Here is a 72,089-nt window from a genome sequence, read left to right as displayed (position 1 = left end):
GAACCACATAACTAGATGATGTTCAGTTTTCTATTAGAACCACAGAACTAGAGACTGTCCATTCTTCTTTTAGAAACACAGAACTAGAGACTGTTCAGTCTTCTGTTAGAACCACAGAACTAGAGACTGTCCAGTCTTCTGTTAGAACCACAGAACTAGAGACAGTCCAGTCTTCTGTTAGAACCACAGAACTAGAGACCTTCCAGTCTTCTGTTAGAACCATAGAACTAGAGACTGTCCAGTCTTCTATTAGAACCACATAACTAGATGATGTTCAGTCTTCTATTAGAACCACAGAACTAGAGACTGTCCAGTCTTCTATTAGAACCACAGAACTAGAGACTGTCCAGTCTTCTGTTAGAACCACATAACTAGAGACCGTCCAGTCTTCAGTTAGAACCACAGAACTAGAGACCATCCAGTCTTCTGTTAGAACCACATAACTAGAGACTATCCAGTCATCTATTAGAACCACAGAACTAGAGACTGTCTAGTCTTCTATTAGAACCACATTACTAGATGATGTTCAGTCTTCTATTAGAACCACAGAACTAGAGACTGTCCAGTCTTCTATTAGAACCACAGAACTAGAGACTGTCCAGTCTTCTGTTAGAACCACATTACTAGAGACCTTCCAGTCTTCAGTTAGAACCATAGAACTAGAGACTGTTCAGTCTTCTGTTAGAACCACAGAACTAGAGACTGTCCAGTCTTCTATTAGAACCACATAACTAGAGGCTGTACAGGCAACAGTTAGAACTATAGAACTAGAGACTTTTCAGACTTCTGTTAGAACCACAGAACTAGAGACAGTCCAGTCTTCTATTAGAACCACAGAACTAGAGACCTTCCAGTCTTCAGTTAGAACCACAGAACTAGAGACTGTTCAGACTTCTATTAGAACCACAGAACTAGAGACTGTTCAGTCTTCTGTTAGAACCACAGTACTAGAGACTGTCCGGTCTTCTATTAGAACCACATAACTAGAGACCTTCCAGTCTTCTGTTAGAACCACAGAACTAGAGACTGTCCAGTCTTCTATTAGAACCACAGAACTAGAGATTGTCCAGTCTTCTGTTAGAACCACAAAACTAGAGACCTTCCAGTCTTCAGTTAGAACCACAGAACTAGAGAATGTTCAGTCTTCTGTTAGAACCACAGAACTAGAGACTGTCCAGTCTTCTATTAGAACCACATAACTAGATGATGTTCAGTCAACAGTTAGAACCATAAAACTAGAGACTGTTAAGACTTCTATTAGAACCACAGTACTAGAGACAGTTCAGTCTTCTTTAGAATCACATAACTAGAGACTGTCCAATCTTCTGTTAGAACCACAGAACTAGAGGCTGTCCAATATTCTGTTAGAACCACAGAACTAGAGACTGTTCAATCTTCTATTAGAACCACAGAACTAGAGACTGTTCATTCTTCTATTAGAACCACAGAACTAGAGACCTTCCAGTCTTAAGTTAGAACCACAGAACTAGAGACTGTCCATTCTTCTATTAGAACCACAGAACTAGAGACTGTTCAGTCTTCTGTTAGAACCACAGAACTAGAGACTGTCCGGTCTTCTATTAGAACCACAGAGCTAGAGACCTTCCAGTCTTCTGTTAGAACCACAGAACTAGAGACTGTCCAGTCTTCTATTAGAACCACAGAACTAGAGATTGTCCAGTCTTCGTTAGAACCACAAAACTAGAGACCTTCCAGTCTTCAGTTAGAACCACAGAACTAGAGACTGTTCAGTCTTCTGTTAGAACCACAGAACTAGAGACTGTCCAGTCTTCTATTAGAACCACATAACTAGATGATGTTCAGTTTTCTATTAGAACCACAGAACTAGAGACTGTCCCGTCTTCAGTTAGAACCACAGAACTAGAGACTGTCCATTCTTCTTTTAGAAACACAGAACTAGAGACTGTTCAGTCTTCTGTTAGAACCACAGAACTAGAGACTGTCCGGTCTTCTATTAGAACCACAGAACTAGAGACCTTCCAGTCTTCTGTTAGAACCATAGAACTAGAGACTGTCCAGTCTTCTATTAGAACCACATAACTAGATGATGTTCAGTCTTCTATTAGAACCACAGAACTAGAGACTGTCCAGTCTTCTATTAGAATCACAGAACTAGAGACTGTCCAGTCTTCTGTTAGAACCACATAACTAGAGACCGTCCAGTCTTCAGTTAGAACCACAGAACTAGAGACCATCCAGTCTTCTGTTAGAACCACATAACTAGAGACTATCCAGTCATCTATTAGAACCACAGAACTAGAGACTGTCTAGTCTTCTATTAGAACCACATTACTAGATGATGTTCAGTCTTCTATTAGAACCACAGAACTAGAGACTGTCCAGTCTTCTATTAGAACCACAGAACTAGAGACTGTCCAGTCTTCTGTTAGAACCACATTACTAGAGACCTTCCAGTCTTCAGTTAGAACCACAGAACTAGAGACTGTTTCAGTCTTCTGTTAGAACCACAGAACTAGAGACTGTCCAGTCTTCTATTAGAACCACATAACTAGAGGCTGTACAGGCAACAGTTAGAACTATAGAACTAGAGACTTTTCAGACTTCTGTTAGAACCACAGAACTAGACACAGTCCAGTCTTCTATTAGAACCACAGAACTAGAGACCTTCCAGTCTTCAGTTAGAACCACAGAACTAGAGACTGTTCAGACTTCTATTAGAACCACAGAACTAGAGACTGTTCAGTCTTCTGTTAGAACCACAGTACTAGAGACTGTCCGGTCTTCTATTAGAACCACATAACTAGAGACCTTCCAGTCTTCTGTTAGAACCACAGAACTAGAGACTGTCCAGTCTTCTATTAGAACCACAGAACTAGAGACTGTCCAGTCTTCTGTTAGAACCACAGAACTAGAGACCTTCCAGTCTTCAGTTAGAACCACAGAACTAGAGAATGTTCAGTCTTCTGTTAGAACCACAGAACTAGAGACTGTCCAGTCTTCTATTAGAACCACATAACTAGATGATGTTCAGTCAACAGTTAGAACCATAAAACTAGAGACTGTTAAGACTTCTATTAGAACCATAGAACTAGAGACAGTTCAGTCTTCTTTAGAACCACATAACTAGAGACTGTCCAATCTTCTGTTAGAACCACAGAACTAGAGGCTGTCCAATATTCTGTTAGAACCACAGAACTAGAGACTGTTCAATCTTCTATTAGAACCACAGAACTAGAGACTGTTCATTCTTCTATTAGAACCACAGAACTAGAGACCTTCCAGTCTTAAGTTAGAACCACAGAACTAGAGACTGTCCATTCTTCTATTAGAACCACAGAACTAGAGACTGTCCAGTCTTCTGTTAGAACCACAGAACTAGAGACTGTCCGGTCTTCTATTAGAACCACAGAACTAGAGACCTTCCAGTCTTCTGTTAGAACCACAGAACTAGAGACTGTCCAGTCTTCTATTAGAACCACAGAACTAGAGATTGTCCAGTCTTCTGTTAGAACCACAAAACTAGAGACCTTCCAGTCTTCAGTTAGAACCACAGAACTAGAGACTGTTCAGTCTTCTGTTAGAACCACAGAACTAGAGACTGTCCAGTCTTCTATTAGAACCACATAACTAGATGATGTTCAGTTTTCTATTAGAACCACAGAACTAGAGACTGTCCCGTCTTCAGTTAGAACCACAGAACTAGAGACTGTCCATTCTTCTTTTAGAAACACAGAACTAGAGACTGTTCAGTCTTCTGTTAGAACCACAGAACTAGAGACTGTCCGGTCTTCTATTAGAACCACAGAACTAGAGACCTTCCAGTCTTCTGTTAGAACCACAGAACTAGAGACTGTCCAGTCTTCTATTAGAACCACATAACTAGATGATGTTCAGTCTTCTATTAGAACCACAGAACTAGAGACTGTCCAGTCTTCTATTAGAACCACAGAACTAGAGACTGTCCAGTCTTCTGTTAGAACCACATAACTAGAGACCGTCCAGTCTTCAGTTAGAACCACAGAACTAGAGACCATCCAGTCTTCTGTTAGAACCACATAACTAGAGACTATCCAGTCATCTATTAGAACCACAGAACTAGAGACTGTCCAGTCTTCTATTAGAACCACATTACTAGATGATGTTCAGTCTTCTATTAGAACCACAGAACTAGAGACTGTCCAGTCTTCTATTAGAACCACAAAACTAGAGACTGTCCAGTCTTCTGTTAGAACCACATAACTAGAGACCTTCCAGTCTTCAGTTAGAACCACAGAACTAGAGACTGTTCAGTCTTCTGTTAGAACCACAGAACTAGAGACTGTCCAGTCTTCTATTAGAACCACATAACTAGAGGCTGTACAGGCAACAGTTAGAACTATAGAACTAGAGACTTTTCAGACTTCTGTTAGAACCACAGAACTAGAGACAGTCCAGTCTTCTATTAGAACCACAGAACTAGAGACCTTCCAGTCTTCAGTTAGAACCACAGAACTAGAGACTGTTCAGACTTCTATTAGAACCACAGAACTAGAGACTGTTCAGTCTTCTGTTAGAACCACAGTACTAGAGACTGTCCGGTCTTCTATTAGAACCACATAACTAGAGACCTTCCAGTCTTCTGTTAGAACCACAGAACTAGAGACTGTCCAGTCTTCTATTAGAACCACAGAACTAGAGACTGTCCAGTCTTCTGTTAGAACCACAAAACTAGAGACCTTCCAGTCTTCAGTTAGAACCACAGAACTAGAGAATGTTCAGTCTTCTGTTAGAACCACAGAACTAGAGACTGTCCAGTCTTCTATTAGAACCACATAACTAGATGATGTTCAGTCAACAGTTAGAACCATAAAACTAGAGACTGTTCAGACTTCTATTAGAACCACAGAACTAGAGACAGTCCAGTCTTCTTTAGAACCACATAACTAGAGACCGTCCAGTCTTCTGTTAGAACCACAGAACTAGAGGCTGTCCAATATTCTGTTAGAACCACAGAACTAGAGACTGTTCAATCTTCTATTAGAACCACATAACTAGAGACTGTCCATTCTTCTATTAGAACCACAGAACTAGAGACCTTCCAGTCTTAAGTTAGAACCACAGAACTAGAGACTGTCCATTCTTCTATTAGAACCACAGAACTAGAGACTGTCCAGTCTTCTGTTAGAACCACAGAACTAGAGACTGTCCGGTCTTCTATTAGAACCACAGAACTAGAGACCTTCCAGTCTTCTGTTAGAACCACAGAACTAGAGACTGTCCAGTCTTCTATTAGAACCACAGAACTAGAGATTGTCCAGTCTTCTTTTAGAACCACAAAACTAGAGACCTTCCAGTCTTCAGTTAGAACCACAGAACTAGAGACTGTCCAGTCTTCTGTTAGAACCACAGAACTAGAGACTGTCCAGTCTTCTATTAGAACCACATAACTAGATGATGTTCAGTTTTCTGTTAGAACCACAGAACTAGAGACTGTCCCGTCTTCAGTTAGAACCACAGAACTAGAGACTGTCCATTCTTCTTTTAGAACCACAGAACTAGAGACTGTCCAGTCTTCTGTTAGAACCACAGAACTAGAGACTGTCCGGTCTTCTATTAGAACCACAGAACTAGAGACCTTCCAGTCTTCTGTTAGAACCACAGAACTAGAGACTGTCCAGTCTTCTATTAGAACCACATAACTAGATGATGTTCAGTCTTCTATTAGAACCACAGAACTAGAGACTGTCCAGTCTTCTATTAGAACCACAGAACTAGAGACTGTCCAGTCTTCTGTTAGAACCACAGAACTAGAGACCGTCCAGTCTTCAGTTAGAACCACAGAACTAGAGACCGTCCAGTCTTCTGTTAGAACCACATAACTAGAGACTATCCAGTCATCTATTAGAACCACAGAACTAGAGACTGTCCAGTCTTCTATTAGAACCACATAACTAGATGATGTTCAGTCTTCTATTAGAACCACAGAACTAGAGACTGTCCAGTCTTCTATTAGAACCACAAAACTAGAGACTGTCCAGTCTTCTGTTAGAACCACATTACTAGAGACCTTCCAGTCTTCAGTTAGAACCACAGAACTAGAGACTGTTCAGTCTTCTGTTAGAACCACAGAACTAGAGACTGTCCAGTCTTCTATTAGAACCACATAACTAGAGGCTGTACAGGCTACAGTTAGAACTATAGAACTAGAGACTTTCCAGACTTCTGTTAGAACCACAGAACTAGAGACAGTCCAGTCTTCTATTAGAACCACAGAACTAGAGACCTTCCAGTCTTCTATTAGAACCACAGAACTAGAGACTGTCCAGACTTCTATTAGAACCACAGAACTAGAGACTGTTCAGTCTTCTGTTAGAACCACAGAACTAGAGACTGTCCGGTCTTCTATTAGAACCACAGAACTAGAGACCTTCCAGTCTTCTGTTAGAACCACAGAACTAGAGACTGTCCAGTCTTCTATTAGAACCACAGAACTAGAGATTGTCCAGTCTTCTGTTAGAACCACAGAACTAGAGACCTTCCAGTCTTCAGTTAGAACCACAGAACTAGAGACTGTTCAGTCTTCTGTTAGAACCACAGAACTAGAGACTGTCCAGTCTTCTATTAGAACCACATAACTAGATGATGTTCAGTCTACTGTTAGAACCATAAAACTAGAGACTGTTCAGACTTCTATTAGAACCACAGAACTAGAGACAGTTCAGTCTTCTTTAGAACCACATAACTAGAGACTGTCCAATCTTCTGTTAGAACCACAGAACTAGAGGCTGTCCAATATTCTGTTAGAACCACAGAACTAGAGACTGTTCAATCTTCTATTAGAACCACAGAACTAGAGACTGTTCATTCTTCTATTAGAACCACATAACTAGAGACCTTCCAGTCTTCAGTTAGAACCACAGAACTAGAGACTGTCCAGTCTTCTATTAGAACCACAGAACTAGAGACTGTTCAGTCTTCTATTAGAACCACAGAACTAGAGACTGTCCAGTCTTCTATTAGAACCACAGAACTAGAGACCTTCCAGTCTTCTGTTAGAACCACAGAACTAGAGACTGTCCAGTCTTCTGTTAGAACCACAGAACTAGAGACTGTCCAGTCTTCGTTAGAACCACAAAACTAGAGACCTTCCAGTCTTCTGTTAGAACCACAGAACTAGAGACTGTCCAGTCTTCTGTTAGAACCACAGAACTAGAGACTGTCCAGTCTTCTATTAGAACCACATAACTAGATGATGTTCAGTCTTCTATTAGAACCACAGAACTAGAGACTGTCCCGTCTTCTGTTAGAACCACAGAACTAGAGACTGTCCATTCTTCTTTTAGAAACACAGAACTAGAGACTGTTCAGTCTTCTGTTAGAACCACAGAACTAGAGACTGTCCGGTCTTCTATTAGAACCACAGAACAAGAGACCTTCCAGTCTTCTGTTAGAACCACAGAACTAGAGACTGTCCAGTCTTCTATTAGAACCACATAACTAGAGATGTTCAGTTTTCTATTAGAACCACAGAACTAGAGACTGTCCCGTCTTCAGTTAGAACCACAGAACTAGAGACTGTCCAGTCTTCTTTTAGAACCACAGAACTAGAGACTGTTCAGTCTTCTGTTAGAACCACAGAACTAGAGACTGTCCGGTCTTCTATTAGAACCACAGACCTAGAGATTGTCCAGTCTTCTGTTAGAACCACAAAACTAGAGACCTTCCATTCTTCAGTTAGAATCACAGAACTAGAGACTGTTCAGTCTTCTGTTAGAACCACAGAACTAGAGACTTTCCAGTCTTCTATTAGAACCACATAACTAGAGACCGTCCAGTCTTCAGTTAGAACCACATAACTAGAGACCATCCAGTCTTCTGATAGAACCACAGAACTAGAGACTATCCAGTCATCTATTAGAACCACAGAACTAGAGACTGTCCAGTCTTCTATTAGAATCACATTACTAGATGATGTTCAGTCTTCTATTAGAACCACAGAACTAGAGACAGTCAAGTCTTCTATTAGAACCACAGAACTAGAGACTGTCCAGTCTTCTGTTAGAACCACATAACTAGAGACCTTCCAGTCTTCTATTAGAACCACAGAACTAGAGACTGTCCAGTCTTCTATTAGAACCACATAACTAGAGGCTGTCCAGTCAACAGTTAGAACCACAGAACTAGAGACTGTTCAGACTTCTGTTAGAACCACAGAAATAGAGACTGTCCAGTCTTCTATTAGAACCACATAACTAGATGATGTTCAGTCTTCTATTAGAACCACAGAACTAGAGACTGTCCAGTCTTCTGTTAGAACCACATAACTAGAGGCTGTCCAGTCTTCTATTAGAACCACATAACTAGAGACTTTCCAGACTTCTATTAGAACCACAGAACTAGAGACTGTTCAGTCTTCTTTAGAACCACAGAACTAGAGACTGTCCAATTTTCTGTTAGAACCACAGAACTAGAGGCTGTCCAATATTCTGTTAGAACCACAGAACTAGAGACTGTTCAGTCTTCTATTAGAACCACAGAACTAGAGACCTTCCAGTCTTCAGTTAGACCAACAGAACTAGAGACTGTCCAGTCTTCTATTAGAACCACAGAACTAGAGACTGTTTTCTATTAGAACCACAGAACTAGAGGCTGTCCAGTCTTCTATTAGAACCACAGAACTAGATGTGGTCCAGTCTTTTATTAGAAATACAGAACAAGAGACTGTCCAGTATTCTGATAGAACCACATACCTAGAGACTGTCCAGTCTTCTATTAGAACCACAGAACTAGAGACTGTCCAGTCTTCTATTAGAACCATAGAACTAGAGACCTTCCAGTCTTCAGTTAGAACCACATATCTAGAAACTGTTCAGTCTTCTGTTAGAACCACTGAAGTAGACACTGTCCTGTCTTCTATTAGAACCACATAACTAGATGATTTTCAGTCTTCTATTAGAACCACATAACTAGAGACTATTCAGTCTTCTGTTAGAGCCACAGAACTAGAGACCTTCAAGTCTTCTATTAGAACCACAGAACTAAAGACTGTCCAGTCTTTTATTAGAACCACAGAACTAGAGACTGTCCAGTCTTCTGTTAGAACCACAGAACTAGAGACCTTCCAGTCTTCAGTTAGAACCACAGAACTAGAGACTGTCCAGTCTTCTGTTAGAACCAAAGAAATAGAGACTGTCCAGTCTTCTGTTAGAACCACAGAACTAGAGACTGTCCAGTCTTCTATTAGAACCACAGATCTAGAGGCTGTCCAGTCTTCTGTTAGAACCACAGAACTAGAGACCTTCCAGTCTTCAGTTAGACCCACAGAACTAGAGACTCTCCAGTCTTCTGTTAGAACCACAGAACGAAAGACTGTTCATTCTATTAGAACCACAGAACTAGAGGCTGTCCAGTCTTCTATTAGAACCACATAACTAGTGACTGTCCAGTCTTCTGTTAGAACCACAGAACTAGAGACTGTCCAGTCTTCTGTTAGAACCACAGAACTAGAGACTGTCCAGTCTTCTGTTAGAACCACATAACTAGTGACCGTCCAGTCTTCTGTTAGAACCACAGAACTAGAGACTGTTCAGTCTTCTGTTAGAACCACAGAACTAGAGACTGTCCAGTCTTCTATTAGAACCACATAACTAGATGATGTTCAGTCTTCTATTAGAACCACATAACTAGAGACTATTCAGTCTTCTGTTAGAACCACAGAACTAGAGACCTTCAAGTCTTCATTTAGAACCACAGAACTAAAGACGCAGTCTTCTGTTAGAACCACAGAACTAGAGACTATCCAGTCTTCTGTTAGAACCACAGAACTAGAGACTATCCAGTCATCTATAGAACCACAGAACTAGAGACTGTCCAGTCTTCTATTAGAACCACATAACTAGTGACTGTCCAGTCTTCTGTTAGAACCACAGAACTAGAGACCGTCCAGTCTTCTGTTAGAACCACAGAACTAGAGACTTTACAGTCTTCTGTTAGAACCACAGAACTAGAGACTGTCCATTCTTCTATTAGAACCACAGAACTAGAGACTGTCCAGTCTTCTGTTAGAACCACAGAACTAGAGACCTTCCAGTCTTCAGTTAGAACCACAGAACTAGAGACTGTCTTGTCTTCTATTAGAAAAACAGAACTAGAGACTGTCCAGTCTTCTATTAGAACCACAGAACTAGAGGCTGTCCAGTCTTCTATTAGAACCACATAACAAGATGCTGTCCAGTCTTCTATTAGAACCACATAGCTAGAGACTGTCCAGTCTTCTGTTAGAACCACAGAACTAGAGACTGTCCAGTCTTCTATTAGAACCACAGAACTAGAGACTGTCCATTCTTCTATTAGAACCACAGAACTAGAGACTGTCCAGTCTTCTATTAGAACCACAGAACTAGAGACTTTCCAGTCTTCTATTAGAACCACAGAACTAGAGACTGTCCAGTCTTCTGTTAGACAACATAGAACTAGAGACTGTCCAGTCTTCTATTAGAACCACATAACTAGAGACTGTTCATTCTTCTATTAGAACCACAGAACTAGAGACCTTCCAGTCTTCAGTTAGAACCACAGAACTAGATGCTGTCCAGTCATCTATTAGAACCACAGAACTAGAGACTGTACAGTCTTCTGTTAGAACCACATAACTAGATGCTGTCCAGTCATCTATTAGAACTTCAGAACTAGAGACTGTCCAGTCTTCTGTTAGAGCCACATAACTAGATGCTGTCCAGACTTCTGTTAGAACCACAGAACTAGATGTTGTTCAGTCTTCAGTTAGAACCACAGAACTAGAGACTGTCCAGTCTTCTGTTAGAACCACAGAACTAGAGACAGTCCAGTCTTCATTTAGAACCACAGAACTAAAGACTGTCCAGTCTTCTATTAGAACCACAGAACTAGAGACTGTCCAGTCTTCTGTTAGAACCACAGAACTAGAGACGTTCCAGTCTTCAGTTAGAACCACAGAACTAGAGACTGTCCAGTCTTCTGTTAGAACCAAAGAACTAGAGACTGTTCAGTCTTCTGTTAGAACCACAGAACTAGAGACTGTCCAGTCTTCTATTAGAACCACAGAACTAGAGGTTGTCCAGTCTTCTGTTAGAACCACAGAACTAGATACCTTCCAGTCTTCAGTTAGAACCACAGAACTAGAGACTGTTCAGTCTTCTGTTAGAACCACAGAACTAGAGACTGTCCAGTCTTCTATTTGAACCACATAACTAGATGATGTTCAGTCTTCTATTAGAACCACAGAACTAGAGACTGTCCAGTCTTCTATTAGAATCACAGAACTAGAGACAGTCCAGTCTTCTGTTAGAACCACATAACTAGAGACCTTCCAGTCTTCAGTTAGAACCACAGAACTAGAGACTATCTAGTGTTCTGTTAGAACCACAGAACTAGAGATTATCCAGTCATCTATTTGAACCGCAGAACTAGAGACTGTCCAGTCTTCTATTAGAACCACAGAACTAGTGACTGTCCATTCTTCTGTTAAAACCACAGAACTAGAGACCTTCCAGTCTTCAGTTTGAACCACAGAACTAGACACTGTTCAGTCTTCTGTTAGAACCACAGAACTAAAGACTGTCCAGTCTTCTATTAGAACCACATAACTAAATGATGTTCAGTCTTCTATTAGAACCACAGAACTAGAGACTGTCCAGTCTTCTATTAGAATCACAGAACTAGAGACTGTCCAGTCTTCTGTTAGAACCACATAACTAGAGACCGTCCAGTCTTCAGTTAGAACCACAGAACTAGAGACCATCCAGTCTTCTGTTAGAACCACATAACTAGAGACTATCCAGTCATCTATTAGAACCACAGAACTAGAGACTGTCTAGTCTTCTATTAGAACCACATTACTAGATGATGTTCAGTCTTCTATTAGAACCACAGAACTAGAGACTGTCCAGTCTTCTATTAGAACCACAAAACTAGAGACTGTCCAGTCTTCTGTTAGAACCACATTACTAGAGACCTTCCAGTCTTCAGTTAGAACCACAGAACTAGAGACTGTTCAGTCTTCTGTTAGAACCACAGAACTAGAGACTGTCCAGTCTTCTATTAGAACCACATAACTAGAGGCTGTACAGGCAACAGTTAGAACTATAGAACTAGAGACTTTTCAGACTTCTGTTAGAACCACAGAACTAGAGACAGTCCAGTCTTCTATTAGAACCACAGAACTAGAGACCTTCCAGTCTTCAGTTAGAACCACAGAACTAAGACTGTTCAGACTTCTATTAGAACCACAGAACTAGAGACTGTTCAGTCTTCTGTTAGAACCACAGTACTAGAGACTGTCCGGTCTTCTATTAGAACCACATAACTAGAGACCTTCCAGTCTTCTGTTAGAACCACAGAACTAGAGACTGTCCAGTCTTCTATTAGAACCACAGAACTAGAGATTGTCCAGTCTTCTGTTAGAACCACAAAACTAGAGACCTTCCAGTCTTCAGTTAGAACCACAGAACTAGAGAATGTTCAGTCTTCTGTTAGAACCACAGAACTAGAGACTGTCCAGTCTTCTATTAGAACCACATAACTAGATGATGTTCAGTCAACAGTTAGAACCATAAAACTAGAGACTGTTAAGACTTCTATTAGAACCACAGAACTAGAGACAGTTCAGTCTTCTTTAGAATCACATAACTAGAGACTGTCCAATCTTCTGTTAGAACCACAGAACTAGAGGCTGTCCAATATTCTGTTAGAACCACAGAACTAGAGACTGTTCAATCTTCTATTAGAACCACAGAACTAGAGACTGTTCATTCTTCTATTAGAACCACAGAACTAGAGACCTTCCAGTCTTAAGTTAGAACCACAGAACTAGAGACTGTCCATTCTTCTATTAGAACCACAGAACTAGAGACTGTTCAGTCTTCTGTTAGAACCACAGAACTAGAGACTGTCCGGTCTTCTATTAGAACCACAGAACTAGAGACCTTCCAGTCTTCTGTTAGAACCACAGAACTAGAGACTGTCCAGTCTTCTATTAGAACCACAGAACTAGAGACTGTCCAGTCTTCTGTTAGAACCACAAAACTAGAGACCTTCCAGTCTTCAGTTAGAACCACAGAACTAGAGACTGTTCAGTCTTCTGTTAGAACCACAGAACTAGAGACTGTCCAGTCTTCTATTAGAACCACATAACTAGATGATGTTCAGTTTTCTATTAGAACCACAGAACTAGAGACTGTCCCGTCTTCAGTTAGAACCACAGAACTAGAGACTGTCCATTCTTCTTTTAGAACCACAGAACTAGAGACTGTTCAGTCTTCTGTTAGAACCACAGAACTAGAGACTGTCCGGTCTTCTATTAGAACCACAGAACTAGAGACCTTCCAGTCTTCTGTTAGAACCATAGAACTAGAGATTGTCCAGTCTTCTATTAGAACCACATAACTAGATGATGTTCAGTCTTCTATTAGAACCACAGAACTAGAGACTGTCCAGTCTTCTATTAGAATCACAGAACTAGAGACTGTCCAGTCTTCTGTTAGAACCACATAACTAGAGACCGTCCAGTCTTCAGTTAGAACCACAAAACTAGAGACCTTCCAGTCTTCAGTTAGAACCACAAAACTAGAGACCTTCCAGTCTTCAGTTAGAACCACAGAACTAGAGACTGTTCAGTCTTCTGTTAGAACCACAGAACTAGAGACTGTCCAGTCTTCTATTAGAACCACATAACTAGATGATGTTCAGTTTTCTATTAGAACCACAGAACTAGAGACTGTCCCGTCTTCAGTTAGAACCACAGAACTAGAGACTGTCCATTCTTCTTTTAGAACCACAGAGCTAGAGACTGTCCAGTCTTCTGTTAGAACCACAGAACTAGAGACTGTCCGGTCTTCTATTAGAACCACAGAACTAGAGACCTTCCAGTCTTCTGTTAGAACCATAGAACTAGAGACTGTCCAGTCTTCTATTAGAACCACATAACTAGATGATGTTCAGTCTTCTATTAGAACCACAGAACTAGAGACTGTCCAGTCTTCTATTAGAATCACAGAACTAGAGACTGTCCAGTCTTCTGTTAGAACCACATAACTAGAGACCGTCCAGTCTTCAGTTAGAACCACAGAACTAGAGACCATCCAGTCTTCTGTTAGAACCACATAACTAGAGACTATCCAGTCTTCTATTAGAATCACAGAACTAGAGACTGTCCAGTCTTCTGTTAGAACCACATTACTAGAGACCTTCCAGTCTTCAGTTAGAACCACAGAACTAGAGACTGTTCAGTCTTCTGTTAGAACCACAGAACTAGAGACTGTCCAGTCTTCTATTAGAACCACATAACTAGAGGCTGTACAGGCAACAGTTAGAACTATAGAACTAGAGACTTTTCAGACTTCTGTTAGAACCACAGAACTAGAGACAGTCCAGTCTTCTATTAGAACCACAGAACTAGAGACCTTCCAGTCTTCAGTTAGAACCACAGAACTAGAGACTGTTCAGTCTTCTATTAGAACCACAGAACTAGAGACTGTTCAGTCTTCTGTTAGAACCACAGTACTAGAGACTGTCCGGTCTTCTATTAGAACCACATAACTAGAGACCTTCCAGTCTTCTGTTAGAACCACAGAACTAGAGACTGTCCAGTCTTCTATTAGAACCACAGAACTAGAGATTGTCCAGTCTTCTGTTAGAACCACAAAACTAGAGACCTTCCAGTCTTCAGTTAGAACCACAGAACTAGAGAATGTTCAGTCTTCTGTTAGAACCACAGAACTAGAGACTGTCCAGTCTTCTATTAGAACCACATAACTAGATGATGTTCAGTCAACAGTTAGAACCATAAAACTAGAGACTGTTCAGACTTCTATTAGAACCACAGAACTAGAGACAGTCCAGTCTTCTTTAGAATCACATAACTAGAGACTGTCCAATCTTCTGTTAGAACCACAGAACTAGAGGCTGTCCAATATTCTGTTAGAACCACAGAACTAGAGACTGTTCAATCTTCTATTAGAACCACAGAACTAGAGACAACACAAACTAGAGACTGTTCATTCTTCTATTAGAACCACAGAACTAGAGACCGTTCAGTCTTCTGTTAGAACCACAGAACTAGAGACTGTCCACTTCTATTAGAACCACAGAACTAGAGACCTTCCAGTCTTCTGTTAGAACCACAGAACTAGAGACTGTCCGGTCTTCTATTAGAACCACAGAACTAGAGATTGTCCAGTCTCACTAAGACCTTCCAGTCTTCAGTTAGAACCACAGAACTAGAGACTGTTCAGTCTTCTGTTAGAACCACAGAACTAGAGACTGTCCAGTCTTCTATTAGAACCACAGAACTAGAGATTGTCCAGTCTTCGTTAGAACCACAAAACTAGAGACCTTCCAGTCTTCAGTTAGAACCACAGAACTAGAGACTGTTCAGTCTTCTTTTAGAACCACAGAACTAGAGACTGTCCAGTCTTCTATTAGAACCACATAACTAGATGATGTTCAGTTTTCTATTAGAACCACAGAACTAGAGACTGTCCCGTCTTCAGTTAGAACCACAGAACTAGAGACTGTCCATTCTTCTTTTAGAAACACAGAACTAGAGACTGTTCAGTCTTCTGTTAGAACCACAGAACTAGAGACTGTCCGGTCTTCTATTAGAACCACAGAACTAGAGACCTTCCAGTCTTCTGTTAGAACCATAGAACTAGAGACTGTCCAGTCTTCTATTAGAACCACATAACTAGATGATGTTCAGTCTTCTATTAGAACCACAGAACTAGAGACTGTCCAGTCTTCTATTAGAACCACAGAACTAGAGACTGTCCAGTCTTCTGTTAGAACCACATAACTAGAGACCGTCCAGTCTTCAGTTAGAACCACAAAACTAGAGACCTTCCAGTCTTCAGTTAGAACCACAGAACTAGAGACTGTTCAGTCTTCTGTTAGAACCACAGAACTAGAGACTGTCCAGTCTTCTATTAGAACCACATAACTAGATGATGTCCAGTCTTCTATTAGAACCACAGAACTAGAGACTGTCCCGTCTTCAGTTAGAACCACAGAACTAGAGACTGTCCATTCTTCTTTTAGAAACACAGAGCTAGAGACTGTCCAGTCTTCTGTTAGAACCACAGAACTAGAGACTGTCCGGTCTTCTATTAGAACCACAGAACTAGAGACCTTCCAGTCTTCTGTTAGAACCATAGAACTAGAGACTGTCCAGTCTTCTATTAGAACCACATAACTAGATGATGTTCAGTCTTCTATTAGAACCACAGAACTAGAGACTGTCCAGTCTTCTATTAGAACCACAGAACTAGAGACTGTCCAGTCTTCTGTTAGAACCACATAACTAGAGACCGTCCAGTCTTCAGTTAGAACCACAGAACTAGAGACCATCCAGTCTTCTGTTAGAACCACAGAACTAGAGACTGTCCAGTCTTCTATTAGAACCACAAAACTAGAGACTGTCCAGTCTTCTGTTAGAACCACATTACTAGAGACCTTCCAGTCTTCAGTTAGAACCACAGAACTAGAGACTGTTCAGTCTTCTGTTAGAACCACAGAACTAGAGACTGTCCAGTCTTCTATTAGAACCACATAACTAGAGGCTGTACAGGCAACAGTTAGAACTATAGAACTAGAGACTTTTCAGACTTCTGTTAGAACCACAGAACTAGAGACAGTCCAGTCTTCTATTAGAACCACAGAACTAGAGACGTTCCAGTCTTCAGTTAGAACCACAGAACTAGAGACTGTTCAGACTTCTATTAGAACCACAGAACTAGAGACTGTTCAGTCTTCTGTTAGAACCACAGTACTAGAGACTGTCCGGTCTTCTATTAGAACCACATAACTAGAGACCTTCCAGTCTTCTGTTAGAACCACAGAACTAGAGACTGTCCAGTCTTCTATTAGAACCACAGAACTAGAGATTGTCCAGTCTTCTGTTAGAACCACAAAACTAGAGACCTTCCAGTCTTCAGTTAGAACCACAGAACTAGAGAATGTTCAGTCTTCTGTTAGAACCACAGAACTAGAGACTGTCCAGTCTTCTATTAGAACCACATAACTAGATGATGTTCAGTCAACAGTTAGAACCATAAAACTAGAGACTGTTAAGACTTCTATTAGAACCACAGAACTAGAGACAGTTCAGTCTTCTTTAGAATCACATAACTAGAGACTGTCCAATCTTCTGTTAGAACCACAGAACTAGAGGCTGTCCAATATTCTGTTAGAACCACAGAACTAGAGACTGTTCAATCTTCTATTAGAACCACAGAACTAGAGACCTTCCAGTCTTAAGTTAGAACCACAGAACTAGAGACTGTCCATTCTTCTATTAGAACCACAGAACTAGAGACTGTTCAGTCTTCTGTTAGAACCACAGAACTAGAGACTGTCCGGACTTCTATTAGAACCACAGAACTAGAGACCTTCCAGTCTTCTGTTAGAACCAAAGAACTAGAGACTGTCCAGTCTTCTATTAGAACCACAGAACTAGAGATTGTCCAGTCTTCGTTAGAACCACAAAACTAGAGACCTTCCAGTCTTCAGTTAGAACCACAGAACTAGAGACTGTTCAGTCTTCTGTTAGAACCACAGAACTAGAGACTGTCCAGTCTTCTATTAGAACCACATAACTAGATGATGTTCAGTTTTCTATTAGAACCACAGAACTAGAGACTGTCCCGTCTTCAGTTAGAACCACAGAACTAGAGACTGTCCATTCTTCTTTTAGAAACACAGAACTAGAGACTGTTCAGTCTTCTGTTAGAACCACAGACCTAGAGACTGTCCGGTCTTCTATTAGAACCACAGAACTAGAGACCTTCCAGTCTTCTGTTAGAACCATAGAACTAGAGACTGTCCAGTCTTCTATTAGAACCACATAACTAGATGATGTTCAGTCTTCTGTTAGAACCACATAACTAGAGACCGTCCAGTCTTCAGTTAGAACCACAGAACTAGAGACCATCCAGTCTTCTGTTAGAACCACATAACTAGAGACCGTCCAGTCTTCAGTTAGAACCACAGAACTAGAGACCATCCAGTCTTCTGTTAGAACCACATAACTAGAGACTATCCAGTCATCTATTAGAACCACAGAACTAGAGACTGTCTAGTCTTCTATTAGAACCACATTACTAGATGATGTTCAGTCTTCTATTAGAACCACAAAACTAGAGACTGTCCAGTCTTCTGTTAGAACCACATTACTAGAGACCTTCCAGTCTTCAGTTAGAACCACAGAACTAGAGACTGTTCAGTCTTCTGTTAGAACCACAGAACTAGAGACTGTCCAGTCTTCTATTAGAACCACATAACTAGAGGCTGTACAGGCAACAGTTAGAACTATAGAACTAGAGACTTTTCAGACTTCTGTTAGAACCACAGAACTAGAGACAGTCCAGTCTTCTATTAGAACCACAGAACTAGAGACCTTCCAGTCTTCAGTTAGAACCACAGAACTAGAGACTGTTCAGACTTCTATTAGAACCACAGAACTAGAGACTGTTCAGTCTTCTGTTAGAACCACAGTACTAGAGACTGTCCGGTCTTCTATTAGAACCACATAACTAGAGACCTTCCAGTCTTCTGTTAGAACCACAGAACTAGAGACTGTCCAGTCTTCTATTAGAACCACAGAACTAGAGATTGTCCAGTCTTCTGTTAGAACCACAAAACTAGAGACCTTCCAGTCTTCAGTTAGAACCACAGAACTAGAGAATGTTCAGTCTTCTGTTAGAACCACAGAACTAGAGACTGTCCAGTCTTCTATTAGAACCACATAACTAGATGATGTTCAGTCAACAGTTAGAACCATAAAACTAGAGACTGTTAAGACTTCTATTAGAACCACAGAACTAGAGACAGTTCAGTCTTCTTTAGAATCACATAACTAGAGACTGTCCAATCTTCTGTTAGAACCACAGAACTAGAGGCTGTCCAATATTCTGTTAGAACCACAGAACTAGAGACTGTTCAATCTTCTATTAGAACCATAGAACTAGAGACTGTTCATTCTTCTATTAGAACCACATAACTAGAGACCTTCCAGTCTTAAGTTAGAACCACAGAACTAGAGACTGTCCATTCTTCTATTAGAACCACAGAACTAGAGACTGTTCAGTCTTCTGTTAGAACCACAGAACTAGAGACTGTCCGGTCTTCTATTAGAACCACAGAACTAGAGACCTTCCAGTCTTCTGTTAGAACCACAGAACTAGAGACTGTCCAGTCTTCTATTAGAACCACAGAACTAGAGATTGTCCAGTCTTCGTTAGAACCACAAAACTAGAGACCTTCCAGTCTTCAGTTAGAACCACAGAACTAGAGACTGTTCAGTCTTCTGTTAGAACCACAGAACTAGAGACTGTCCAGTCTTCTTTTAGAACCACATAACTAGATGATGTTCAGTTTTCTATTAGAACCACAGAACTAGAGACTGTCCCGTCTTCAGTTAGAACCACAGAACTAGAGACTGTCCATTCTTCTTTTAGAAACACAGAACTAGAGACTGTTCAGTCTTCTGTTAGAGCCACAGAACTAGAGACTGTCCGGTCTTCTATTAGAACCACAGAACTAGAGACCTTCCAGTCTTCTGTTAGAACCATAGAACTAGAGACTGTCCAGTCTTCTATTAGAACCACATAACTAGATGATGTTCAGTTTTCTATTAGAACCACAGAACTAGAGACTGTCCCGTCTTCAGTTAGAACCACAGAACTAGAGACTGTCCATTCTTCTTTTAGAACCACAGAACTAGAGACTGTTCAGTCTTCTGTTAGAACCACAGAACTAGAGACTGTCCGGTCTTCTATTAGAACCACAGACCTAGAGATTGTCCAGTCTTCTGTTAGAACCACAAAACTAGAGACCTTCCATTCTTCAGTTAGAACCACAGAACTAGAGACTGTTCAGTCTTCTGTTAGAACCACAGAACTAGAGACTGTCCAGTCTTCTATTAGAACCACATAACTAGATGATGTTCAGTCTTCTATTAGAACCACAGAACTAGAGACTGTCCCGTCTTCTATTAAAATCACAGAACTAGAAACTGTCCAGTCTTCTGTTAGAACCACATAACTAGAGACCGTCCAGTCTTCCGTTAGAACCACATAACTAGAGACCATCCAGTCTTCTGATAGAACCACAGAACTAGAGACTATCCAGTCATCTATTAGAACCACAGAACTAGAGACTGTCCAGTCTTCTATTAGAATCACATTACTAGATGATGTTCAGTCTTCTATTAGAACCACAGAACTAGAGACAGTCAAGTCTTCTATTAGAACCACAGAACTAGAGACTGTCCTGTCTTCTGTTAGAACCACATAACTAGAGACCTTCCAGTCTTCTATTAGAACCACAGAACTAGAGACTGTCCAGTCTTCTATTAGAACCATATAACTAGAGGCTGTCCAGTCAACAGTTAGAACCACAGAACTAGAGACTGTTCAGACTTCTGTTAGAACCACAGAAATAGAGACTCTCCAGTCTTCTATTAGAACCACATAACTAGATGATGTTCAGTCTTCTATTAGAACCACAGAACTAGCGACTGTCCAGTCTTCTATTAGAACCACATAACTAGAGGCTGTCCAATCTTCTATTAGAACCATATAACTAGAGACTTTTCAGACTTCTATTATAACCACAGAACTAGAGACTGTTCAGTCTTCTTTAGAACCACAGAACTAGAGACTGTCCAATTTTCTGTTAGAACCACAGAACTAGAGGCTGTCCAATATTCTGTTAGAACCACAGAACTAGAGACTGTTCAGTCTTCTATTAGAACCACAGAACTAGAGACTGTTCAGTCTTCTATTAGAACCACAGAACTAGAGACCTTCCAGTCTTCAGTTAGACCAACAGAACTAGAGACTGTCCAGTCTTCTATTAGAACCACAGAACTAGAGACTGTTTTCTATTAGAACCACAGAACTAGAGGCTGTCCAGTCTTCTATTAGAACCACAGAACTAGATGTGGTCCAGTCTTTTATTAGAAATACAGAACAAGAGACTGTCCAGTATTCTGATAGAACCACATACCTAGAGACTGTCCAGTCTTCTATTAGAACCACAGAACTAGAGACTGTCCAGTCTTCTATTAGAACCATAGAACTAGAGACCTTCCAGTCTTCAGTTAGAACCACATATCTAGAAACTGTTCAGTCTTCTGTTAGAACCACTGAAGTAGACACTGTCCTGTCTTCTATTAGAACCACATAACTAGATGATGTTCAGTCTTCTATTAGAACCACATAACTAGAGACTATTCAGTCTTCTGTTAGAGCCACAGAACTAGAGACCTTCAAGTCTTCATTTAGAACCACAGAACTAAAGACTGTCCATTCTTTTATTAGAACCACAGAACTATAGACTGTCCAGTCTTCTGTTAGAACCACAGAACTAGAGACCTTTCAGTCTTCAGTTAGAACCACAGATCTAGAGACTGTCCAGTCTTCTGTTAGAACCAAAGAAATAGAGACTGTTCAGTCTTCTGTTAGAACCACAGAACTAGAGACTGTCCAGTCTTCTATTAGAACCACAGATCTAGAGGCTGTCCAGTCTTCTGTTAGAACCACGGAACTAGAGACCTTCCAGTCTTCAGTTAGACCCACAGAACTAGAGACTGTCCAGTCTTCTATTAGAACCACAGAACGAAAGACTGTTTTCTATTAGAACCACAGAACTAGAGGCTGTCCAGTCTTCTATTAGAACCACATAACTAGTGACTGTCCAGTCTTCTGTTAGAACCACAGAACTAGAGACTGTTCAGTCTTCTGTTAGAACCACAGAACTAGAGACTGTCTAGTCTTCTATTAAAACCACATAACTAGTGACTGTCCAGTCTTCTGTTAGAACCACAGAACTAGAGACTGTTCAGTCTTCTGTTAGAACCACAGAACTAGAGACTGTCCAGTCTTCTATTAGAACCACATAACTAGATGATGTTCAGTCTTCTATTAGAACCACATAACTAGAGACTATTCAGTCTTCTGTTAGAACCACAGAACTAGAGACCTTCAAGTCTTCATTTAGAACCACAGAACTAAAGACAGTCTTCTGTTAGAACCACATAACTAGAGACTATCCAGTCTTCTGTTAGAACCACAGAACTAGAGACTATCCAGTCATCTATAGAACCACAGAACTAGAGACTGTCCAGTCTTCTATTAGAACCACATAACTAGTGACTGTCCAGTCTTCTGTTAGAACCACAGAACTAGAGACTGTCCAGTCTTCTATTAGAACCACAGAACTAGAGACTTTACAGTCTTCTGTTAGAACCACAGAACTAGAGACTGTCCATTCTTCTATTAGAACCACAGAACTAGAGACTGTCCAGTCTTCTGTTAGAACCACATAACTAGAGACCTTCCAGTCTTCAGTTAGAACCACAGAACTAGAGACTGTCTTGTCTTCTATTAGAAAAACAGAACTAGAGACTGTCCAGTCTTCTATTAGAACCACAGAACTAGAGGCTGTCCAGTCTTCTATTAGAACCACATAACAAGATGCTGTCCAGTCTTCTATTAGAACCACATAGCTAGAGACTGTCCAGTATTATGTTAGAACCACAGAACTAGAGACTGTCCAGTCTTCTATAAGAACCACAGACCTAGAGACTGTCCATTCTTCTATTAGAACCACAGAACTAGAGACTGTCCAGTCTTCTATTAGAACCACAGAACTAGAGACTTTCCAGTCTTCTATTAGAACCACAGAACTAGAGACTGTCCAGTATTCTGTTAGACAAATAGAACTAGAGACTGTCCAGTCTTCTATTAGAACCACATAACTGGAGACTGTTCATTCTTTTATTAGAACCACAGAACTAGAGACCTTCCAGTCTTCAGTTAGAACCACAGAACTAGATGCTGTCCAGTCATCTATTAGAACCACAGAACTAGAGACTGTACAGTCTTCTGTTAGAACCACATAACTAGATGCTGTCCAGTCATCTATTAGAACTTCAGAACTAGAGACTGTCCAGTCTTCTGTTAGAGCCACATAACTAGATGCTGTCCAGACTTCTGTTAGAACCACAGAACTAGATGTTGTTCAGTCTTCAGTTAGAACCACAGAACTAGAGACTGTCCAGTCTTCTGTTAGAACCACAGAACTAGAGACTGTCCAGTCTTCTGTTAGAACCACATAACTAGATGCTATCCAGTCTTCAATTAGAGCCCCAGAACTAGATTCTGTCCAGTCTTCTATTAGAACCACAGAACTAGATGTTTTTCAGTCTTCAGTTAGAACCACAGAACTAGAGACTGTTCAGTCTTCTGTTAGAACCACATAACTAGATGATGTTCAGTTTTCTATTAGAACCACAGAACTAGAGACTGTCCCGTCTTCAGTTAGAACCACAGAACTAGAGACTGTCCATTCTTCTTTTAGAACCACAGAACTAGAGACTGTTCAGTCTTCTGTTAGAACCACAGAACTAGAGACTGTCCGGTCTCTATTAGAACCACAGAACTAGAGACCTTCCAGTCTTCTGTTAGAACCATAGAACTAGAGACTGTCCAGTCTTCTATTAGAACCACAGAACTAGAGATTGTCCAGTCTTCTGTTAGAACCACAGAACTAGAGACTGTTCAGTCTTCTGTTAGAACCACAGAACTAGAGACTGTCCAGTCTTCTAGTAGAACCACATAACTAGATGATGTTCAGTCTTCTATTAGAACCACAGAACTAGAGACTGTCCCGTCTTCTATTAGAATCACAGAACTAGAGACTGTCCAGTCTTCTGTTAGAACCACATAACTAGAGACCGTCCAGTCTTCAGTTAGAACCACATAACTAGAGACCATCCAGTCTTCTGATAGAACCACAGAACTAGAGACTATCCAGTCATCTATTAGAACCACAGAACTAGAGACTGTCCAGTCTTCTATTAGAACCACATTACTAGAGAATTTTCAGTCTTCTTTAGAACCAAAGAACTAGAGAATGTCCAATCTTCTGTTAGAACCACAGAACTAGAGACTGTCCAGTCTTCTGTTAGAACCACATAACTAGAGACCTTCCAGTCTTCTATTAGAACCACAGAACTAGAGACTGTCCAGTCTTCTATTAGAACCATATAACTAGAGGCTGTCCAGTCAACAGTTAGAACCACAGAACTAGAGACTGTTCAGACTTCTGTTAGAACCACAGAAATAGAGACTGTCCAGTCTTCTATTAGAACCACATAACTAGATGATGTTCAGTCTTCTATTAGAACCACATAACTAGCGACTGTCCAGTCTTCTATTAGAACCACATAACTAGAGGCTGTCCAATCTTCTATTAGAACCATATAACTAGAGACTGTCCAGACTTCTATTAGAACCACAGAACTAGAGACTGTTCAGTCTTCTTTAGAACCACAGAACTAGAGACTGTCCAATCTTCTGTTAGAACCACAGAACTAGAGGCTGTCCAATATTCTGTTAGAACCACAGACCTAGAGACTGTTCAGTCTTCTATTAGAACCACAGAACTAGAGACTGTTCAGTCTTCTATTAGAACCACAGAACTAGAGACCTTCCAGTCTTCAGTTAGACCAACAGAACTAGAGACTGTCCAGTCTTCTATTAGAACCACAGAACTAGAGACTGTTTTCTATTAGAACCACAGAACTAGAGGCTGTCCAGTCTTCTATTAGAACCACAGAACTAGATGTGGTCCAGTCTTTTATTAGAAATACAGAACAAGAGACTGTCCAGTATTCTGATAGAACCACATACCTAGAGACTGTCCATTCTTCTATTAGAACCACAGAACTAGAGACTGTCCAGTCTTCTATTAGAACCATAGAACTAGAGACCTTCCAGTCTTCAGTTAGAACCACATATCTAGAAACGGTTCAGTCTTCTGTTAGAACCACTGAAGTAGACACTGTCCTGTCTTCTATTAGAACCACATAACTAGATGATGTTCAGTCTTCTATTAGAACCACATAACTAGAGACTGTCCAGTCTTCTGTTAGAGCCACAGAACTAGAGACCTTCCAGTCTTCTTTTAGAACCACAGAACTAAAGACTTTCCAGTCTTTTATTAGAACCACAGAACTAGAGACTGTCCAGTCTTCTGTTAGAACCACAGAACTAGAGACCTTCCAGTCTTCAGTCAGAACCACAGAACTAGAGACTGTCCAGTCTTCTGTTAGAACCAAAGAACTAGAGACTGTTCAGTCTTCTGTTAGAACCACAGAACTAGAGACTGTCCAGTCTTCTATTAGAACCACAGAACTAGAGGCTGTCCAGTCTTCTGTTAGAACCACAGAACCAGAGACCTTCCAGTCTTCAGTTAGACCCACAGAACTAGAGATTGTCCAGTCTTCTATTAGAACCACAGAACTAGAGACTGTTTTCTATTAGAACCACAGAACTAGAGGCTGTCCAGTCTTCTATTAGAACCACAGAACTAGAGACTGTCCAGTCTTCTGTTAGAACCACAGAACTAGAGAATGTTCAGTCTTCTGTTAGAACCACAGAACTAGAGACTGTCCAGTCTTCTATTAGAACCACATAACTAGAGACTGTCCAGTCTTCTGTTAGAACCACAGAACTAGAGACTGTCCAGTCTTCTGTTAGAACCACAGAACTAGAGACTGTCCAGTCTTCTATTAGAACCACATAACTAGATGATGTTCAGTCTTCTATTAGAACCACATAACTAGAGACTATTCAGTCTTCTGTTAGAACCACAGAACTAGAGACCTTCAAGTCTTCATTTAGAACCACAGAACTAGAGACTGTCCAGTCTTCTATTAGAACCACAGAACTAGAGACTGTTCAGTCTTCTTTAGAACCACAGAACTAGAGACTGTCCAATCTTCTGTTAGAACCACAGAACTAGAGGCTGTCCAATATTCTGTTAGAACCACAGAACTAGAGACTGTTCAGTCTTCTATTAGAACCACAGAACTAGAGACCTTTCAGTCTTCTATTAGAACCACAGAACTAGAGACCTTCCAGTCTTCAGTTAGACCAACAGAACTAGAGACTGTCCAGTCTTCTATTAGAACCACAGAACTAGAGACTGTCCAGTCTTCTATTAGAACCATAGAACTAGAGACCTTCCAGTCTTCAGTTAGAACCACATATCTAGAAACTGTTCAGTCTTCTGTTAGAACCACTGAAGTAGACACTGTCCTGTCTTCTATTAGAACCACATAACTAGATGATGTTCAGTCTTCTATTAGAACCACATAACTAGAGACTATTCAGTCTTCTGTTAGAGCCACAGAACTAGAGACCTTCAAGTCTTCATTTAGAACCACAGAACTAAAGACTGTCCAGTCTTCTATTAGAACCACAGAACTAGAGACTGTCCAGTCTTCTGTTAGAACCACAGAACTAGAGACCTTCCAGTCTTCAGTTAGAACCACAGAACTAGAGACTGTCCAGTCTTCTGTTAGAACCAAAGAAATAGAGACTGTTCAGTCTTCTGTTAGAACCACAGAACTAGAGACTGTCCAGTCTTCTATTAGAACCACAGATCTAGAGGCTGTCCAGTCTTCTGTTAGAACCACGGAACTAGAGACCTTCCAGTCTTCAGTTAGACCCACAGAACTAGAGACTGTCCAGTCTTCTATTAGAACCACAGAACTAGAGACTGTTTTCTATTAGAACCACAGAACTAGAGGCTGTCCAGTCTTCTATTAGAACCACATAACTAGTGACTGTCCAGTCTTCTGTTAGAACCACATAACTAGAGACTGTTCAGTCTTCTGTAAGAACCACAGAACTAGAGACTGTCCAGTCTTCTATTAGAACCACATAACTAGAGACTTTCCAGTCTTCTGTTAGAACCACAGAACTAGAGACTGTTCAGTCTTCTGTTAGAACCACAGAACTAGAGACTGTCCAGTCTTCTATTAGAACCACATAACTAGATGATGTTCAGTCTTCTATTAGAACCACATAACTAGAGACTATTCAGTCTTCTGTTAGAACCACAGAGCTAGAGACCTTCAAGTCTTCATTTAGAACCACAGAACTAAAGACAGTCTTCTGTTAGAACCACATAACTAGAGACTATCCAGTCTTCTGTTAGAACCACAGAACTAGAGACTATCCAGTCATCTATAGAACCACAGAACTAGAGACTGTCCAGTCTTCTATTAGAACCACAGAACTAGAGACTGTTCAGTCTTCTGTTAGAACCACAGAACTAGAGACTGTCCAGTCTTCTATTAGAACCACAGAACTAGAGACTTTACAGTCTTCTGTTAGAACCACAGAACTAGAGACTGTCCATTTTTCTATTAGAACCACAGAACTAGAGACTGTCCAGTCTTCTGTTAGAACCACATAACTAGAGACCTTCCAGTCTTCAGTTAGAACCACAGAACTAGAGACTGTCTTGTCTTCTATTAGAACCACAGAACTAGAGACTGTCCAGTCTTCTATTAGAACCACAGAACTAGAGACTGTCCAGTCTTCTATTAGAACCACATAACAAGATGCTGTCCAGTCTTCTATTAGAACCACATAGCTAGAGACTGTCCAGTATTCTGTTAGAACCACAGAACTAGAGACTGTCCAGTCTTCTATTAGAACCACAGACCTAGAGACTGTCCATTCTTCTATTAGAACCACAGAACTAGAGACTGTCCAGTCTTCTATTAGAACCACAGAACTAGAGACTTTCCAGTCTTCTGTTAGAACCACAGAACTAGAGACTGTCCAGTCTTCTGTTAGACAACCACAGAACTAGAGACTGTCCAGTCTTCTATTAGAACCACATAACTGGAGACTGTTCATTCTTTTATTAGAACCACAGAACTAGAGACCTTCCAGTCTTCAGTTAGAACCACATAACAAGATGCTGTCCAGTCATCTATTAGAACCACAGAACTAGAGACTGTACAGTCTTCTGTTAGAACCACAGAACTAGATGCTGTCCAGTCATCTATTAGAACTTCAGAACTAGAGACTGTCCAGTCTTCTGTTAGAGCCACATAACTAGATGCTGTCCAGACTTCTGTTAGAACCACAGAACTAGATGTTGTTCAGTCTTCAGTTAGAACCACAGAACTAGAGACTGTCCAGTCTTCTGTTAGAACCACAGAACTAGAGACTGTCCAGTCTTCTGTTAGAACCACAGAACTAGATGCTATCCAGTCTTCTATTAGAGCCCCAGAACTAGATTCTGTCCAGTCTTCTATTAGAACCACAGAACTAGATGTTTTTCAGTCTTCAGTTAGAACCACAGAACTAGAGACTGTCCAGTCTTCTGTTAGAACCACAGAGCTAGAGACCTTCAAGTATTCAGTTAGAACCACAGAACTAGAGACTGTTCAGTCTTCTGTTAGAAACACAGAACTAGAGACTGTCCAGTCTTCTATTAGATCCACATAACTACATGATGTCCAGTCTTCTATTAGAACCACAGAACTAGAGACTGTCCAGTCTTCTATTAGAACCACAGAACTAGAGACTTTCCAGTCTTCTATTAGAACCACAGAACTAGAGACTTTCCAGTCTTCTGTTAGAACCACATAACTAGAGACTGTCCAGTCTTCTGTTAGAACCACAGAACTAGAGACTATCCAGTCATCTATAGAACCACAGAACTAGAGACTGTCCAGTCTTCTATTAGAACCACATAACTAGTGACTGTCCAGTCTTCTGTTAGAACCACAGAACTAGAGACTGTCCAGTCTTCTATTAGAACCACAGAACTAGAGACTGTACAGTCTTCTGTTAGAACAACAGAACTAGAGACTGTCCAGTCTTCTATTAGAACCACAGAACTAGAGACTGTCCAGTCTTCTGTTAGAACCACAGAACTAGAGACCTTCCAGTCTTCAGTTAGAACCACAGAACTAGAGACTGTCTTGTCTTCTATTAGAAAAACAGAACTAGAGACTATCCAGTCTTCTATTAGAACCACAGAACTAGAGACTGTCTTGTCTTCTATTAGAAAAACAGAACTAGAGACTGTCCAGTCTTCTATTAGAACCACAGAACTAGAGACTATCCAGTCATCTATTAGAACCACAGAACTAGAGACTGTCCAGTCTTCTATTAGAATCACATTACTAGATGATGTTCAGTCTTCTATTAGAACCACAGAACTAGAGACAGTCAAGTCTTCTATTAGAACCACAGAACTAGAGACTGTCCAGTCTTCTGTTAGAACCACATAACTAGAGACCTTCCAGTCTTCTATTAGAACCACAGAACTAGAGACTGTCCAGTCTTCTATTAGAACCATATAACTAGAGGCTGTCCAGTCAACAGTTAGAACCACAGAACTAGAGACTGTTCAGTCTTCTGTTAGAACCACAGAACTAGAGACTCTCCAGTCTTCTATTAGAACCACATAACTAGATGATGTTCAGTCTTCTATTAGAACCACAGAACTAGCGACTGTCCAGTCTTCTATTAGAACCACATAACTAGAGGCTGTCCAATCTTCTATTAGAACCACATAACTAGAGACTTTTCAGACTTCTATTATAACCACAGAACTAGAGACTCTTCATTCTTCTTTAGAACCACAGAACTAGAGACTGTCCAATTTTCTGTTAGAACCACAGAACTAGAGGCTGTCCAATATTCTGTTAGAACCACAGAACTAGAGACTGTTCAGTCTTCTATTAGAACCACAGAACTAGAGACTGTTCAGTCTTCTATTAGAACCACAGAACTAGAGACCTTCCAGTCTTCAGTTAGACCAACAGAACTAGAGACTGTCCAGTCTTCTATTAGAACCACAGAACTAGAGACTGTTTTCTATTAGAACCACAGAACTAGAGGCTGTCCAGTCTTCTATTAGAACCACAGAACTAGATGTGGTCCAGTCTTTTATTAGAAATACAGAACAAGAGACTGTCCAGTATTCTGATAGAACCACATACCTAGAGACTGTCCAGTCTTCTATTAGAACCACAGAACTAGAGACTGTCCAGTCTTCTATTAGAACCATAGAACTAGAGACCTTCCAGTCTTCAGTTAGAACCACATATCTAGAAACTGTTCAGTCTTCTGTTAGAACCACTGAAGTAGACACTGTCCTGTCTTCTATTAGAACCACATTACTAGATGATGTTCAGTCTTCTATTAAAACCACAGAACTAGAGACTGTTCAGTCTTCTGTTAAAACCACAGAGCTAGCGACTGTCCAGTCTTCTATTAGAACCACATAACTAGATGATGTTCAGTCTTCTATTAGAACCACATAACTAGAGACTATTCAGTCTTCTGTTAGAACCACATAACTAGAGACTATCCAGTCTTCTGTTAGAACCACAGAACTAGAGACTATCCAGTCATCTATAGAACCACAGAACTAGAGACTGTCCAGTCTTCTATTAGAACCACAGAACTAGAGACCTTCCAGTCTTCAGTTAGAACCACAGAACTAGAGACTGTCTTGTCTTCTATTAGAAAAACAGAACTAGAGACTGTCCAGTCTTCTATTAGAACCACAGAACTAGAGGCTGTCCAGTCTTCTTTAGAACCACATAACTAGAGACTGTCCAGTATTATGTTAGAACCACAGAACTAGAGACTGTCCAGTCTTCTATAAGAACCACAGACCTAGAGACTGTCCATTCTTCTATTAGAACCACAGAACTAGAGACTGTCCAGTCTTCTATTAGAACCACATTACTAGAGACTTTCCAGTCTTCTATTAGAACCACAGAACTAGAGACTGTCCAGTATTCTGTTAGACCCATAGAACTAGAGACTGTCCAGTCTTCTATTAGAACCACATAACTGGAGACTGTCCATTCTTTTATTAGAACCACAGAACTAGAGACCTTCCAGTCTTCAGTTAGAACCACAGAACTAGATGCTGTCCAGTCATCTATTAGAACTTCAGAACTAGAGACTGTCCAGTCTTCTGTTAGAACCACATAACTAGATGCTGTCCAGACTTCTGTTAAAACCACAGAACTAGATGATGTTCAGTCTTCAGTTAGAACCACAGAACTAGAGACTGTCCAGTCTTCTGTTAGAACCACAGAACTAGAGACTGTCCAGTCTTCTGTTAGAACCACAGAACTAGATGCTATCCAGTCTTCTATTAGATCCCCAGAACTAGATTCTGTCCAGTCTTCTATTAGAACCACAGAACTAGATGTTTTTCAGTCTTCAGTTAGAACCACAGAACTGGAGACTGTCCAGTCTTTTGTTAGAACCACAGAACTAGAGACTGTCCAGTCTTCTATTAGAACCACAGAACTAGAGACTGTCCAGTCTTCTATTAGAACCACAGAACTAGAGACTGTCCCGTCTTCTATTAGAACCACAGAACTAGAGACTGTCCAGTCTTCTATTAGAACCACAGAACTAGAGACTGTTCAGTCAATGTAGAACAGGTAACAAGGGACAGAGAACTACCACACAACAAACCACTTTAGGAAGAGGAGGAGGATGCAGAGGAGGAGGAAATGAGGAGGAGGAGGAGGAGGAGGAGGAGGAGCAGGAGAGAGAGAGAGAGAGAGAGAGAGAGAGAGAGAGAGAGAGAGAGAGAGAGAGAGAGAGAGAGAGAGAGAGAGAGAGAGAGAGACAGAGACAGAGAGAGAGAGAGAGAGAGAGACAGAGACAGAGAGAGAGAGAGAGAGAGAGAGAGAGAGAGAGAGAGAGATGATGGGAGGAGTGAGAGTAATAATAATAAAAAGAGTGGTGTGTAAGTATTGAAGGAGGAAGAGGGGGGTGGTTTAACCGGTGCATAACGAGGGGGGTGGGGGTTTACGTGTGTGTGTGTGTGTGTGTGTGTGTGTGTGTGTGTGTGTGTGTGTGTGTTTCTGTGTGTGTGTCAGTATCACTGCTCATGTCATTGGTCCGTAGTTGAATCAGGAGCAGCACCGTTCATCACTGAACTGAGGAGGCCTCTCTCTCTGTTCCTCTCTCCCTCGCTCCTTATCTCCGTATCTCGCTTCCTCAGATCTCTCTCCTTCTCCGAAGCATCAGAAGCCTACCGGTTCCAACCACAGGTGAGAGCTTTTCCTCTCTCAATAGCAGCTTGACATTATGGACTTTACTTTAATCTATTTCCCCTGTAACATTATGGACTTTAATCTATTTCCCCTGTAACATTATGTACTTGAATCTATTTACCCTGTAACATTATGAACTTTAATCTATTTCCCCTGTAATATTATGGACTTTAATCTATTTCCCCTGTAACATTATGAACTTTAATCTATTTCGCCTGTAACATTATGTACTTGAATCTATTTACCCTGTAACATTATGAACTTTAATCTATTTCCCCTGTAATATTATGGACTTTAATCTATTTACCCTGTAACATTATGGACTTGAATCTATTTACCCTGTAATATTATGGACTTTAATCTATTTCCCCTGTAACATTATGAACTTTAATCTATTTCCCCTGTAACATTATGGACTTTAATCTATTTACCCTGTAATATTATGGACTTTAATCTATTTCCCCTGTAATATTATGGACTTTAATCTATTTCCCCTGTAATATTATGGACTTTAATCTATTTACCCTGTAATATTATGGACTTTAATCTATTTACCCTGTAATATTATGGACTTTAATCTATTTCCCCTGTAACATTATGAACTTTAATCTATTTACCCTGTAACATTATTCTTCAGTTAATGTTTTTTTCTCTTTTGGACTTGTAGTTGTTGCTTTCTTTGAGATTTAACCAGAATCAGCTTCAGCTATAACATCATTACATCATAATATCATAATATCGTTGACACTGATTTATAAATGGACATGATTAAACAGCTGTACGTTATGTAGACATTAAAATCATTTAAAAGCTGTATTTTATCTGCTAGTTTTCTGCCACCTGTTGGACTGTCTGTGTCTTCTGTGTCAGTCCAGTATGTCCATGGTCTGGTTTAGACAGCATGATGGTTGTCTACAGTGAGTTCATGAGATCAAGGTCTGTGTGTGCGTGTGTGTGTGCGTGTGTGTGTGTGTGTGTGTGTGTGTATGTGTGTGTGTGTGTGTGTGTGTGTGTGTGTGTGTGTGTGTGTGTGTGTGTGTGTGTGTCTGTGTCTGTGTCTGTGTGTCTGTGTGTGTGTCTGTGTGGATGTCTGTCTCTTTGTGTGTGTGTGTGTGTGTGTGTGTGTGTGTGTGTGTGTGTGTGTGTGTGTGTGTGTGTGTGTGTGTGTGTGTGTGTGTGTGTGTGTGTGTGTGTGTGTGTGTGTGTGTGTGTGTGTGTGTGTGTCTGTGTGTCTGTGTGTCTGTGTGTGTGTGTGTGTGTGTGTGTATGAGAACTGTACAGGACATCTGATGAAATGACCCTTTCCTATAGGGGGATATACAGCAGTGGATAGATCCAGGGCAGCTCTACGGGGCGGCAGGTAGCTTAGTGGTTAAGAGCGTTGTGCCAGTAACCAAAAGGTTGCTGGTTCTAATCCCCGAGCCGATAGGTGAAAAATCTGTCGATGTGCCCTTGAGCAAGGCACTTAACCCTAATTGCTCCTGTAAGTCGCTCTGGATAAGAGCGTCTGCTAAATGTACTGTGGGTGTATGGACATAGATCATGTTATGTTGAACCACTGAACTTAAAGCAGCTGTCTAGAACCCCACAGCCCCACTCTAGAACCCCACAGCCCCACTCTAGAACCCCACAGCCCCACTCTAGAACCCCACAGCCTCACTCTAGAACCCCACAGCCCCACTCTAGAACCCCACAGCCCCACTCTAGAACCCCACAGCCCCACTCTAGAACCCCACAGCCCCACTCTAGAACCCCACAGCCTCACTCTAGAACCCCACAGCCCCACTCTAGAACCCCACAGCCTCACTCTAGAACCCCACAGCCCCACTCTAGAACCCCACAGCCCCACAGAGAATATAACTCACATCCTGTTCAACTACAGTCCTGCTTTCTTTAATGATCTTCTCTTATGAAGGATTTAAACTACACAGGGAGAGAGAGAGAGAGGGCTGGAGGGACCAGAGGAGAACGATGGACAGGGAGAGAGGGAGGGGTGGAGGGACCAGAGGACAGGTGAAAGATAGAGAGAGAGAGAGGGCTGGAGGGACCAGAGGACAGGTGAAAGGGAGAGAGAGAGAGAGGGCTGGAGGGACCAGAGGACAGGTGAAAGGGAGAGAGAGAGAGAGGGCTGGAGGGACCAGAGGACAAGTTCTTCAAAGACAGAAATTTGAAGAAGCAAAACTATTATTTTATTTTAGGAGAGACATTGTTTTCTTTGTCACTGTTGTGTATTTCTAAAAAGTGTTTGGAATCAGCTGTTTGGAAGTAGTTCAGTCGATTTATGGTTGTGAATGTGGTCAGTTCATTCATTAAGGGCTCTATTCAATACTCATCTCATAAGTTCAGCTTTAGCGAGTGAAATGTAAAGGCAATGTTTCTGCTTTAGCGGAGACTGTATACACGATAAACGCTGCATATGTCGTATTATTACATAAAATGTATATTATGGAATCTGTAATGCTTCAGCGTTGAAGATTAAATAGAGCCCTAAATCTGCATAAATGTAATCGGTCTCCACAATGACAGTCATCTATCTACAGTGTTAATATGGTACTGGAACTGACCCTGTATATAGTCACCTTACCCCTATACATATCTACCTCCATCTCTCCAGTATCCCTGTCCCCTTACCCCTATACATATCTACCTCCATCACTCCAGTATCCCTGCACATTGTTAATATGGTACAGGAACTGACCCTGTATATAGTCACCTTACCCCTATACATATCTACCTCCATCACTCCAGTATCCCTGGACATTGTTAATATGGTATTGGAACTGACCCTGTATATAGTCACCTGACCCCTATACATATCTACCTCCATCACTCCAGTATCCCTGCACATTGTTAATATGGTACAGGAACTGACCCTGTATATAGTATGTTACTTACTTATTGTGTTCTTCATATTTCTTCTTATTTCTCATGTTTTTTTTTATTCTAATATTATAAACATTAATATGTGACATTAAAAACTTGAATCTTGATGTGCCGTGTAGAGAACCCTCAATCTACACTAGAAAGGGTTAAACATTTCTGAAACCATGTCATAATAGAGATGTTGTATATCTGCTGTATCAGAGCAACATAGAACAGGATATGACAGAGCACTTTCAGCAGCCAGAAGTGTGCTCTGTAGTTGTGACAACTCACATGGAAGCATTTACTGTCAAAAGAAATAAGCAGAAATGGCTCCCCATGCCAATATTTCCATTAGCCTTAACCCTGCGTGGCAAAAGTCAAATGTCAAACCCTTAACATCCAGCTGAGACAACCCAGCAGTGTGGTGAGAACATTGTGGGGACATCACAAAATATATGTTCCCAAAAGACAAAAAACTGTCCAGTTGCGCAGATTATTCTACAATGTTTCTTGTAGCCCTTTCCTGCAGTCAAATTACCAAATCACCCTCTAGTGGCTTCATGGGTGGAATGTTATTAATATTTTTCATAATTTCATAATTAATAAACATATTTCTTTATTTTTACGCCGAAAATCAGGTGTTTCTATGTCAAACGGTTTTGTTATATATCAATCTTCTGTGATGTATATAAAGTGTAATATTGGGATGCAAACTCAAAATTGAATACATTTCAACTCTATATCTGACATGGTACATGGTGTGAGGTGGATACTTTTGTTTCAAAGTAGATTTGTTTAAGACCACCAAGAAACACTCTGTGTGACCCTGATTTAGCCCACTGCAGTAAAAGGTTAAGGTGCAAAAAACATTTACCTGATGTTACAAGAACGTTCCTAGAACACATTTAGTATGTTCTTTAATAAAGGTTCCCAGAATGTTTCTTTAGGTTGTGGGAACATTGTGGGGATATGACAATAAAACACTAAAACTGTCCAGTTGTGCTGACGTTCAGATAGATAATGTTTGTATCAGGGTGCACAAAACATTTATTTGATATTTGCAAGAATATTGACAGGACTTCCTTTCTGAGTTCTTTAAAGGTTCCCAGAACATTTAATTAGGTTGAGGGAACAGTGTGGGTACATTACCAGAGATAGGTTCCCAAAACACTAAATATACTCAGTTGTGATGACATTCATACAATCATTAAGTTAGGTTGCCAGGACATTCCCTTAATATTGTAAGAATGTTGACAGAAGTTCTTCAAAGGTTCCCAGAACATTTAGTTAAGTTATGGGAGTTTTCTGGGATATTGCAATAATATTATTGTGATATTCACATACTGTAGGTTCCACAGAACATTCCAAAAATGTGGCACAATGTTCCACACTTTCCAAATAAGTCTGTTTTTATGACATTCATGGCATATTTGTTTTAGATTTAACTTAATATTCCATTGATGTTCATGTAATAAATAGTAATAAGGTGGGTTAAGTCTTAATTCACATATGTATTATACATTCGTTTTTTTGCATATCCTACTCCCCCTGAGAGTGGGGTCGCTACCAGGGATATGCCATTATTGACAGCAACCCTGGAGCAATTAGGGTTAAGTGCCTTGCTCAAGGGCACATTGACAGATTTTTCACCTTGTAGGCACAGGGATTCAAACCAGCTACCTTTTGGTTACTTGCCCAACACTCTTAACCGCTGGGCTACCTTGCCACCCAACAATATATATCGTATATTGTCTTGGAGGTCCTCCAAACTTTTCAAGAACATTAAAAAAATGTTATATTTAAGTTTGACCTAATATTACCCCAACGTTCTGAAGTGCAGCTCCTTAAAGCAGATTGGAGTACATCCACTTTATGATACTCTCCCGATTTAATGTCAATTCACATTTGAAGGTGATATAGAGACACACGGCATTTGAATTTTATTCATAGGACATTTGAACCACATAGACACAACTATATTATTTACACTTCATATGTTGACAATCTGTACACGTGGGGTTTGAACCTGCAACGTTTGGTTCCCAAGCCAGGCCTTTTATCCTCTGCACCACATGTGTTTTAGGTCATTATTTTTTTTTAGAATATAGCACATGGCAGTTTGGTCAATCAGGAATTCCATGCTTTCCTTTTTAGCCTTCTTCCACATAGCTAACCCATGTCAAACATGGTTAAAGAATATGTGAGCTTGATCTGCAATCACATCAAGTAGCTCAAATGAATACAAACTATGTGCATTTTCATTTTCATTTTCATTTGTTTTAATGATACTGATAAATTAATTCCTGGATCAGAGAAGCTGTCAGTCTCGTCACGTTCATATGCATGTCACGGTGGCGATCGCAACAAAAAACGTCAAGGTGTTGCACAGGGCAGATAGGCACACAGTGAGGCTTATATTAACCCCCGCTGTACCAAACCAAAATGCTAGGCTAGTAGCATGGGGAAATATTGTCTAGATGCTTTCTTCCAGGGGAGATTAAGTTTATAAATTGACTGGCTGGGCTGTGGGACACGGGATGCGCATTGATACATCTAATGGAACTGTTAACAGGAATTAACTGTGGAATGTGGGGATTGTGATGCTATAACTCCCTGCTATCAACCAATCAGCATCCAGGATCCAAACAAACCGTTTTATAATGAGAATTCTGACAGAACTTGTTGGAATATTACCAAAGATAGATGATAAGTTGATGATGTGAGTGATTCAACATTTAGGAGAGGATGAATAATCATGTCCCATTTCCCTGGCATGCATCATTCGGGTCATTAAACTTGCTATAGTTAATGTGCAGTGCTCCTATTCTGGTGGGTGGGTGGGTGGTGTATCTTCATGCCCCTAGTAGCTGTCAAGTGGTTATTTTCCTTCCTGTCTGTTTCCCAGGTTTTATTACCCTTGTCCTATCATCCAGGTTTTCCCTCCCTCCCTCCCTCCCTCCCTCCTCCTCCCTCCCTCCCTCCCTCCCTCCCTCCCTCCCTCCCTCCCTCCCTCCCTCCCTCCCTCCCTCCCTCCCTCCCTCCTTCCTCCATCCTCTCCTCCCTCCCTCCCTCCCTCCCTCCCTCCATCCTGCCCTCCCTCCCTCCCTCCCTCCCTCCCTCCCTCCATCCTGCCCTCCCTCCCTCCCTCCATCCTGCCCTCCTCTCCCCTCTTCCCTCCCTCCCTCCATCCTCTCCTCCCTCCCTCCCTCCCTCCCTCCCTCCCTCCCTCCCCCTCTTTCCTTCCTCCCTCCCTCCCTCCCTCCCTCCCTTTCTCCCCCTCTTTCCTTCCTTCCTCTCTCCCTCCCTCCCTCCCTCCCTCCCTCCCTCCCTCCCTCCCTCCCTCCCTCCCTCCTTCCTCCATCTATTCCTGCCTTTAGGCTCTAGCATCGGATCACTTGGCATAGCACCAGTAAATCACCTGTCTTACAGTCACATCCTTTCTTGTCTGTCCACTAAGCGTTTTGTTGTGGTCCTCACTGCTACCGTATAGCTACCGTCAGTAATGTGTAATCATGGACGCTATGGGAAGCCACGAAAAATATATTTAATGTGTCTTTAGTCTCTCAGAGGCTGAATGTGTCTCAACGGAGAAACAGCGCCCCCTCTGTCTCTGTATGTGTAACCCGTCCATGTGATGCTGTCTGGTCAAAAGGAGTATAACATTGTTGCCGCACGTAGCATTGAATGCAAGGGAAGCCAGCAAAGATTTGGCCTCCCTTGATAAAAAAAAAAGTATAAAATAATAGCCAATCAGTGTGAGATGATGGAAGTTCAATATGTAGCTAGGATGTATTAGGCTAATGTTAACTAGCTAACGTTGCCCATGAATGGAGGTTAGGCTAGAGAGCAAGAATTTTAGCCAGGTAGCCTAGGACAACACAAACTAAAAGCTTGTACTGCACGACATTGTCATAGACCGTTTTGTCAACATGAAAGAGAGGAGGATGGCATTGGTGTTTCTCTACAAGTAGGGTGAGTCAACATGTTTTTTTCTACTTGCACGAACGCACGCACGCACACACACACACACACACACACACACACACACAGAAATCAGAACCTTGGCAGTCACATCATATTTAGCTTACGTTGATTGGACTAAATCGTTTTTGGCATATTTTAGTTGTCACTGTATTAGACTAAGCATACAGTGCATTCGGAAAGTATTCAGACCCCTTCACTTTTTCCACATTTTGTTACATTACAGCCTTATTTTAAAACGGATTAAATAAATGGTTTTCCTCATCAATCTACACACAATACCCCATAATGACAAAGTGAAAATAGGTTTTTAGAAATGTTTGCAAATGTATTTAAAATAAAAAATAAACAGAAATACATTTACATTTTAGTCATGTAGCAGACGCTCTTATCCAGAGCGACTTACAGTTAGTGAATGCATACATGTTTTTTGTGTGTTTTTTTTTTCATACTGGCCCCCGTGGGAAACGAACCCACATCCCTGCCGGCCAAACCCTCCCCTACCTTGGACGACGCTGGACCAATTGTGCACCGCCCATGGGTCTCCCGGTCGCAGCCGGCTGCGACAGAGGCTCGACTCGAATCAGGATCTCTAGTGGCACAGCTAGCACTGCGATACAGTGCCTTAGACCACTGCGCCACTCGGGAGTACCTTATTTACATATGTATTCAGACCTTTTACTCAGTACTTTGTTTTTATTTGTATTTATTTAACCTTTATTTAACTAGGCAAGTCAATTAAGAACAAATTCTTATTTACAATGACGGCCTACAGTACTTTGTTGAAGCACGTTTGGCAGCGATTCCCATCTCAGCTCAGACGTTTACCATCCATATCATCTACCACCGAACTCCGGACACTCAGGCCATCAGAACGAATGTCCATCCTTTCCAACCTTTTCGGGATTAACCCTTTCCTGCTCTGCGGAATGTTACATGTTTTACTGGACCATGACCTCGGTGTGTATAAATGAGAATAATTTGCTGGTGTCAACCCTTATATGAAAACAGGATACATATTTCCAAGCTGAGAAACAGCTCTTTCAAATGATATTACATACAATAGCACCCCACAAAATGGCGCCCCCAGGGCAATTTAACTGATTCCAAAGGCCGACCCAAAACAACGCCGGAGGAGAGGTACTCGGAGCGGTCTTCTAGTCTGACTTAGGAGGCGTGCACACCACCCACCGCTTCAGAGTATATTACTCGCTAATGTCCCTGGATAACAAAGTTGACGAAATCAGGGCAAGGGTTGCTTTCCAGAGAGACATCAGGGATTGTAACATCCTCTGTTTCACGGAAACATGGCTCTCTCTGGATATACTGTCCCCGTCCATACAGCCATCTGGGTTCTCTGTACATCGCGACGACAGGAATAAATATCTCTCCGGGAAGCAGAAGGGCGGAGGTGTGTGTTTCATGATTAACGACTCGTGGTGTAATTGTAGTAACATAGAGGTACTCGAGTCCTTCTGTTCACCCGACCTAGAATACCTCACAATCAAGCTGCTCTCCCAAGTTAATTTTATTCGGTTATAGTCACGGCCATGTATATCCCCCCTCAAGCCGATACCACGACGGCCCTCAAATAACTTCACTGGACTTTATGCAAACTGGAAACCACATATCCTGAGGCTGCATTTATTGTAGCTGGGGATTTTAACAAATCAAATTTGAGTAAAAAGGCTGCCAAAGTTCTATCAACACATCGACTGTAGTACTGGTGCTGCTAAAACACTGGACCACTGCTACTCCAACTTCTGGGATGCCTACAAGGCCCTCCCCTCCTTTCAGCAAATCTGACCACGACTCCATTTTGCTCCTCCCTTCCTACAGGCAGGAACTCAAACAGGAAGTACCCCTGCTAAGGACTATTCAACGCTGGTCTGACCAAAATGGAATCCACGGTTCAAGATTGTTTTGATCACGCCGACTGGGATATGTTACGGGTTGCTTCAGAGAAAAATATCGACGTATATACTGATACGGTGACTGAGTTTATCAGGAAGTGTACAGGAGATGTTGCACCCACTGTGACTATTAAAACCTACCCTAACCAGAAACCGTGGATAGATGGCAGCATTCGCACAAAACTGAAAGCGCGAACCACCTCATATAACCATGGCAAGGTGACTGGGAATATGGCAGAATACAAACAGTGTAGCTATTCCCTCCACAAGGCAATCAAACAGGCAAAACGTCAGTATAGGGACAAAGTGGAGTCACAATTCAACGGCTCAGACACGAGACAGGGACTCCAGACAATCATGGACTACAAAACCAGCCTCAATTTGCTTACCGCCCCAATAGATCCACAGACGATGCAATCGCCATCACACTGCACACTGCCCTATCCCATCTGGACAAGAGGAATACCTATGTAAGAATGCTGTTCATTGACTATAGCTCAGCATTCAACACCATATTACCCTCCAAGCTCATCATTAAGCTCGAGGCCCTGGGTCTGAACCCTGCCCTGTGCAACTGGGTCCTGGACTTCCTGACGGGCCGCCCCCAGGTGGTGAAGGTAGGAAACAACATCTCCACTTCGCTGATCCTCAACGCTGGAGCCCCACAAGGGTGCGTGCTCAGCCCCCTCCTGTACTCCCTGTTCACCCATGACTGTGTGGCCATGCACGCCTCCAACTCAATCATCAAGTTTGCAGACGACACAACAGTAGTAGGCTTGATTACCAACAACGATGTGACAGCCTACAGGGAGGAGGTGAGGGCCCTGGGAGAGTGGTACCAGGAAAATAACCTCTCTCTCTACATCAACAAAACAAAGGAGTTGATCGCGGACTTCAGGAAACAGCAGAGGGAGCACGCCTCTATCCACATCGATGGGACCGCAGTGGAGAAGGTGGAACGCTTCAAGTTCCTTGGCGTACACATCACTGACAAACTGAAATGGTCCACCCACGCAGACAGTGTGGTGTAGAAGGCGTAACAGAGCCTCTTCAACATCAGGAGGCTGAAGAAATTTGGCTTGGAACCTAAAACCCTCACAAACTTTTACAGATGCATAATTGAGAGCATCCTGTCGGGCTGTATCACCGCCTGGTACGGAAACTGCACCGCCCGCAACTGCAGGGCTCTCCAGAGGGTGGTGTGGTCTGCCGAACACATTACAGTGGGCAAACTACCAGCTGTCCAGGACACCTACAGCACCCTATGTCACAGGAAGGCCAAAAAGATCATCAAGGACAACAACCACTCGAGCCACTGCCTGTTCACCCCACTATCATCCAGAAGGCGAGGTCAGTACAGGTGCATCAAAGCTGGGACCGAGAGACTGAAAAACAGCTTCTATCTCATGGCCATCAGACTGTTAAATAGCCATCACTAGCACATTAGAGGCTGCTGGCTGTTTACATAGATTAGAAATCACTGGCCACTTTAATAAATGGAAAACTAGTCACTTTAATAATGTTTACAGATCTTGCATTACTCATCTCATATGTACAGTGGGGGGGAAAGTATTTAGTCAGCCACCAATTGTGCAAGTTCTCCCACTTAAAAAGATGAGAGAGGCCTGTAATTTTCATCATAGGTACACGTCAACTATGACAGACAAATTGAGGAAAAAAAATCCAGAAAATCACATTGTAGGATTTGTAATGAATTTATTTGCAAATTATGGTGGAAAATAAGTATTTGGTCACCTACAAACAAGCAAGATTTCTGGCTCTCACAGACCTGTAACTTCTTCTTTAAGAGGCTCCTCTGTCCTCCACTCGTTACCTGTATTAATGGCACCTGTTTGAACTTGTTATCAGTATAAAAGACACCTGTCCACAACCTCAAACAGTCACACTCCAAACTCCACTATGGCCAAGACCAAAGAGCTGTCAAAGGACACCAGAAACAAAATTGTAGACCTGCACCTGGCTGGGAAGACTGAATCTGCAATAGGTAAGCAGCTTGGTTTGAAGAAATCAACTGTGGGAGCAAGTATTAGGAAATGGAAGACATACAAGACCCCTGATAATCTCCCTCGATCTGGGGCTCCACACAAGATCTCACCCTGTGGGGTCAAAATGATCACAAGAACAGTGAGCAAAAATCCCAGAACCACACGGGAGGACCTAGTGAATGACCTGCAGAGAGCTGGGACCAAAGTAACAAAGCCTACCATCAGTAACACACTACGCCGCCAGGGACTCAAATCCTGCAGTGCCAGACATGTCCCCCTGCTTCAGCCAGTACATGTCCAGGCGCGTCTGAAGTTTGCTAGAGTGCATTTGGATGATCCAGAAGAGGATTGGGAGAATGTCATATGGTCAGATGAAACCAAAATAGAACTTTTTGGTAAAAACTCAACTCGTCGTGTTTGGAGGACAAAGAATGCTGAGTTGCATCCAAAGAACACCATACCTACTGTGAAGCATGGGGGTGGAAACATCATGCTTTGGGGCTGTTTTTCTGCAAAGGGACCAGGACGCCTGATCCGTGTAAAGGAAAGAATGAATGGGGCCATGTATCGTGAGATTTTGAGTGAAAACCTCCTTCCATCAGCAAGGGCATTGAAGATGAAACGTGGCTGGGTCTTTCAATATGACAATGATCCCACACACAACACCCGGGCAACGAAGGAGTGGCTTCGTAAGAAGCATTTCAAGGTCCTGGAGTGGCCTAGCCAGTCTCCAGATCTCAACCCCATAGAAAATCTTTGGAGGGAGTTGAAAGTCCGTGTTGCCCAGCAACAGCCCCAAAACATCACTGCTCTAGAGGAGATCTGCATGGAGGAATGGGCCAAAATACCATCAACAGTGTGTGAAAACCTTGTGAAGACTTACAGAAAACGTTTGACCTGTGTCATTGCCAACAAAGGGTATATAACAAAGTTTTGAGAAACTTTTGTTATTGACCAAATACTTATTTTCCACCATAATTTGCAAATAAATCCATTAAAAATCCTACAATGTGATTATTTTTTCTCATTTTGTCTGTCATAGTTGACGTGTACGTATGATGAAAATTACAGGCCTCTCTCATCTTTTTAAGTGGGAGAACTTGCACAATTGGTGGCTGACTAAATACTTTTTTCCCCACTGTATATACTGTATTCTATACTATTCTACTGTATCTTAGTCTATGCCGCTCTGACATTGCTCGTCCATATATTTATTTACATCTTCTTAATTCAATTTCTTTACTTAGATTTGTGTGTATTGGGTATATGTTGTGAAATGTTTAGATATTACTTGTTAGATATTTGTCAGGGCGACGTTTATGCTGTGAGCGAAGTCAAGCGCAGGACACCGAGCTACTGTCAGACGAACTTTACTAGCACAGTAATCAAAATACAAACAAAACCTCCAAACAGGGAGGAACAAAATACGCATACACCCGAACACTGCCGATCTCACGGAAAACAACCACACACAATAACCAATGAGAGACAGGGGGTTATAAAGGGAATACAATGTAACATAATGGGAAACAGGTGAAAACAATCAGGACAAACTAGACAAACACCGAAAAATAGATCGGTGGCAGCTAGTACTCCGGGGACGACGAACGCCGAAGCCTGCCCGAGCAAGGAGGAGGGGCATCCTCGGCTGTATCCGTGACAATACTAAGGAACTGTCGGAGCTAGAAGCACAAGCATATCGCTACACCCACAATAACATCTGCTAAACACGTGTATGTGACCAATACAATTTGATTTGATTTGATTTGAAATTGTATTCAGTCAAGGAAAAACACCTGTGAAAATGTGTATCTTTTACGAAATCAATGCTTTTCTATTTTGTAAACTGCCGTTTACAAACCTTTGTAATGACGATATTAATGCAGTGAAGAACTTGGAGCATATTGAGTCTTCCTGATATTTTGATTGATCATCTGAACTCAGAATATAAATACCTTTTTCTGTGAGTTACAGACGTTTTAGTGACCGATGGTATTTTTCTCAAATTCTATGGAATGTTCTGTGACCAGACACTTTCTTATCTGGATAGCATATTAAACACATATCTGCTCCAAAACAAATTACAAATTGCATTTAGTCTTACATTTGATAAGGGAAGACATAAACAAGTGATATAATATTAATAAAACAATAACTTTATTGAAATAATAATCTTAGGGGAATACATTGTCTCATACAAACCTGAAAATAAAGACACATTTAAATCGCTATTATAACCATAACATTATACAACATTTCAGGGCTAAGTTAATCAAAATCGAACTGGTTTTACAAAATATGAAACAAATAAGGCATTTAACAACAATTATTAGCTTTTACAACTTCCATTTCTACATTCAACCAGCATATAGTCTATTACAGAAAGAGTCTGAACGGGAACAATTCCAAGAGCACAACATTATTCCTTTACATCCCGAAGGTCATTAGTCATGAAACATAAAGGGAGGCATGCAGGATGTCTTGGATAAGAAAGGGAAAACATACAGGGGAGAGGGGGGACATGCAGGAGAGGGGGGACATGCAGGAGAGGGGGGACATGTAGGAGAAGGGGGACATGTAGGAGAGGGGGACATGTAGGAGAAGGGGGACATGTAGGAGAGGGGGGACATGTAGGAGAAGGGGGACATGTAGGAGAAGGGGGACATGTAGGAGAGGGGGGACATGTAGGAGAAGGGGGACATGTAGGAGAAGGGGGACATGCAGGAGAAGGTGGACATGCAGGAGAGGAGGGACATGTAGGAGAGGGGGGACATGTAGGAGAGGGGAGACATGTAGGAGAAGGGGGACATGCAGGAGAAGGTGGACATGCAGGAGAAGGGGGACATGTAGGAGAAGGGGGACATGTAGGAGAGGGAGACATGTAGGAGAAGGTGGACATGCAGGAGAAGGGGGACATGTAGGAGAAGGTGGACATGCAGGAGAAGGTGGACATGCAGGAGAAGGGGGACATGCAGGAGAAGGTGGACATGCAGGAGAAGGTGGACATGCAGGAGAAGGTGGACATGCAGGAGAAGGTGGACATGCAGGAGAAGGTGGACATGCAGGAGAGGGGGGACATGTAGGAGAAGGTGGACATGCAGGAGAGGGGGGACATGTAGGAGAGGGGGGACATGTAGGAGAGGGGAGACATGTAGGAGAAGGTGGACATGCAGGAGAAGGTGGACATGCAGGAGAAGGTGGACATGCAGGAGAAGGGGGACATGTAGGAGAGGGGGGACATGTAGGAGAAGGGGGACATGTAGGAGAAGGGGGACATGCAGGAGAGGGGGACATGTAGGAGAGGGGGACATGCAGGAGAGGAGGGACATGTAGGAGAGGGGGGACATGTAGGAGAAGGGGGACATGTAGGAGAGGGGAGACATGTAGGAGAAGGGGGACATGCAGGAGAAGGGGGACATGTAGGAGAAGGGGGACATGCAGGAGAAGGTGGACATGCAGGAGAAGGGGGACATGCAGGAGAAGGGGGACATGTAGGAGAGGGGGGACATGTAGGAGAAGGGGGACATGTAGGAGAGGGGAGACATGTAGGAGAAGGGGGACATGCAGGAGAAGGGGGACATGTAGGAGAAGGGGGACATGCAGGAGAAGGTGGACATGCAGGAGAGGGGGACATGTAGGAGAGGGGGACATGTAGGAGAAGGTGGACATGCAGGAGAAGGTGGACATGCAGGAGAAGGTGGACATGCAGGAGAAGGGGGACATGCAGGAGAAGGTGGACATGCAGGAGAAGGTGGACATGCAGGAGAAGGGGGACATGCAGGAGAAGGGGGACATGTAGGAGAGGGGGGACATGTAGGAGAGGGGAGACATGTAGGAGAAGGGGGACATGCAGGAGAAGGTGGACATGCAGGGAGAAGGGGGACATGTAGGAGAAGGGGGACATGTAGGAGAGGGAGACATGTAGGAGAAGGTGGACATGCAGGAGAAGGTGGACATGCAGGAGAAGGGGGACATGTAGGAGAGGGGGGACATGTAGGAGAGGGGGGACATGTAGGAGAGGGGAGACATGCAGGAGAGGGGGGACATGTAGGAGAAGGTGGACATGCAGGAGAAGGGGGACATGTAGGAGAAGGGGGACATGTAGGAGAGGGGGGACATGCAGGAGAGGGGGGACATGTAGGAGAGGGGGACATGTAGGAGAGGGGGACATGCAGGAGAGGGGGACATGTAGGAGAAGGGGGACATGTAGGAGAGGGGGGGACATGTAGGAGAGGGGAGACATGTAGGAGAAGGTGGACATGCAGGAGAGAGAGGGACATGTAGGAGAAGGGGACATGCAGGGAGAGGGGGGACATGTAGGAGAGGGGGGACATGTAGGAGAGGGGAGACATGTAGGAGAAGGTGGACATGCAGGAGAAGGTGGACATGCAGGAGAAGGGGGACATGTAGGAGAAGGGGGACATGCAGGAGAAGGTGGACATGTAGGAGAAGGTGGACATGCAGGAGAAGGGGGACATGCAGGAGAAGGTGGACATGCAGGAGAAGGGGGACATGCAGGAGAGGGGGACATGTAGGAGAGGGGGGACATGTAGGAGAGGGAGACATGTAGGAGAGGGGGGACATGTAGGAGAAGGGGGACATGTAGGAGAGGGGAGACATGTAGGAGAAGGGGGACATGCAGGAGAAGGGGGACATGTAGGAGAAGGGGGACATGCAGGAGAAGGTGGACATGCAGGAGAGGGGGACATGTAGGGGAGAGGGGGACATGTAGGAGAGGGGAGACATGTAGGAGAAGGTGGACATGCAGGAGAAGGTGGACATGCAGGAGAAGGTGGACATGCAGGAGAAGGGGGACATGCAGGAGAAGGTGGACATGCAGGAGAAGGTGGACATGCAGGAGAAGGGGGACATGCAGGAGAAGGGGGACATGTAGGAGAGGGGGGACATGTAGGAGAGGGGAGACATGTAGGAGAAGGGGGACATGCAGGAGAAGGTGGACATGCAGGAGAAGGGGGACATGTAGGAGAAGGGGGACATGTAGGAGAGGGGAGACATGTAGGAGAAGGTGGACATGCAGGAGAAGGTGGACATGCAGGAGAAGGGGGACATGTAGGAGAGGGGGACATGTAGGAGAGGGAGACATGTAGGAGAGGGGGACATGTAGGAGAAGGGGACATGTAGGAGAGGGGAGACATGTAGGAGAAGGGGGACATGCAGGAGAGGAGGGACATGTAGGAGAAGGGGGACATGCAGGAGAGGGGGGACATGTAGGAGAAGGGGACATGCAGGAGAAGGTGGACATGCAGGAGAGGGGGGACATGTAGGAGAGGGGGGACATGTAGGAGAGGGGAGACATGTAGGAGAAGGTGGACATGTAGGAGAAGGGGGGACATGTAGGAGAGGGGGACATGTAGGAGAAGGGGACATGTAGGAGAGGGGAGACATGTAGGAGAGGGGGGGGACATGCAGGAGAGGGGAGACATGTAGGAGAAGGGGGACATGTAGGAGAAGGGGGACATGCAGGAGAAGGTGGACATGCAGGAGAGGGGGACATGTAGGAGAGGGGGACATGTAGGAGAAGGGGGACATGCAGGAGAGGGGGACATGTAGGAGAGGGGGGACATGTAGGAGAAGGGGGACATGCAGGAGAAGGGGACATGTAGGAGAAGGTGGACATGCAGGAGAGGGGGGACATGTAGGAGAGGGGGGACATGTAGGAGAAGGTGGACATGCAGGAGAAGGGGGACATGCAGGAGAGGGGGGACATGCAGGAGAGGAGGGACATGTAGGAGAGGGGGGACATGTAGGAGAGGGGAGACATGTAGGAGAAGGGGGACATGTAGGAGAAGGGGGACATGATGGAGAAGGGGGATATGCAGGAGAGGGGGGACATGTAGGAGAAGGTGGACATGTAGGAGAAGGGGGACATGCAGGAGAGGGGGGACATGTAGGAGAGGGGGGACATGTAGGAGAAGGTGGACATGCAGGAGAAGGGGGACATGCAGGAGAGGGGGACATGCAGGAGAGGAGGGACATGTAGGAGAGGGGGACATGTAGGAGAGGGGAGACATGTAGGAGAAGGGGACATGTAGGAGAAGGGGGACATGATGGAGAAGGGGATATGCAGGAGAGGGGGACATGTAGGAGAGGGGGGACATGTAGGAGAAGGGGGACATGTAGAGGAAGGTGGACATGCAGGAGAAGGGGGACATGTAGGAGAGGGGGGACATGTAGGAGAAGGGGGACATGTAGAGGAAGGTGGACATGCAGGAGAAGGGGGACATGTAGGAGAAGGTGGACATGCAGGAGAAGGGGGACATGCAGGAGAGGGGGGACATGTAGGAGAAGGGGGGACATGCAGGAGAGGGGGACATGTAGGAGAAGGTGGACATGCAGGAGAAGGGGGACATGCAGGAGAGGGGGGACATGTAGGAGAGGGGGGACATGTAGGAGAAGGTGGACATGATGGAGAAGGGGGATATGCAGGAGAGGGGGGACATGTAGGAGAAGGGGGACATGTAGAGGAAGGTGGACATGCAGGAGAAGGGGGACATGCAGGAGAGGGGGACATGTAGGAGAGGGGGGACATGTAGGAGAAGGGGGACATGTAGAGGAAGGTGGACATGCAGGAGAAGGGGGACATGCAGGAGAGGGGGGACATGTAGGAGAAGGTGGACATGCAGGAGAAGGGGGACATGCAGGAGAGGGGGACATGTAGGAGAGGGGGACATGTAGGAGAAGGTGGACATGATGGAGAAGGGGGATATGCAGGAGAGGGGGGACATGTAGGAGAAGGGGGACATGTAGAGGAAGGTGGACATGCAGGAGAAGGGGGACATGTAGGAGAAGGGGACATGCAGGAGAAGGGGGACATGTAGGAGAGGGGGGACATGTAGGAGAAGGGGGACATGTAGGAGAAGGGGGACATGTAGGAGAAGGGGGACATGTAGGAGAGGGGGGGACATGTAGGAGAAGGGGACATGCAGGAGAAGGGGGACATGTAGGAGAGGGGGGACATGTAGGAGAAGGGGGACATGCAGGAGAAGGGGGACATGTAGGAGAAGGGGGACATGTAGGAGAGGGGGGACATGTAGGAGAGGGGGGACATGTAGGAGAAGGGGGACATGCAGGAGAGGGGGGACATGTAGGAGAAGGTGGACATGCAGGAGAAGGGGGACATGCAGGAGAGGGGGGACATGTAGGAGAGGGGGGACATGTAGGAGAAGGTGGACATGATGGAGAAGGGGGATATGCAGGAGAGGGGGGACATGTAGGAGAAGGGGACATGTAGAGGAAGGTGGACATGCAGGAGAAGGGGGACATGCAGGAGAGGGGGGACATGTAGGAGAAGGTGGACATGCAGGAGAAGGGGGGACATGCAGGAGAGGGGGACATGTAGGAGAGGGGGGACATGTAGGAGAAGGTGGACATGATGGAGAAGGGGGATATGCAGGAGAGGGGGGACATGTAGGAGAAGGGGGACATGTAGGAGAAGGTGGACATGCAGGAGAAGGGGGACATGTAGGAGAAGGGGGACATGCAGGAGAAGGGGGACATGTAGGAGAGGGGGGACATGTAGGAGAAGGGGGACATGCAGGAGAAGGGGGACATGTAGGAGAAGGGGACATGTAGGAGAGGGGGACATGTAGGAGAAGGGGGACATGCAGGAGAAGGGGGACATGTAGGAGAGGGGGGACATGTAGGAGAAGGGGGACATGCAGGAGAAGGGGGACATGTAGGAGAAGGGGGACATGTAGGAGAGGGGGGACATGTAGGAGAAGGGGGACATGCAGGAGAAGGGGGACATGTAGGAGAGGGGGGACATGTAGGAGAAGGGGGACATGCAGGAGAAGGGGGACATGTAGGAGAAGGTGGACATGCAGGAGAAGGGGGACATGCAGGAGAGGGGGGACATGCAGGAGAGGGGGGACATGTAGGAGAGGGGAGACATGTAGGAGAGGGGGGACATGTAGGAGAAGGTGGACATGCAGGAGAAGGGGGACATGCAGGAGAGGGGGGACATGTAGGAGAAGGGGGACATGCAGGAGAAGGGGACATGTAGGAGAAGGTGGACATGCAGGAGAGGGCGGACATGCAGGAGAGGGGGACATGTAGGAGAAGGTGGACATGCAGGAGAAGGGGGACATGTAGGAGAGGGGGACATGTAGGAGAGGGGGGACATGTGGGAGAAGGTGGACATGCAGGAGAAGGGGGACATGCAGGAGAGGGGGGACATGTAGGAGAAGGTGGACATGCAGGAGAAGGGGGACATGCAGGAGAGGGGGGACATGTAGGATAAGGGGGACATGCAGGAGAAGGGGGACATGCAGGAGAGGGGGGACATGTAGGAGAGGGGGGACATGCAGGACAGGGGGGACATGTAGGAGAAGGGGGACATGTAGGAGAGGGGGGCATGTAGGAGAGGGGGGACATACTTGCTATTAGCCACCGTTAGCAGTCTTCACCATTGTCCGTGGCCTGCACTACCTACAAGCCAGCTCTAGCCTGGACAATTGTCGGCCAGTCTGCACATCGCGCTATCGAGCCAGAGCATATCGGATTTTCTGCCGGAATCACTGAATCACTGGACCTTAACACCAGATCATTGCAACTAGCCAGCTGCAACCGAATGGCTGTTGTCGTTGTTGGCTAATCACCACTGTCCTGAAGCTAACCCCAGTTAGCCTTGAGCTAGCCTCGAGCCAAGCCCATCTCCCGACTATCTACCTCTCTGTCAACCGGACGGGACCTCCTGGTGTTGACACGGAGCCCCGCCGATCCATCACAACTGGTCTGCCGACGTAATCGTCTGATGTGGTTTCAACAGGCTTCCCGTTGCGACGACCATGAAGATCCATCTGCTAGCCCCGGCCGTGCCTCCAGCTCACCTGTAGCGTAGCAGCCACTGAACTGCTCTCGGACTCACATATTGCTGTTCACTGGACCTTATGATCACTCAGCTACACAGCTGATGCCTGTTGGACTGTACCCCATCCTGTTTAGCCTCAGCTCAAACTTTCGTTGCCATTACCTGCTGTTGTTTTAGCTCTCTCGAATAGCACCTGTGACTGCTTTATGCCTCTCTCCCATATCAATATGCCTTGCCTATTGCCGTTTCGGTTAGTTCTAACTGTACTTTTTCACTGTAGAGCCCCCAGTCCTGCTCAACATGTCTCAGATAGCTCCTTTGTCCCACCCCCCACACACGCAGAGACCGGCTCAATCGGTGCCTCCAGTGATGCTATCTCTTTCATCTTTACCCAATACTTAGGTTTACCTCCACTGTACTCATATCCTTCCATATCCTTGTCTGTACATAATGCCCTGAATCTATTCTACAACGCCCGGAAATCTGCCTGTTTTATTCTCTGTACCCAACGCACAAGAAGACAAGTTCTTAAAGCCTTCAGCCGTATCCTTATTCTACTCCTCCTCTGTTCCTCTGGTGATGTAGAGGTTAACCCAGGCCCTGTAGCCCCCAGTATCACTCCTGCTCCCCAGGCGCTATCATTTGTTGACTTCTGTAACCGTAAAAGCCTTGGTTTCTTGCATGTTAACATCAGAAGCCTCCTCCCTAAGTTTGAGTTATTCACTGCGTTAGCACACTCCGCCAACCCTGATGTTCTAGCAGTGTCTGAATTCTGGCTTAGGAAGGCCACCAAAGATTCTGACATTTCCATTCCCAACTACAACATTTTCCATCTAGATAGAACTGCCAAAGGGGGAAGAGTTGCAATCTACTGTAGAGATAGCCTGCAGAGCTCTACCATGCTATCCAGGTCTGTGCCCAAACAGTTTGAGCTTCTACTTCTAAAAATCCACCTTTCCAGAAATAAGTCTCTCACTGTTGCCGCTTGCTACAGACCCCCCTCAGCCCCCAGCTGTGCCCTGAACATCATATGTGAATTGATTCCCCCCCATCTATCCTCAGAGTTCGTATTGCTTGGTGACCTAAACTGGGATATGCTTAACACCCCGGCTGTCCTACAATCTAAACTAGATGCCCTCAATCTCACACAAATTATCAAGGAACCTACCAGGTACAACCCTAAATCCGTTAACATGGGCACCCTCATAGATATCATCCTGACTAATTTACCCTCTAAATACACCTCTGCTGTCTTCAACCAGGATCTCAGCGAACATTGCCTCATTGCCAGCGTCCGTAATGGGTCCGCGGTCAAATGACCACCCCTCATCACTGTCAAACGCTCCCTAAAACACTTCCTGGGTATCCTGGATGGATATTGACCTCATTCCATCAGTAGAGGATGCCTGGTTGTTCTTTAAAAGTACTTATAGCCCCTGTGATATGCAACTTTTCAGAGAAGTCAGGAACCAATTTTCACAATCAGTTAGATAAGAAAAGGCTAACTTTTTCAAAGAGAAATTTGCATCCTGTAGCACTAACTCCAAAAAGTTTGGGGACACTGTAAAGTCCATGGAGAATAAGAGCACCTCCTCCCAGCTGCCCACTGCACTGAGGCTAGGAAACACTGTCACTACCAATAAATCTACAATAATCGAAAATTTCAACAAGCATTTTGCTACGGCTGGCCATGCTTTCCACCTGGCTACCCCTACCCCGGCCGCCAGCTCTGCACCCTCCGCTGCAACTTGCCCATGCCCCCCCCACCCGCTTCTCCTTCACCCAAATTCAGACAGCTGATGTTCTGAAAGAGCTGCAAAATCTGGACCCCTACAAATCAGCTGGGCTAGACAATCTGGACCCTTTCTTTCTAAAATTAGCCGCCGAAATTGTCGCAACCCCTATTTCTAGCCTGTTCAACCTCTCTTTCGTATCGTCTGAGATCCCCAGAGATTCCTCTTCAAAGTGGGTGACACTCTAGATCCAAACTGTTACAGACCTATATCCATCCTGCCCTGCCTTTCGAAAGTTTTTGAAAGCCAAGTTAACAAACAGATCACCGACCATTTCGAATCCCACCGTACCTTCTCCACTATGCAATCCGGTTTCCAAACTGGTCATGGGTGTACCTCAAGGTCCTAAACGATATAATAACCGTGATCGATAAAAGACAGTACTGTGCAGCCGTCTTCATTGACCTGGCCAAGACTTTTGACTCTGTCAATCACCGCATTCTTATTGGCAGACTAAATAGCCTTGGTTTCTCAAATGACTGCCTCGCCTGGTTCACCAACTACTTCTCAGATAGAGTTCAATGTGTTAAATCGGAGGACCTGTTGTCTGGACCTCTGGCAGTCTCTATGGGGGTGTCACAGGGTTCAATTCTCGGGCCGACTCTATTCTCTGTGTATATCAATGATGTCGCTCTTGCTGCTGGTGACTCTCAGATCCACCTCTACGCAGACGATACCATTTTGTATACATCTGGCCCTTCATTGGACACTGTGTTAACAAACCTCCAAATGAGCTTCAATGCCATATAACACTCCTTCCATGGCCTCCAACTGCTCTTAAACGCTATTAAAACTAAATGCATGCTCTTCAATCGAACGCTGCTTGCACCCGCCTGCCCGACTAGAATCACTACTCTCGGCGGGTCTGACTTAGAATATGTGGACAACTACAAATACCTAGGTGTCTGGTTAGACCGTAAACTCTCCTTCCAGACTCACATTAAGCATTTCCAATCCAAGTTAAATCTAGAATCGGCTTCCTATTTCGCAACAAAGCCTCCTTCACTCATGCTGCTAAACATGCCCTCGTAAAACTGACTATCCTACCGATCCTTCACTTCGGCGATGTCATTTACAAAATAGCTTCCAACACTCTACTCAGCAAATTGGATGTAGTCTATCACAGTGCCATCCGTTTTGTCACCAAAGCCCCATATACTACCCACCATTGTGACCTGTACGCTCTCGTTGGCTGGCCCTCACTACATATTCGTCGCCAAACCCACTGGCTCCAGGTCATCTAAATCACTTCTATGCAAATCCCCGCCTTATTTTAGCTCATTGGTCACCATAGCAACACCCACCCGTAGTATGCGTTCCAGCAGGTATATCTCACTGGTCATCCCCAAAGCCAACACCTCCTTTGGTCGCCATTCCTTCCAGTTCTCTGCTGAAAATGACTGGAACGAACTGCAAAAATCTCTGAAGCTGGAGACTCTTATCTCCCTCACTATCTTTAAGCATGAGTTGTCAGAGCAGCTTACCGATCACTGCACCTGTACACAGCCCATCTGTAATTAGCCCACCCAACTACAGTGAGGGAAAAAAGTATTTGATCCCCTGCTGATTTTGTACGTTTGCCCACTGACAAAGAAATGATCAGTCTATAATTTTAATGGTAGGTTTATTTGAACAGTGAGCGACAGAATAACAACAAAAAAATCCAGAAAAACGCATGTCAAAAATGTTATAAATTGATTTGCATTTTAATGAGGGAAATAAGTATTTGACCCCTCTGCAAAACATGATTTAGTACTTGGTGGCAAAACCCTTGTTGGCAATCACAGAGGTCAGACGTTTCTTGTAGTTGGCCACCAGGTTTGCACACATCTCAGGAGGGATTTTGTCCCACTCCTCTTTGCAGATCTTCTCCAAGTCATTAAGGTTTTGAGGCAGACGTTTGGCAACTCGATTAGTTGAAGAGCTGAGAGCTCAACGTCCTCTGGCTCCTTGAAGAGCTTGGCTGATAGACCTCAGGTGGCATTAGTTACTGAAGAGCTCAGTGACTTTCAACTTGGCACTGTCATAGGATGCCACCTTTCCAACAAGTCAGATCGTAAAATGTCTGCCCTGCTAGAGCCGCCCCGGTCAACTGTAAACGCTGTTATTGTGAAGTGGAAATGTCTAGGAGCAACAACGGCCACACACGCTCACAGAACAGGACCACCAAGTCCTGAAGCGTGTAGCTCGTAAAAATCAACTGTCCTCGGTTGTAACACTCACCACCGAGTTCCAAAAACTGCCTCTGGAAGCAACATCAGCACAATAACTGTTCGTCGGGAGCTTCATGAAATGGGTTTCCATGGCCGAGCAGCCGCACACAAGCCTAAGATCACCATGCGCAATGCCAAGCTTTGGCTGGAGTGGTGAAACGCGTTCTCTGGAGTGATGAATCACGCTTCACATCTGGCAGTTCGACGGACGATTCTGGGTTTCGCGGATGCCAGGAGAACGCTACCTGCCACAATGCATATGCCAACTGTAAAGTTTGGTGGAGGAGGAATAATGGTCAAGGGCTGTTTTTTATGGTTTGGGCTAGGCCCCTTAATTCCAGTGAAGGGACATTTTTATGATACAGCATACAATGACATTCTAGACAATTCTGTGCTTCCAACTTTGTGGCAACAGATTGGGGAAGGCCCTTTCCTGTTTCAGCATGACAATGCCCCCGTGCACAAAGCGAGGTACAGACAGAAATGGTTTGTCGAGATCAGTGTGGAAGAACTTAACTGGCCTGCACAGAGCCCTGACCTCAACCCCATCGACCACCTTTGGGATGAATTGGAAAGCCGACTGCGAGCCAGGCCTAATCGCCCAACATCAGTGCCCGACCTCACTAATGCTCTTGTGGCTGAATGGAAGCAAGTCCCCGCAGCAATGTTCCAACATCTAGTGGAAAGCCTTCCCAGAAGAGTGGAGGCAGTTATAGCAGCAAAGGATAGCTAACTAAACAACAGCTGGAATGACCTAGCTGTAATGTTTACAAGTAACGTTATCCCCACAAGCTGGCTACCTTGTCTCCCTACAAAAAGTTTTAGAACCAACTGTTCTATTGGTCATCTAGTAGCCAGCTTGTGGGGATAACGTTACTTGTAAACATTACAGCTAGGTCGTTTCAGCTGTTGGTTAGTTAGCTATCCAGGTAGCAACAAGCTAGCTACATTTTGAGTACAGTAGCTACTAACTACCTAACGTTAATGCTTCAGATAATGAGGTTAGAAAAATAGCTGAATGGTAGCTAGCTAGCTGGCATAATTACAGGTACTCTTATGCGTGAAATAACATTGGAAACAACTATCCACAGTTGCTAATCGCTACCAGTAGCTACCCGCTAGCTAGCTAGCTTTATTGGTCCAGGGAGTAGGTTAGCTAGCCTCGTGCTTCACCGGTAAAACTCCAGTATTACCGCTAAACTCTGTATTCATCCTTGAACATTCAATTCAGTTGCAGAAGAGGGAGGAGGAGAGTGGATGGTCCTCAGCCTTGTCCTAGCTAGCTGTGCTGTGCTCTGTAGCGATTAGCAAAGCTATCCTGACCCTGGCTCTTTGGTGTGTTTCCAATTCGACGAGTGTGGACTGTGCCAGAGACCGTAAGGGCCGTGCACACGGAGGAAGGTGGAGATGTTCAGAGGGTGGAACTAAAACAGTATTTCCGCACTAGGACAGAAATTAAAGATGCACTATGCAGAAATCGCTCCTCCATTTCCTGGTTGCTAAAATTCTAATAGTTTGCCTAATTTCAGTTTATGTAACAAAACAAGTACAGTGTAGAGAATCATTGTACCATCTAAACTGCTGTGAAATATATTTTCCATATCCAAACACATTGTATTTTCAACTGTTTGAAGCTGGTGTACAAATCCAAAAGTAAAAGAAACTTAAAAAGGTAAAGCATAGAAATAGCACACTTAGAAAAGTTCCTACCGCTTCTTATACTTGCCGTCAATGAGAATGACAGATCTGTAACTAACATTTCTATGTGAATTTTGTTTTGTCGCCCAAAAAGTTACATATTAAGGGTTTAAGTTTAAATATTGATGGAAACTTCCTCTGGTCCTTTAAACTAAGATGAACTAATGGGAGGTGGGAATTTACCCATTTTGAAGTCGTAAACACCAGTTGAATGCATTCACCTGCTTTGAACTTGTTGACAAACTCTAATTGGCCAATGGTCAACAAGCTTAGCAAATCATAAACTAAAAGTACATCAATCATGCTTCTAAGCAAATTATAGTGTTAAAAACCAATATTAATATATTGCTTTTTATGAATAATTTTTTACTGTTGCATTTAACTACCGAAAATGCTGTTATCGATGTAATTTCCTTAGTAGGTGACATAAGAGGTCAGCATGTGGAAGAAGTGGGAGCTCAGGATGAGATATAGTAAGTAGTAATTACCAGTTGGAGCCGTTCAAGTTTTTCACAGTCGTATGTGGTGAATTCCCACTTTCCACTTGGTTACGAACGCAGCATTAAAAAAGTAGACTGGAAATTTGTTTTATTTTATTTATGAGAATCTTTAGGGGTGCCATTGATGTTGAAAAGTATATATTTTAGATTTTTTTTTACTTGTTCAAAGCGCCAATCAGCAGCAGAAACAATAACCAAATGACCCCCCTGTTTTGATAAAAAGCTGAGGGATGGGTCTGGAGAAATGTAGCCAGTCTCAAATTCATAGACAGAGCTATGGATGCAAGGACTGACCATCCATGAAATCAACATTATAGTTTTAACCATGTTTGTTTACATTTACTTTGTTTACAAACATTGCGGTAAAACAAGCTGATATTTCTGGTTCTGACGGGGTACGACAGCTGAACTAAGGTCATGAGGCATTTATAAGTCATATTCTTCTAGAATCAATGGGTACATTTCATTAAATATCAAGTCTAAAAATGGATGTAGTGTAGCCGGCGCGGTCTGCTCGTTGCCGACTACTGCGTTGTGTTCCGGTGCACTGAAGACAAGACACTGGCGTACTTGAAGGCACTTTATTGTGTACAACTCTCTCAATCTGTTCAACATCAAGTTGAGCATCAAATGTTCAAAACTCTACCCTCGACCAGAATCCGCCTCCCTCAGTCGAGTACAATGCAGACTGAGTATAATCACATTCAAAAATACAAGGAATAAAATACAACATCATTGGAAAATAAACATCGCATCTGGTGTATATCTTATGTATGTGTCATATTGCATGTTATCTCTGCCAAAAACTCTGAGCTTTTAGCCTTTACATTAATACTGTGCAACATGACATAAACCATCTTTCAAATAGGTAATACATACAGTAATATGCACGAAGCAACATGTAATCCTTCACATTTGAGCTTTTCAGTGCCATTAAACACTAATCAATACATGAAAACATTTTAAATGAACACATATTTTTAACCTGATATAGGGAATACATACCTGTTCAACATCAATGAGAGAAAATGTTCAAAACTCTACCCTCGACCAGAATCCGCCTAACATAAAAAGAACAACGTGGGCTTCATCACAAGAGGATAGACGATTGCTAACTTACAGCTAAACAAAACACGAGGTTAGCTAAGTTAGCAATTTCTCAAACTCTCAAAAATAGCTAAATTCACGACACAGCTTGATTAAATGTACGTACACTCATCATATAATATACATACAAGTTACTATGTGCACTGAAACGTTCTAGTTCTAACAGGTATATCAAGTTTATATCACGCCGAAGTGAACACATACCTCTCCCAGCCGAGTACAATGCAGACTGAGAAAAGCATGAGATCCCTCCGCATATAACCAAACCAACTCTAGAGGCCGCACTTACACAATTAACTCTCCCAATATCTGTAAACTACACGAAATGCTGAACAATACAATATTTTGGTGAAATCAACTCACAAAATAAAATAAAAAATAGAAAATGAACGTTTGCAAAAATCTGTAATTCTTGGACCTGTTACAGTAGCAACTGCTGATTGTCCCTTTAAACAACATATCTTTCTCTGAGCAATTGTGTTAGTATAGGATAATGGTATTTCAGTAGCAGTACCGCTCGGTATTTGCATTTATTTGAGACTGTCATTTTCGCTCATCTTTATCAAGGGTGCCAATCATTCTGGAGGTGACTGTACATGGATATATGACTATAACATCTGCATTTTACATTTTTTTTTTACATTTTAGTCATTTAGCAGATGCTCTTATGCAGAGCGACTTACATTATATATATATTTTTTATTTTATTTTTTTTTATACTGGCCCCCCGTGGGAATCGAACCCACAACCCTGGCGTTGCAAACGCCATGCTCTACCAACTGAGCTACATCCCTGCCGGCCATTCCCTCCCCTACCCTGGACGATGCTGGGCCAATTGCTGTGCCGCCCCATGGGCCTCCCGGTCGTGGCCGGCTAAGACAGAGCCTGGATATACTGTAATATCTACTGTAGTTTCAGACCATGTCATCAGAAAATCGTGGATATGGATTTGTTTCACGTGTGGAAATTTACAATGAATGAGAATGAGAATGCCAAATAGATTTTTCTATATTATCTAAAGGATTCAGGATGATGTCATGTTGAGTTGAGTGTTTACTCTGTTTACTGTACAGCATTCCAAACATTTGCATTTTGGCTCCTTCAAAACAAAAACAAGGAAATGTTTTCTTCCCAAAATGTTTTAAATCAAAATGGGAAAAAACCTGGATACTCATGTCTCCAGTCCACCCCCACTCTTCTAATCATTAACAAAGGACAACACTTCTAAATCTAAACCCTGACATCTGTGTGTTGCTTTATGGCAGCAGCAGGCCTGGTGGAGGAAACTCTCTCTAATAGATATTTCATTGTTCTGTTTCCCTTGGCTCCCTACATCGTCTAGTAACTGAGCAACAAGCCACAGCTGCCCCTCGCATGGCAGGTAGCTTTACTGTAGCTTTAATGGTATGCCCCCATTGATTCTTGAAGAATATAACTTATAATATAAATACCTCATGACCTTAGTTCAACTGTCGTACCCCGTCAGAACACAAAATATACGCTTGTTTTACTCCAATGTTTGTAAACAAAGTACGTTTAAACAAACACTATATAGCCACTAAACATGGTTAAAACTATACATCTGATATCATGGATGGTCAGTCCTTGCATCTGTAGCTCATTCTATGAATTTGAGAATGGTTACATTTCTCCAGCCGTATCCCTCAGCTTTTTACCAAAACAGTAGCGGGGAGGACGCTATATCTTATTAAATCAACTGCTGATTGGCCCTTTAATGAAGCAAGGCTGTTTCTGAAGGATGCATCTGCCCATAAAGACAGGGAGAGTGGAGGATGTTAGGGATGAAATGGCTGTAGGGCCCATATCCACAAGGCATTATAGAATGATCTAGGATCAGTATAGCCTTTTATAATCTAATGAATAAGATAATATGGACAGATGGATCTGGATCCTACTCTGAGATGCTTTGTGGAGACGGGCCCAGGTTATAACGGTAGATTATATTATTTGCTGCGCACAGCATTTGGAAAGCACTTTCAGTTTCATAATATCCACCTTGTGGCTTGTAAGCACCATCTCACTTCAGTTGACTTGGTGGAAAGGTTACATCAGAAATCAGACTAGAGCTCAACTCCAGTTCAATAGCACAACATTCATACAGAAACAAGAAAGAATGCAGGCTGCAGACATTCCTTTCATATTCTGAACATTAGATTTTCTTTGATGGTTTTACTGAACAATAATTAATGAACTCTGAAACTGCAACTGATCTCAAGCCTGTAATAAACCAGTCATACCCTGAGTCTGTCTTTCCCAGCACATTTTCCTAATTGCATTCCACTGTAATGCTTTAATGTAATTACTATTATTCAAAGACATTACATTTTTTCTTAAATATATCTGCAGTGGGTGAAGTAGAAGCCTGGTCTCGTAGACTAGACGTAACATAGTAAAAGCAAATCTGTTTGGTACGATTACGTAAGACTGAAGGTTACTTAAGGCAAAAATGTAAGGAGGGTGGTTGGTCGGGGTGGATGGGTGGGTTGTCACGATCGTCTACGAAATGAGTGGACCAAGGCGCAGCGTGCGATACGAACATGACTTTAATTGGTAAAGTACACGAAACAAAACAAAACACGATCGTAAAGTCCACAGTGACAATGACTGACAAGGAACAAAAACCCACAACACTAAGGTGAACACTGACAGTTTAAATATGGCTCCCAATCAGAGATAACGAGCCGACAGCTGACACTCGTTACCACTGATTGGGAGTCACACTGACCAAACAAGGAAACACAACCAAAAAGAACACACCCTGGCTCAAAATACACAGTCCCGGAGCCAGAGCGTGACAGTACCCCCCCTAAAGGCGCGGACTCCGACCGCGCCTACACCAAAATAGGGAAGTGCTGGGTGGGTATTGCTCCTCGGAGGCGGCTCCGGCTCGGGCTTGACCACCACCCTACTACAATCCCCCGTAGGTGCCCCCAGTCCGATCTGACCCAGTTAGCTGGATCAGGACTGCCAACGCGCACCCCCTGGCTTGGCGCGTGAGGCAGGAATGGACCGGACCTGGCAGACGATACGCACCCTTTGCATGGTGCGTGGAGCCGGAACAGGCCTCACCAGGCTGAAGACTCGCATCCCTGGCTTGGGTGCGAGTAGCAGGAATGGGCTGAATCCGGCTGACGACTCGCACCCTTGGCTTGGTGCGAGTAGCGGAATGGGCTGAATCCGGCTGACGACTCGCACCCCTTGGCTTGGTGCGAGTAGCAGAAATGGGCCGGACAGGGCTGGCCAACGCACCATAGACTTGGTGCGGAGAGCAGGCACGGGCCGGACAGGGCTACGACGCGCACCACTGACCTGGTGCGGGGAGCTTGGATGGAGCCGGCTGGGCTGACGCGCGCACCACAGGCCTGGTGCGGAGAGCAGAAACGGGCCGGACAGGGCTTTGACGAAACGCACCATAGACTTGGTGCGGAGAGCAGGCATGGGCCTGACAGGGCTGGCGACGCGCACCACAGACTTGGCGCGAGAGCAGGAACGGGGCCGGACAGGCTGACGACGCACACCACTGGCTTGGTGCGGGGAGCTTGGATGGGCCGGACTGTACTGGGGACACACACCACTGGCCCTACACCGGGATCTGGAACGGGCCGGACCGGACTGGCAACACACGCCAGTACCTCTCGCCGTGCCTCTACTTCCTCCATCCCCTCTTCGACCAGTGGCCCCCGTAACCCGGCGGCCTCCTCCGGCAACCCACTGGACCGCTCTATCGCGGCCTCCTGCTGGTCCGACGTCGTGAGCCCCCCCCTAAAAATTTTCTGGGGTTCTCTCCTCTTCGTGGACCAGGCCTCCATAGTTCTCGCCAGACTCTCACCCCACTGCTCCAATGTCCAACCTCTCTCCTCTTCTCTTGGCTTGGCCCAGTCGAGACTCCTACTCAACTGCTCCCAAGTCCATCCTCTCTCTTCCTCACGCTGCTTGGTCCTGTTATGGTGGGTTTTTCTGTCACGATCGTCTATGAAATGAGTGGACCAAGGCGCAGCGTGCGATACGAACATGACTTTAATTGGTAAAGTACACGAAACAAAACAAAACACGATCGTAAAGTCCACAGTGACAATGACTGACAAGGAACAAAAACCCACAACACTAAGGTGAACACTGACAGTTTAAATATGGCTCCCAATCAGAGATAACGAGCCGACAGCTGACACTCGTTACCACTGATTGGGAGTCACACGACCAAACAAGGAAACACAACCAAAAGAACACACCCTGGCTCAAAATACACAGTCCCGGAGCCAGAGCGTGACATGGGTGTATAACGCGAATGTCTGCAACCCAAAGGTTGCGTGTTCAATTCTCGTCATGGACAACTTTAGCATTTTAGCTAATTAGCGACTTTCAACCACCTAGCCACCTAGCTAACGTTTCAACCACCTAGCCACCTAGCTAACGTTTCAACCACCTAGCCACCTAGCTAACGTTTCAGCCACCTAGCCACCTAGCTAACATTTCAACCACCTAGCCGCCTAGGTAACGTTAGCCACAACAAATTGGAATTCGTAACATATCATACATTTAGCAAATTCGTAACATATCATACAAATTGGAATTCGTAACATATCATACCAAATGGATGATGGACATCCACAAATGGATAAATACCATAAGAAACGGAACATACGATGGAGAGTCTCGGATTTACATAAAGAATAATAGGAAGCAGAGAGAGCAGGTTGCAGCGCTGCAACAGGCTCCACTAATGATGCATGTTTTAAACATTTCAATTAATAGATTTATCCCCAATATTTCACAAAATATTATTTAATAATGAAGCTAAACCCCTATGTAGCCTGAGGCACACAGGTTTGATGTTCACACAGAGAGGAGAGAGAGAGGGGAGAGTTTCCAGCGTGCCGACCGGACCCTGCAGTCCTGTTTGTTTAGGTGTGTTCCGATTAGAAGTTCCCATGCTGGGTCCTTAGCTGACACAGCCTGGAACGTGGCACGGCTCTACAGGGACTGCCGTGGTGGGACCACAGCCTTTATCATCTCTCTCTCTCTCTCTCTCTCTCTCTCTCTCTCTCTCTCTCTCTCTCTCTCTCTCTCTCTCTCTCTCTCTCTCTCTCTCTCTCTCTCTCTCTCTCCCCTCCCTCTCTCTCTCTCTCTCTCTCTCTCTCTCCCTCCCTCTCTCCTCCCTCCCTCTCTCTCTCTCTCTCTCTCTCGCTCTCTCTCTCTCTCTCTCTCTCTCTCTCTCTCTCTCTCTCTCTCTCTCTCTCTCTCTCTCTCTCTCTCTCTCCTCTCCCTCCCTCCCTCCTCTCTCTCTCTCTCTCTCTCTCTCTCTCGCTCTCTCTCTCTCTCTCTCTCTCTCTCTCTCTGGTGTAGTTATCCAGGAAGGCAGTTTGGCTGCAAGCAGTCTTCATTAACACAGGATCATATCACAATTTAAACACTACTTCTGGGTTCACACACATACAGACACACACACACACACACACACACACACACACACACACACACACACACACACACACACACACACACACACACACACACAGGCCATATGGACAGACCATTTGATGAGCCCACTACAGTTGTACTGTTTCTATTCATTAACTAAAGAGACGTTTAAAGAGAGGGGTTTGAAATCCAGACTGTCTGTATAATAATGTTTCAAAGGACATTTTTAGAACATTAAATTACATCATCTGGTTTTGATGGCCTCCTATTTTACAGAAATAACATAAACCTGCCAGACAGTTGAAATGTGATGGGTGAGTAGGGCGCTGTAGGGTTTAGGGTTTAGGGTTTAGGTTGAGCAGGGCGCTGTAGGGTTTAGGGTGTAGGGTGTAGGGTGAGCAGGGCGCTGTAGGGTTTAGGGTGTAGGGTATAGGGTGAGCAGGGCGCTGTAGGGTTTAGGGTTTAGGGTATAGGGTGAGCAGGGCGCTGTAGGGTTTAGGGTGTAGGGTGTAGGGTGAGCAGGGCGCTGTAGGGTTTAGGGTTTAGGGTGAGCAGGGCGCTGTAGGGTTTAGGGTTTAGGGTGTAGGGTGAGCAGGGCACTGTAGGGTTTAGGGTTTAGGGGGTGTAGGGTGAGCAGGGCGCTGTAGGGTTTTAGGGTGTAGGGTGTAGGGTGAGCAGGGCGCTGTAGGGTTTAGGGTTTAGGGTGAGCAGGGCGCTGTAGGGTTTAGGGTTTAGGGTGTAGGGTGAGCAGGGCACTGTAGGGTTTAGGGTTTAGGGTGTAGGGTGAGCAGGGCGCTGTAGGGTTTAGGGTGTAGGGTGAGCAGGGCGCTGTAGGGTTTAGGGTTTAGGGTGTAGGGTGAGCAGGGCGCTCTAGGGTTTAGGGTGTAGGGTGTAGGGTGTAGGGTGAGCAGGGTGCTGTAGGGTTTAGGGTTTAGTGTATAGGGTGAGTAGGGCGCTCTAGGGTTTAGGGTGTAGGGTGAGCAGGGCGCTGTAGGGTTTAGGGTTTAGGGTGAGCAGGGCGCTGTAGGGTTTAGGGTTTAGGGTTTAGGGTGTAGGGTGAGCAGGGTGCTGTAGGGTTTAGGGTTTAGGGTATAGGGTGAGTAGGGCGCTCTAGGGTTTAGGGTGTAGGGTGAGCAGGGCGCTGTAGGGTTTAGGGTTTAGGGTTTAGGGTGTAGGGTGAGCAGGGTGCTGTAGGGTTTAGGGTTTAGGGTGTAGGGTGTAGGGTGAGCAGGGCGCTGTAGGGTTTAGGGTTTAGGTTGAGCAGGGCGCTGTAGGGTTTAGGGTGTAGGGTGTAGGGTGAGCAGGGCGCTGTAGGGTGTAGGGTGTAGGGTATAGGGTGAGTAGGGCGCTCTAGGGTGTAGGGTGTAGGGTGAGCAGGGCGCTGTAGGGTGTAGGGTGTAGGGTATAGGGTGAGCAGGGCGCTCTAGGGTGTAGGGTGTAGGGTGAGCAGGGCGCTGTAGGGTTTAGGGTTTAGGGTGTAGGGTGAGCAGGGCGCTGTAGGGTTTAGGGTTTAGGGTATAGGGTGAGCAGGGCGCTGTAGGGTTTAGGGTTTAGGGTTTAGGGTGTAGGGTGAGCAGGGTGCTGTAGGGTTTAGGGTATAGGGTGAGCAGGGCGCTGTAGGGTTTAGGGTGTAGGGTGTAGGGTGAGCAGGGCGCTGTAGGGTTTAGGGTTTAGGGTTTAGGGTGAGCAGGGTGCTGTAGGGTTTAGGGTTTAGGGTGTAGGGTGAGTAGGGCACTGTAGGGTTTAGGGTTTAGGGTGTAGGGTGAGCAGGGCGCTCTAGGGTGTAGGGTGTAGGGTGAGCAGGGCGCTGTAGGGTTTAGGGTGTAGGGTGTAGGGTGAGTAGGGCGCTCTAGGGTTTAGGGTGTAGGGTATAGGGTGAGCAGGGCGCTGTAGGGTTTAGGGTTTAGGGTATAGGGTGAGCAGGGCGCTGTAGGGTTTAGGGTGTAGGGTGTAGGGTGAGCAGGGCGCTCTAGGGTTTAGGGTTTAGGGTATAGGGTGAGCAGGGCGCTGTAGGGTTTAGGGTTTAGGGTATAGGGTGAGCAGGGCGCTGTAGGGTTTAGGGTTTAGGGTGTAGGGTGAGCAGGGCGCTCTAGGGTTTAGGGTGTAGGGTGAGCAGGGCGCTGTAGGGTTTAGGGTGTAGCGCTGGAATATTAGGGTTTCGGGTTTAGGGTGTAGGGTGAGTAGGGCACTGTAGGGTTTAGGGTTTAGGGTGTAGGGTGAGTAGGGCACTGTAGGGTTTAGGGTGTAGGGTGTAGGGTGAGCAGGGCGCTCTAGGGTGTAGGGTGTAGGGTGAGCAGGGCGCTCTAGGGTTTAGGGTGTAGGGTAGAGCAGGCGCTGTAGGGTTTAGGGTGTAGGGTGTAGGGTGAGTAGGGCGCTCTAGGGTTTAGGGTGTAGGGTGTAGGGTGAGCAGGGCGCTCTAGGGTGTAGGGTGAGCAGGGCGCTCTAGGGTGTAGGGTGAGCAGGGCGCTCTAGGGTTTAGGGTGTAGGGTGAGCAGGGCGCTGTAGGGTTTAGGGTGTAGCGCTGGAACATTAGGGTTTCGGGTGTAGGGATTAGGGTGTAGAGTTTAGGATGTAGAGTTTAGGGTTTACGGTGTAGGGTTTAGGGTGTAGGGTTTAGGATGTAGGGTTTATGGGCCTGTTGATAATCAAGGCTCCTCTCCTAGACTGTCCCTGAACTTATGTTGTGTTTCTTTTGTAGGACTGACTGAAGCCCCATATCATATTTGTCCCCCAGACGTACCTCCCAACCCCCCCCCCCCCCACCCCCCTGTTGACCTGGCCCCCTTGTCGACCTGACCCCCCTGTTTTAAAGCCCTAGGAGCTGTTAAACAGGATAATGGAGAACTATACGGCTGTAGGCGCATCGATCCCAGAGACAGAAGGTATCCGTCTGAACTGCAGCATGTCCGGGAGGCACAACTTCATCTTCACCCTGATCCCAGTAGTGTACGGCTGTAACTTTGTCATCGGCATGGTGGGGAACAGCATGGTGGTGGCGGTCATCTACCGCTACATGAAGCTGAAGACAGTGCCCAACGTGTTCGTCCTCAACCTAGCCATCTCAGACCTCACCTTCCTGATCACCCTGCCCATGTGGGCCACCTTCACAGCCACAGGCTACCAGTGGCCCTTCGGTGGGTTCCTGTGTAAGGCCAGCGCTGGCCTGGTGATGTTCAACCTCTACAGCTCCATCTTCTTCCTCACTGCACTCAGCGTCGACCGCCATCTGGCCATCGTCCACCCGGTGAGGTCACGGCAGCACCGTACTGGGCTCTACGCCCGTATCACCTGCGTCCTGGTTTGGCTGCTCGCCCTCCTGCTGTCCGTCCCCACCGCACTGACCAGGGACCTGATACACATCACCAACTATAACATCAGCACGTGTGGCGTGCTGCACCCCGAGGTTTGACATGATTAGAGCTGTCCTTTCACGAAGTGACTCTTAAACGGGCACCTCTGTGTAAAGATTTGTTGTCTTTACTATTGTTGTTTTCAATTGAATTGAGTGTAAAGGGTTTAAAGTATTTAAAGTGTTTAAAGTATTTAAAGTGTTTAAAGTGTTTAAAGTGTTTAAAGTGTTTAAAGTATCTAAAGTATTTAAAGTGTTTAAAGTATCTAAAGTATTTAAAGTGTTTAAAGTGTTTAAAGTATTTAAAGTGTTTAAAGTGTTTAAAGTGTTTAAAGTATTTAAAGTGTTTAAAGTGTTTAAAGTATCTAAAGTATTTAAAGTTTTTAAAGTATTTAAAGTATTTAAAGTGTTTAAAGTGTTTAAAGTATTTAAAGTATTTAAAGTATTTAAAGTGTTTAAAGTATTTAAAGTATTTAAAGTGTTTAAAGTGTCAGTCTTCCCCACCTGCTATCTACCATCTGGCTGGAGCATCCTACTACTTTTAATAATCTAGTCAATTTAACCAATCAATCAATCAGGGCTCCAGGCACCTCCTCCTCACCATCAGCCTGATGAAGAGCATCCTGGGGTTCCTGGTTCCTTTCCTCATCATCATATCATGCTACTGCCTGATTGGTCGAGCCCTGGTCAGGGCGCGGAGCATCCAGAAGACCACCCGGTCGAGAGATGATGAGGTGTTGAGGATGCTGGCGGCGGCTGTCCTAGCTTTCTTCCTGTGTTGGGTGCCCCACCAGGTGGGACGAGACTCTCTCCTTCCCTCCACTCAAACACACTCTGCATTCGGAAGAAACTCTTTTCACACACACACATACACACACACACACACACACACACACACACACACACACACTGACACACTGTTCTCTAAAGAGACTCACTCCACACACACTTTACACTTAAGGTAGTTAGATTTTATACTGCAGTGCCTCAAAGGTTATTCTCTGACTTTATTCACTCATTCTTTGAAATGGATTGTCCTGTTATTATCCCGTTATTATCCAGTTATTATTATTATGTTATCCTCCAGTTATTATCCAGTTATTGTCATCCTGTTATTACCATGTTATTATCCAGTTATTATCTAGTTATTATCCTGTTCCTCCGTGAATGTTCTCTTGAAGTGATGAGGAATGTCATTTTTGTCTTTCTAGATCAGTACTGTGTTAATGTAATCTCTTCCTCTCCTCAGGTATTCTACTTGATGGAGCTGCTGGCCCAGCTAAAGGTTGTAACTAACTGTGTGATTGTGGACGTCATCGACACGGCCATGCCCTTCACCATCTGCATTGCCTTCCTCAACAGGTAGCCCATAACCAGGTAGCCCAGAACCAGGTAGCCCAGAACCAGGTAGCCTAGAGGTTCATCTCAGAAAACCCAGAACCAGGTAGCCTAGAGGTTCATCTCAGAAAACCCAGAGCTAAAATCTCACGTAATTGCATTAGATGTTAAGTGCATCTGTCCACAAGAGATTACCTAGAGAATAAAAGGCAGGCCAGCAACTGGAAGGTCACTGGTTCGAATGTTGATGCTGACTAGCCTTGGTACCAGTCTATTTGTGCTATCATTCCACTCCTTGTCATGCTAAAATGTTTGGCATATGACATGGAGTACAAGGGGTGGAATGATAGCACAAAACATAGCTGGATTTCAGGCTAGGAACAATCTGGTGGGGAGCAAATGTCTGTTTCAGTGAAACATTGACAATAATAAAGTATTACAGTTGAAGTCGGAGGTTTACATACACCTTCGCCAAATACATTTAAACTCACATTTTCACAATTCCTGACATTTAATCTTAGTAAAAATTCCCTGTCTTAGGTCAGTTAGGATCACCACTTTATTTGAAGAATGTGAAATGTCAGAATAATAGTAGAGAGAATGATTTATTTCAGCTTTTATTTCTTTCATCACATTCCCAGTGGGTCAGAAGTTTACATAAACTCAATTAGAATTTGGTAGCATTGCCTTTAAATTGTTTAACTTGGGTCAGACGTTTCGGGTAGCCTTCCACAAGCTTCCCACAATAAGTTGGGTGAATTTTGGCCCATTCCTCCTGACAGAGCTGGTGTAACTGAGTCAGGTTTGTAGGCCTCCTTGCTCGCACAAGCTTTTTCAGTTCTGCCCACACATTTTCTATAGGATTGAGGTCAGGGCTTTGTGATGGCCACTCCAATACCTTGACTTTGATGTCCTTAAGCCATTTTGCCACAACTTTGGAAGTATGCGACTAAGCTTTAACTTCCTGACTGATGTCTTGAGATGTTGCTTCAATATATCCACATAATTTTACTTCCTCATAATGCCATCTATTTTGTGAAGTGCACCAGTCCCTCTTGCAGCAAAGCATCCCCACAGCATGATGCTGCCACCCCCGTGCTTCACGGTTGGGATGGTGTTCTTCGGCTTGCAAGCAACCCCCTTTTTCCTCCAAATATAACAATGGTAATTAAGGCCAAACAGTTCTATTTTTGTTTCATCAGACCAGAGGACATTTCTCCAAAAAGTACGATCTTTGTTCCCATGTGCAGTTGCAAACCGTAGTCTGGTTTTTTTATGGCGATTTTGGAGCAGTGGCTTCTTCCTTGCTGAGCGGCCTTTCAGGTTATGTCGATATAGGACTCATTTTATTGTGGATATAGATACTTTTGTACCTGTTTCCTCCAGCATCTGCATAAGGTCCTTTGCTTTGTTCTGGGATTGATTTGCACTTTTCGCACCAAAGTACGTTAATCTCTAGGAGACAGAACGCGTATCCTTCCTGAGCGGTATGACGGCTGCGTGATCCCATGGTGTTTATACTTGCGTACTATTGTTTGTACAGATGAACGTGGTACCTTCAGGCGTTTGGAAATTGCTCCCAAGGATGAACCAGACTTGTGGAGGTCTACAATTTTTTTCTGAGGTCTTGGCTGATTTCATTTGGTTTTACCATGATGTCAAGCAAAGAGGCACTGAATTTGAAGGTAGGCCTTGAAATACATCCACAGGTACACCTCCAATTGACTCAAATGATGTCAATTAGCCTATCAGAAGCTTCTAAAGCCATGACATAATTTTCTGGAATTTTCCAAGCTGTTTAAAGGCACAGTCAACTTAGTGTATGTAAACTTCTGACCCACTGGAATTGTGATACAGTGAATTATAAATGAAATAATCTGTCTGTAAACAATTGTTGAAAGATTACTTGTGTCACGCACAAAGCAGATGTCCTAACCGACTTGCCAAAACTATAGTTTGTTAACGAGAAATGTGTGGACTCCAACCTAAGTGTAAACCTCCGACTTCCAACTGTATCTGATGTTATGTTATATTTTCCCCAGCTGCGTCAACCCCATCCTGTACGGCTTCGTAACCTCCGACTTCCAACTGTATCTGATGTTATGTTATATTTCCCCCAGCTGCGTCAACCCCATCCTGTACGGCTTCGTGGGACGGAACTTCAGGAAGAACCTGTTCCTACTGCTGCACTGCTCCCCCGCTGGCCTGGCCAGGCCACACCCTCCATCAGCTCTAAGATGTCCGCCCTGTCCTACCGCCCCTCTGAGGCCCTGCAGCTCACCAACAAGAACCAGCGGCCTGGTGTCTGATGTGAAGTGAGGAAAGATGGAGGTGGAGTGTGCAGCTGTGTAACTCCATTGGCTCTTCGGGTTGTGTTAAGTGAGGAGTACGGAGGGATACACATTGTGTTAATGCCTCCCAAGTGGCACCCTATTCCCTGTACAGTGTCCTATGCGCTCTGGTCAACAGTAGTGCACTATACAGGGAATAGGGTGCCATTTGGGAGATAGCCACTGTGCTTTTAGAACCCCAACTGTTATACTGAACCATGGCTAGAAGTTCTACCTTAGAACATGGCTATCAAGTGAAATACAGAGGGAATGTTCCTTTGTGTCTGAATCGTATGAATTGAGTCCATGAGACGGCCGGTTGTTCACTGCCTTTGCACAACATACAGCAGATTCTGCATGGTTAGTTAACAGATTTCATTGTAATGCAGCTTGAGGACAAAACGGTTGCATGATTTCTGTTTAAAAACTGATGATGTGAAATACTATTACTGTACTTCGGTATTCCTGTTTCTTGTTGTCACACAGGTACATAGATATGTAAGCAGAACCATACATACAGTATTTGTACTGCACATTCAGTAAATGTTAGCTTGAATATACTGTAACTGAGATTAACTTGATGAGTGAGAAAGTTACAGACGCAGAAATATCATACCCCCCCCCCCAAAAAAAAAATACTAACCTCCCCTGCTATTGAAATTGTGAGGGGTATGATATTTCCACGTCTGTAACTTTCTCACTCATTAAGTTAATTACATTTACATTTTAGACAACGCTCTTATCCAGAGCGACTTACAGTTAGTGAGTGCATACATTATTATTTTTTTCATACTGGCCCCCCGTGGGAATCGAACCCACAACCC

The 72,089-nt window shown here is 44.1% G+C and overlaps 1 protein-coding gene across 1 annotated transcript; it reads left to right on the top strand.

Moving 5' to 3' along the window:
- The first annotated feature begins 31,772 nt into the window (after positions 1–31,772).
- On the top strand, positions 31,773–71,770 carry LOC121549503 (type-1 angiotensin II receptor). Its single transcript, XM_041861293.2, is given in 6 exon segments — positions 31,773–31,900; positions 67,061–67,651; positions 68,176–68,391; positions 68,847–68,959; positions 71,056–71,153; positions 71,156–71,770. Coding segments are annotated over 5 exon segments (1,083 nt in total). The 5' UTR covers positions 31,773–31,900; positions 67,061–67,084; the 3' UTR covers positions 71,245–71,770.
- The last annotated feature ends 319 nt before the right edge of the window (positions 71,771–72,089 follow it).

This window comes from Coregonus clupeaformis, unplaced genomic scaffold (genome assembly GCF_020615455.1).
Source record: "Coregonus clupeaformis isolate EN_2021a unplaced genomic scaffold, ASM2061545v1 scaf0889, whole genome shotgun sequence".
NCBI lineage: Eukaryota > Metazoa > Chordata > Actinopteri > Salmoniformes > Salmonidae > Coregonus > Coregonus clupeaformis.
The sequence above is the reverse complement of the archived record's forward strand: the minus strand, read 5'-3'. Positions and strand labels throughout refer to the sequence as shown.